The 72089-nt window shown below is 42.3% G+C and overlaps 1 pseudogene across 1 annotated transcript; it reads right to left on the bottom strand.

The window, feature by feature from the left end:
* Nucleotides 1-28900: 28900 nt before the first annotated feature.
* LOC308051487 (adenomatous polyposis coli protein-like) lies at nucleotides 28901-59709 on the bottom strand (annotated as a pseudogene). The gene is made up of 5 exons: nucleotides 59578-59709; nucleotides 57957-58034; nucleotides 35298-35414; nucleotides 34085-34299; nucleotides 28901-33585 (listed from the first exon to the last, which is right to left on the bottom strand). The product of its transcript is annotated as an adenomatous polyposis coli protein-like (transcript).
* Between the last annotated feature and the right edge of the window lie 12380 nt (nucleotides 59710-72089).

Genomic DNA, 72089 nt, shown 5'->3' with positions numbered 1-72089 from the left:
GAAGGAGATAAAGTCCCTGTAGTTCCTGTCTAATCCAGGACTTTGGGTGCCGGCTCTGCAGTTGCTGAGACTTTCAAGATTGGTTTTGTATATTTTGTATTATTTTCTCTGTTCTTATTAGTAGCATTAGTAAAACATCTTGAATTTTTCCAACTCTCTTCTCTCTGTCCTTCTTTCCCTCCCAATCACCTGTCCTTAGTGGGAAGGGGGGAGAGGGAGGGGCAAAAGGGGGAAGTGGTGGGGAGAGGAGGTTAATACATCTGCCAGGGTTTTATTGTCATTCCGCAATCTAAACCCCAGACACTTGAGCAGACAAACACTTCTAGTAGCTGAGATACTTCTCCCTACAGGTGAGGAGTTGGACATATCCTGTTTGAGTTGCTGAACCTCCCAGGACAGTTTCTTCACAGCTGAGATGCATACCTGTAGGGAGGAAGAGAGATTTTCTTCATATTGCCAGAGTTGACCAACCGATTCATCCACCATTTGTTCTTCTTTATCTTTCCAGGTCATTACTGACAATGAGTTGGCATAAGATGATGGTGTCCTCTGTACAAACTTCCACCGTGTGAGTTGTGTGTACTTGCCTTCATTTGGATCTTTGGATAACTGCTTGTTGTTCAGGTAATCATAAATCACTTTCAGCATGGCTAATTCTTGATACCTCTCTCCATAGTGGTCCACTTGCCTGGGTGACATGTAACGTCTTCCTTGAAGGGATATCTTTCCTTCATACCTGACAGGAGTCACCTCCAGAGGCTGAGGGCCTATGCTACTTTTTCAATTTCTTTTTCAATACCCCCTTCCCTGGAAAGAGACCCCAGGTGCTTGGCTTCCTTACCTTCAATTCCAGGCTACTGGCCCTGTTATCCCAGCTCGGAGCAGCCAAGTAACAATGTGCTTGCCTGGACAATGACTGAAATCCTTTCGCATGTCTCGCAGCTCACTGAGGGACAGATATCAGGTGGTTACTGTCTTTTTTATGAGTTCTTCCTCTCATTCTGAGGAAGAGGAGGAGCCCTCCTTGTGGGAAAAGCAGTTCCAGCTAAAGGGCCTGGGACACATTATACATATGTATGTTTTTTATGAGTGTAAGAAGTGATAGCCCAGGCCAGTGAGAATGATATCTCAGGTCGGAAAACCACCCCCATATGTATGGTGTGTGAATGAATGAGTCGGAATGCCGCCCACAAGATATGCATGGCAACGTGACTGAAAACAGTCACAGCATGAGTGTGGTGTGTTTAGAATAACATTTTTTGAAAAAACTGTCTAACCTCTTGGTCCAGCCCTATATCTGTAAACATATAAATTGAGAACTGTTAATAAAAGATAGCTCAGCTCTGCCTGGCACTGCTCTCACTGCTAACAAGAACTCTGTGGCTGTGTGTCTCTGTCTGCATCTCGGTGTGTGTCGTTTCTAGTCGCTGCACCTCCTACCAAGTTGTTCCTCAGGAGGAAGGCAGGAATTCTTCCTCTTCCGCCTCCTGTTCTCCTGATAGCCCTGCCTCGGAGTAGTCTGCCTCCTTGCTGGCTGGGCAGCATGCTGCTTCTTTCTTGTGCTGATTTGACTGAAATCGATTTAATTCTCTTCATGCAGTTAGAAACTCTTCTTTTTCACAGCTAGCATGGTCATTGTTTGGATTTTGTTTGAGAATAATAAGATAGCACCCCGTGATAGAATTAATGTTTTTCTTCAAGCAATTTTCCTGTGGTTTTGAGTTGGAATTAAGAGGATGTAAGAACTTACTGATATCTTAGCCACTGTCTGGGAGACCAAAGTCTTTCTGGACTTTCTATCTGCAGGTGCGAGGCAACTAGGAAGGGAGGCTGTCCTGGTTTTGTTGAAAACAAGGCCAGTTCTCTTTTAGTGATTTTTTCTTTCAACTAAGTTCTTCTAGGTGGCTGTACTTTTCTGAGTTTTAGCCTGCATATTTCTCCTAGGATGCTGTACTTGGTGCTGATAAGAGACCAACAGAATGCTGAAGAAGCTCATGTTTAGATTTATTACTATGGTAGTCAAGAAAGACTGATAAGTTTTCCCACGTTCCATTGTGAGAGGGGCATGTTTGAGGAGGGGTGGATGGAACAGGTGACTAGAACTGACCAACTGAGTATTCCATCCCATAATTGTCATACCGCCTATATAAGAGGGTGATCACGAGGGTCTCTCTCTTTGACCATGGCCAGCATCTAGAGAGGACCCTGTCTGTCTGCCTGTGATCTACAGGCCTCAGGCCCTACATCCTGCAACCAGGTTCCAGTTTGCTGTGAAGTCCCACCCATGACTTCCGGGGGCCTGAGCTGCAGCTGCTGGAGCCACGCCAGCTCTGCACACCCAGCTCCTGCTGCTGAAGTGACGCCAACTCCACATCGAGCATTCAAGATTGGTTTTGTATATTTTGTATATATTCTCTATTTATTAGTAGCATTAGTAAAACCCTTTAAAACCTTCGAACTTGAAGTCTAAGTCTCTCTTCCTTTCCCCTTATCTTTCTTATAATCTTTCTGATCTAAAGGGAAGGGGTGGTGGGAAGTAAGAGGGTAACAGGGAGCATCTGCCACGGTTTATTGTCGCCTTACCTTAATCCTTGACAGATTGAATTGGTGGCCTGTACGGGGAACGAGACCGTACAGAGAGAGAGAATGTACGGGGATGAGATAAGAGATAATGAGATCAGACAGGCCTTGACTGACATCCAGGCTGCTCAATTCAAATATTCCATACCATTAGCATCATGCTTTGTATTTAATTGGAGTGGGGTTCTCCAGCTGGTTAGACCCTGTTCCAGTTCAGCTTCATTCCAATGGAGTTCTGTTATGGAGTTTCACTACTTCAGTTAGTTTCATTAGTTTGGCCTTTTGCCATTCTGCCATTTTGTACTTGGCCTCTGGGCCTTTCTACCTTTTTGGCCTTTTCACTCTCTCCCCGGGATCAGCTGTTCGGTACCAGGGTGCTCTCTTCCTGGGCCTGGTTGCTCAGTGCAGTTCATGAGGAATTGGATTGAGTATCACTTATTTTATATTTAATATTTATGTTATTTTTTATTTTATTATAAATATTATTAGTAGTAGTATATTAGTATTATTTTGTTATTTTATTAAACTGTTTTTATCTCTATCCACAAGCTTCTCCCTTCCTTTCAATTCTCTCCCCTACTTGGGGTGTGGGGGAGGGAGAGTGAGTGAATGGGTATCATGGTTTTGATTGCTACCTGAGGTTAAATCATGACACTTCTGATCCCTCTTAGGAGAAACTTCTTCATCCTTTACTAAACGAACTGACTTTCCCTTCCAGGATTTCTTTTGTGAATAGGTGTGACTGATATCAGCACAGGTTGTTTCTCTGGTTCAGCTGCAGTGCCTTTAGCAGGGGTTTGAGTAGCTGCAGTGCCTGTCATCGGCCCATCCCACTCAGTGGGGTGAGGGTAGAGTTAACTTTTAAATACTCTGTGTGGTAACTGGGAGTAATGACAATTACTTGAGAGGTTAAATTAAATCACGAATTTACTTAAAACTTAGTGGAATTACAGTGAATAGTGGCTTGGCAACAGCTTTTAACTATATCATAAAACTTAACAAGACTTCAACAACAAAACTCACAATGATATTGCCCTTATGTGCTTAGAATAAAGTTAGAAAGAGAGAGAAAAGAGAGATAGATTAAGATATCAGAAGAAAGGTAAGATTTCACCACTCCAAGGGTCCTTTGCTTCAGTGACAATCTCTGTAGCTCTCTTGGTGGTGGGTGCGATGAAACTTCATTACTAGTGTCCCAAGTGAGAAGTTTTTTCTACTTTAGTTCATTTGCATGCGAGATAGGAGAGGGGGGCTCATCTCCTCCCTCTGCTCACTCCTCGTGCTAATAAAGGAGATTGTTCCATAAATTAGTTGGTGGTCCCAGAAGTGAGATGGTTGGTCCTCTAGGGGTAGCTGCTGATTCATTATTTCCCCTAGCTGGTCAGTGACTGCTGAATGACCCTGCCTTTGTTCAAGCCCAATTAATGAAGCCTCCATTTTGCAAAGAATAGAATAAAATAGAATAAAAGTCCTGCCTCCACGGCACTTATTTCTTCCTCCCTGCCAGAAGTTGCAAAAATCAGCTGTTTAAGGCATAACATAGTATGTCTACCACCATGTGACTTAAACACTTTTTTGCCTCATCAGTGGTAGTGGTCTTTGCATCCAAACCATTTTCTCCATCCCGTGGCTCAAACAGACAACTTGGGTGCTTCTTGGAGGTCATCTTCTAGAGTGGTGATTCTTACATAGCAAACAGAAGGAGTAAAGAGAGAAGAGGCAGAGGAAAGCAAGCAAGTAATCATACACTTAACCATGGCTATGCCCATCATCAAAAGCAGTAATCCAATTAACAGGGTTATTCGAATTTGTGCTAACCGTTTTCCCTACCCGGTGAGTCCCAAAGAATGTAAAAGAGAGATAAACCAGGATCCAGGTGAGAATCCATTGAACCAGTTTGTTTGGAGCACATGGAACAGTTCAGAAGTCTGATGAGCAATTTCTTTCATCTTGGCACGAGCTTCTTCTATAGAGGTCTCCCTCAGTTAGATTCAACATTTCACATATCTAGAGCTAGGCAATTCTGAAGTGTCATTTTCGATACCCGTTGGACTTGCAAATTTAATTCTCCAGAAGCATATCTGGTCCAATTTTTCAATACGTGGACTTGCCAGGTTATGTTTTCTAGAACAAATTGATGTCATTTGAGAGTTAGATATGGAGCAAAGATATTTTCTAATACCAAAGATAATGTTTGTCCTGTGGTATAATAATAACTCCTTATATTGTCTGATTGAGTTGCTTAGTTGGTTTCTCGGCTTGTCAACATGTCCATCTCTGAGGGACAGTAAAATTAAACACTCTATTTGGGCAGAGTGAAGGTATTACTCCATCACACTGCAACTCTGCATGTTGCTCCAAGGTCCAATATGAATAAAATTTTCCATTTGAACATCCTCAAGCCGATCCAAATGGTACAGGATATATACTTGTTTGGCAAGTCCAAATATCGATATAGTTTATGAGATGAATGTCTGGTTTTGTAGAAAGAGGCAGACTTTTCAGAGGATAGTGTGTGTGTGGTACCTCACAGTACCTAGACTTTGTTCTGTCTAAGGTAGGATTATAAGTTGGGTTGCATAGAGGATCTTGATTCCCAAAGCCATCAGAGGGCTAACCCAAACACATACGCATATCTCTTATCAAACACATGCACCTTTTAACAACCATGTTTTAGGTGGAATTCCAGGACCAGTGCTACAGTTAATAACTTTCTGACACTGAAAAAGGTCAGAAACATCCTGGTGAGGGGAATTTATATATTCTGAAGGTTTCAAAACAGGATTTACACATGACCACACATCCATTGAATACCAGATAAACTTCTTTGTTCTGTTCCTAATTAATGGGGAAGTTCTATACACCATGGGAGAGTTATATTCAAAGAATAATGAGCCTCATAATAGTCAGGTTGCTTAAGAGAATGGAAAAAGGGGTCAAAAGGAAAAATGGAGCTAAGCAAGATATAGTTATCTCCCAAGAGGCTATAGTCTCCCAGTAGGATCAATACATTTTGGAACACAACAGCTCGTTAAGTCCCAATTCGAGATGTCTTACAGGTAATGTTTAGTTGTGGGTGGGAGGCATTAATCCTTTTTTCCTCAAAATTGCCCCTTGAATTATATGCAACGACATTTAGTCCTGGGGTAATGTTTGGGACTCCGTACCGGAAAATGATAACCCTCTGTTAGGAGACAGTCTGCTCTCCACTGAATGGGGCCTGTTGTGCCATCCTTCATGTCCCAATCCCACTCAGCAGGAAAACAAACATAGGGAGTCTCTAAAGTCTGATTTTTTGTTAGATCAAGAGTTCCATTCAGTGGGGTAACAAAAAATCTCATCCCTTGGCCATATATATTCCCTGACTGGTGTGGTTCCAAACTCTCATAAATCCCTGAATCAATTTCCATGCAAGATTTGGAGAATTATTGTTTCCATTCCCTCCTTCCTCTCCTTGACTGATAGAGGAGAAGAAAGAGAAAACTGCCCAGAACCAAAACCAAAATGACATATACATGCTAAAAGTACAATCAAACCAACAACCAAAACTACTAAGCAGAGGCTGAAAGCTAACATGTGCCTTGATAAAGCAGGCACTTTTGACAGGCGAAGATCAGTTTCTTTCCTCTTTTCCCTGCAAGGAAAGAAAAAGGAAAAAGCTCGATCCTTCACTGAACTGGCTTTAGAAAGAGGCAACAATCCACCTAGTATTGATTTTATGCTCCCCGCCATGGGCATCAGTGGCCACCCAGGCATATTTATTGAAAGGGGGTTTTAGTACCAGAGGGACTTGCCCCACATTGGGGAGTTCAACTAGGACAGGTTGTCCAGGATAATGGAGAGGATTTTTTGGGGTCTTTAGTTTCTTTCACCCCAGGGAGTAGAGATGGAGATTTAGGGCAAAATTCAGTAATTCGAGGACATGCTTTAACTCACCAGCAATCATTTACTTTGGTCATAGCTTCTGAGAGTTTCACAGACCATCCAGGATCATGGGGTTTCTGAAAATGTTTTAAGAGACTATTCGTTCTTTCTACTATACTATTAGCTTGGGGATAGTAAGGGGTATGAAATGTCCACTGTATTCCTTCAGTTTTTGCCCACTCCTGGACCACCCCAGCAGTAAAGTGGCTGATTGAATCGATTTGGGTTTTGGTAAGAAACTAAACCACAATTTTAACTTTTTCACTGTGTTTTCCCCAGTGGTCCGTGACACTGCTCCAGCCTGAACAAGTCCTAATACTACTTCCACTCCAACAAGCACTTAACATTTCCCTTCTAATCTCTTAAAAGGTCCTATGTAATCGACCTGCCAGGTTTCCCATAGTCCTTTCCCATCCTGCAGGATGGAGCAGAGGATCTTGCAAAGGGTGCTTTTCTAGTCTAATACAGCATAGACCACAGGCAGAAATTACTGTGCTACATAGATTTTGGGTGACGGGCCATCCTCTACTCCCAGCTTTTTTGAGAAGGTCTCTGACTCCTGGGTGTCCACGCTTGACATGCAGCCACTCTAATAGGTGTTCCCATTTCTCCTCCCTCTTTTGCCATCGTAGCCAAGCGGGTGAGTGAGTCTATTTGGTTATTCCAGATGTGAGCTGGTTGATTCTCCCATGGGTGGGCAGCCACCAATCCCACCTGTATGGATTTTTGCTTGGCCACAACTACTATCTCTTCCCACTTTTCCCTCTGCCAGACAGGCACTCAATTTATTTCCCACTAATTCTGTTACGAAAAGGGGAGTCACTCGGGACATCCTTTGAATACGGCATATGAATACATGTAAAAATACACGGGTTCAGTACTGTCTGCTTCTCTTGTTATTACACTCCAAACTGCTGTCAGTTCTCCTACCTGAGCCCTCCTCTGCCCTTCTCTTATAATTCACTCCCTGGAATCAACATGCAGAGCTACTGCCCGATACTTTCATGTTTTCCCTTCTCTCTTTGAAGAGAAGTGGAGCACGCATTTTTCAGGTGAGATTCAGATGAAGGGGCTTCCTTTATGTAGGAATGGAGTGTTTCCTTATCTGGGGAAGCAGATGATCCCTCCTGTATTTGAAGTGTCTTGAGCACCCCCTCCTCCACTCGATATATGCGACTGTAATGTTCTAACTGGGCATACCACTTCCTGACTGTTTCGCATTGTGCAACTCCCACAGGGGGTGGGGTGCCAGCCAATACAGGCTTTAAAACTTTAAAAGGTTCCCATAAGATGATTAGCTGTTGTTGTATAATTCTTTCAGCTTCCTGCAAGGCTAAACTGACCACAAAAAGGCCTTTTTCCCAGATTGAGTATGGTTTCTCTGCATCTTTAAAACTGCTTGAATAAAACCCAATGGGGCGGGTTGGACTTTCTGGTCCCTACTGCCACATGTGTATAGATGCTCCATGGACTGCAAAATCCCACTCAATTTGGACTGGATCTGTTGGGTGTATTGAGCCCAGAGCTGGATATACCCCTGCCTCAAAGACTAACAACTTTAAGGCTTCCTCATGAATAGGTGTCCAATCCTAGGTAGCTTTTTTATGTGTTAAATCATGCAGGGGATGAACTATGATAGGGAAATGTGGGATGTGCTTCCTCCAGAATACCAGTAGGCCTAGGGCATGTTGCAGCTCCTTTTTATTCTCTGGGATCTTTATCTATTCTAAGGTGGTCAAGGTTTCAGGAGGAATACACACTGCCCCTCCTCTCCACCATTTACCTACAAACTTTACTTCAGAAGAGGAGAGTTGTACTTTTTCTGTCGGAATCTGAAGTCCAAATTTTTCCAGGAGGGTAATTATTTTCATTTGGGTTTGTCCTACTGCATCGACATCAGATCCGCCCACCAATATATCGTCAATGTATTGGTACAGTTTAACTCCCTCCTCAGGGGTGATTTCTGCTAATGCTGACACAGAGCATGATGTGCCAAAGTGGGAGAATGTCTGTACCCTTGAGGCACAGTCTATACCTTCCCATGTGAATGCAAATTTATCTTGATCATTTTCCTGTAAAGGTACCTAAAAAAACATATCCTTCACATCAATGGTGGCTAGGATTTGATAGGACTGCTCCTGTATAGTGGAGATCAGTTCGGCTATATTAGGCACAGCCACTGTGTTTAAAAGCCAGTAGTCAATGGTTAGTCTCCATTTCCCATTTGATTTGCAAAATGGCCAAAGTGGGGAATTATAAAGAGAGTGAGTCTGAATGATTACTCCCTGCGCTGATGAAGAACATCGCACATGGGGACACAGACAAAGATGCACATGCAGACAGAGGTCATATTTTTCAAGATCTACAGGTCCTGAATCAAAAGGATTAGTGCTGTCAGGACTCAAATCATTAACAACTTGCTCATCTATGTTTTGCTTTCCATCCTCCCCTTTTTGCTGGCTGCAGCTGCAATAGCATAGATTACACAACTTGCCAAGTTACATGCAAATCATCAGGAACTTCAAAACCTAAATTCGTTTGTGTTTTGTGGATATTCCCCGAACTTTTTCTAAATTCTACTGTCAAATGTCCCATCACTCGGAAACCAATGGCAATTCTCTTTCACCCATACCAGAAGCGAAGCGACTCGTTTCTCAGAAAGATGATACCCAGAAAAACGTAATATCTGCAGTAAAACCCGAAGATACAGCTTATGTTCCTGAGAAGCAGCTTGCCCCATACTAACGCAATCCTGTAACTCACTTGTTCAATGAGGGTTGCTGTCCCCGTTACACTCAGGGACTTGTGGCCACAAATAAAATTTACTCACCCGTCGGATTGCGTGGTCACCGCCACACACACTGCTCAATGAAGAGCCTCACAGGAGTCAGACACACAAAGGGCAACATTTGCAGTAATGAAGAACGACACACACGGGGACCAGACAAAGATGCACACGCAGACAGAGGTCATGTTCAGCAGGGAGCACAGAGCCAGGAAGAGCTAAGCTGAGCCAAGCTGAGACCCTCTATTAGCCATTCTCAATTTATAGATTTACAGATACGGGCCTGGACTAAGAGGTTAGACAGGATGTTTTTTCAATAATTGTTATTCCAAACACACCACACTCATGTTGTGACTGTTTTTAGTCACGTTCCCACTCATTCGCAGCCCTGGCCCAACAACATTCACACATCACACATCCTTGAGGGCGGTGTTCCAGCCCGAGATACCATTCTCACAAGCCGGGTCTATAATTCCTTACAATCATGAAAAACATACTTCTGTACAACCTGTCCAAGGCCCTTTATATTTTGACTAATTGCTGTGCTTTAATCATGTTAGTATTTTTTCTTCTTTGACTTTCCAGATGGTCATGTTAGTACTGATCTTCCTTTATCATCCAAACGGCTGGAACCACGCATCCTGCTGTTCCCACAACTCCCTACTCCTGCAGTTCTCTTATCATCAGAGTAATCCCTTCTCTCACTTGCAGTGGCAAGGGATAAGGTTTCACATTCACAGTTTTGGATGGGGGAAGGGCAGGAGTAGTTTGCAAAAGACTTATCAGGACTGCCAGAGACCGGAACTTTCTTTCCCTGCCTGCCAAATCCATCCAAGCTTTCCCTTTCAATAAATCCAACCCCAGAATATTTGTGGGAGTTCCCAGTATCATAGTGGTCTCAGTGGGAGTGGTGTTGTTAGCAAACGAGACACATAACCACGGACGTAGTTATATGCAGTGCTTTTATTTCAGCGCTGGGAAACCAGGCGTTCGCACTCAAAGCTGGCTTCGACCACTGATTCAAACTCCACTACATTTATACAATTTGGTTACATACATATTCATTAGGATTACAACGTATGTATTGCATATTCATCAGATTACACAACTATTTCACAATATCAGTTGCAACACCTTGGAACTACTCTAAGAATGCGCAGTGTCCTCTGGTGGTCGTTCAGGAGGTCTTCAGGATGAAGTAAGGAGTCTTCTTCGCCCATGTACTTTTCACCTTTTGTCACCGCACATGCGCACTATTCCTATGTTCATTGTGAAATCATGTAGAATTCTTGGATTTCTTAGATGCGCCTTCTCAGCACATCCTATCCTTTCAAGATAAGATAAGGACTAACTGAGGACTAACTTTCAGTTCTCTTTTTGTATACAACCTGCAAAGCCTCAAGATAAGGTAAGAATCTTGGATATAGTTTACAAAACTTAGTTACAACTATAACAGTGTCTCCAGGCAGCTAACACTTTACTCGAGCCGTGGGCTGGGGCTTGGAATATCCAAACACATCGGTAACCCATATCTGTTTTTTGTCAGGGACAATTCCACTCTGGTCCGCAGTGTTGGAATTTAAAGCAGACACTTGGGCTCCTGTGTCTCCCAGGAAAGTGACTGGAGTTTTGAAAGGGCCAAGAGGGAAAGTTGCCAGCAGATCCCCTTGCTTGTTTTCAGCAAGCTGTCTAAAATATACCCATTGGCCATCCCCCAGCTCACTTACTGGGGGCTGCGTAAGAAGTTTCATGACTTTGGAGGGCTGGTAATTTCCTCTCTAGAGCCCATGAGAAGGGGTCTCCCCTCTCCAAGGGGTCTAATCCTCCAGCCCAATACGTCTCTCTTTGGGTCAGGGACCAGGGCTCCCATTCATCCTCTACTGTTAAAAATACGCCGGGACCCCAATATGCTTGAGCCTCCTCCTCTGAAAGCCTTATTCTGTCCCCACCAGTCAGGGAGACGCTCCACACATATTCAGTCTCCTTGGCCTGTCTACTATATTTTTCCTGTAACTTTGCTAGTTCAGTGACCATATAGGGTATCTCTTTAGTGACAACTGCAGGTTCAGCATCTTTGCCGTCATGTACAACTTCAGTTTTAATAAGTGCACCGTTAATGCCTTTATCTCAAAGACTGATGCCTTTGTTTTTCAAAGAATAGGTAGGCCTCAAGGAAGAGATAAGTCCTGCCTCCACAGCACTTATTTCTTCCTCCCTGCCAGAAGTTGCAAAAAACAGCTGTTTAAGGCATAACATACCATGTCCATGACAGTCGTGTTGTCGCCAGACCCATACACCCTCTCTTCCCTTTGAAGGTACCGAATAGTGTTGAACAGGGCTCAGTAGGCACGGGGCAGGCCCCAGCACATTGCAGTGATTTGTGTCTCTGGAATTGCTGGGGCGACAGCATACTTCTTCCAAATATTCTACTAGTTTATCAGGATTCTGCACTTGTTTAGGGGTGAAGTTCCCAAACATTGGAGGTGCTCACTATCCTAGGCATTTGCCCATGCTATTCCATGCACCCTGTGACTCATAACTATCCAGCCTCAGGGCAGATCTCTGGATGATATTCTTAAATTGCTTGCTAACCTTCAACAAAACTGCAACAATATTCCCAAGAAATACTGATAGAAGTATTTTAACTACCCAAGGATGTTCAAAATACTGAAAAGTTATTGTAATGAAGTAGGAAACATCACAGAAGGTAGTGAAGGTGCCATTCTGTATTTCCTCCATAAAAAACTTCCCAGTAGTATAACTGCTAATTGTCTCCATGAGATGGTACCTGAAGTACAGTAATGGCTTCAGTACAAAGCTCAAATACCAGATTAAGCTCAAGATCATTGTTTTAATAACAGATCTCCCAGGAAAAACATCACTAATCACTACAGAGCACAGCAAATTGCAAGAGCTAACATCAGCCTTTAACATGTACAACAAAAGAACAAGAGCATGGTGCAGATCAAATAAACTAATATCAAGAACAGAAGAATTAATATTGTGACCTGTAACTTTAAACAGATATAAATCCCTTAATATGCTCTAGTTAATCTGTTATTATCTCAAACCCTTCGAACCCCATGTTTAGTGCCAAAATGGACTGTCATGTTTAATCCCTGCTGTCCACTAAGCACCACGCAGCCGCTCGCTTACTCCTCCCCCCCAGTGGAATGGGGAGGAGAATAAAAAAGAAAAAAAAAAGCAAAACTCATGGTTTGAGATAAGGACAGTTCAACAAGACAGCAAAGGAAGATAAAATAACCACAATAATAATATCAGAATATACAAAACAAGTGATTCACAGAGCAATTGCTCACCACCCACTAATCAGTGCCCAATCCATCCCCGAGCAGCAATCTCCCATCTAACTTTTTTCCTAATTGATATACTGAGCATGACATCATATGGTACGGAATATCCCTTTGGCCAGTTTGGGTCAGCTGTCCTGGCTGTGCCCCCTCCCAGCTTCTTGTGTATCTCCAGCCTTCTAGCTTAAAAGTTCTTGACTTGGTATAAACATTGCTTGGCAACAAACAAAACATCAGTATATTATCAACATTCTTCTCATACTAAAGCCACAACATGGCACTATACCAGCTACTAGGAAGAAAATTATCTCTATCCCAGCCGAAACCAGTACAGGAACATAACAATGAATGAATTCTTAAATTTGGTGCTTTGCTCAAAAAGCCTCATGTAATTCTTGGTTATATGAAGTGAAATCTCTAGGGACAACAAAGGCAATACTAGTTCTTAGTTTGGCACTGAAACAACTTTTGTTGGAATTTGCTTTGTCCAGTTTAGGATTTAAGAAGACTGTTGGTAGACTGTATTGAGTTTGCATGGCAAGGTTTTGGTAGCAGGGGGGCGACAGGGGTGGCTTCTGTGAGAAGATGGCAGAAGCTTCCCCTGTGTCTGACATAGCCAGTGCCAGCCAGCTCCAAGATGGACTCACTGCTGGCCAAAGCTGAGTCAGTCAGCAACAGTGGTAGCACCTCTGTGATAGCATATTTAAGAAGGGGGAAAAAAATGCTGTGCTGGGAGAGAGAAGTGAGAATATGTGAGAGAAACAGCTGTCCAGACACCAAGGTCAGTGCAGAAGGAGGGGGAGGAGGTGCTCCAGGTGCTGGAGCAGAGATTCCTCTGCAGCCTGTGGAAAAGAACGTGGTGAAGCAGGTTATCCCCCTGCAGCCCATGGAGGTCCATGGTGGAGCAGATATCCACCTGCTGCCTTTGGAGGACCCCATGCCAGAGCAGGTGGATGTGCCCAAAGGAGGCTGGGACCCTGTGGAGAGGGAACCCACGCTGGCAGGGAGAGTTCTCTTTTCTTTGTGAAGGGCTGGACACCCTGGAATGCATTCACCCTGAAAGAGAGGCCCACACCTTGGAAAGCATCACAGTTCTGGCAGCATCCATTGAGCTTTCACTGGCCCATGAAAATCCGATTGAAACGGAGTCAGGTTCAGATCCCCAAATCCGGAGTGACACAGATGGGTGCTGTGAGGCACCCAGTACAGTGATGCAACCGATCCCAGAGAAGCCAGCAGGAGCCCCGGGAAGAGTGTGAGGAGGAAGGAGCAGCAGAGATGTGTGATGAAATGACTGCAACCCCAGTTCCCTGTCCCCCTCCACTGCTCAGGGGGGAAGATGTTGGAAAGGACCCATGCTGGAGCAGTTCAAGAATAACTGCAACTCATGGGAAGGATCCACATTGGAGAAGTTCGTAAAGGACTGTCTCCCCCTGAGAGGCACCCCACGCCAGAGCAGGGGAAGAGCATGAGGAGGAAGGAGCAGCAGAGACAACGTGTAATGAACTGACTGCAACCACCATTCCCTGTCCCCCTTCACTGCTCAGGGGGAGGAGGTAGAGCAGCTGGGAGTGAAGTTGAGCCTGGGAAGAAGGGAGGGGTGGGGGGAAGGTGTTTTAAAATTTAGGTTTTATTTCTCATTATCTTATGCTGATTTGATTGGTAAAAATTTAAATTAATTTCCCAGAATCACAGAATGGTTAGGGTTGGAAGGGACGTCTGGAGATCATCTAGTCCAACCCACCTGCTAAGCAGGTTCACCTAGAATACATTGCACAGGAATGTGTCCAGGCAGGTCTTGAATGTCTCCAGAGAAGGAGAATCCACAACCTCTCTGTGCAGCCTGTTCCAGGGCTCTGGCACCCTCGAAGTAAATAATTTTTTCCTCATATTCAGATGGAACCTCCTATGCTTCAGTCTGCACCTGTTGCCCCTCATTCTGTCATTGGGCACCACTGAAAGGAGTCTGGTCCCATCCTCTTGATATCCACCCCTTAGATATTTATAAACATTGATGAGATCCCCTCCCATCTTTCTCCTCTCCAGGCTGAACAGACCCAGCTCTCTCAGTATCTCCTCATAAGAAAGCTGCTCTAGGCCCCTAATCATCTTTGTAGCCTGCCGCTGGGCTCCCTCTAGTAATTCCTTGTCCTTCTTAAACTGGGGAGCCCAGAACTGGATGCAGTACTCCAGATGCAGCCTCAGCAGGGCAGAGTAGAGGGGGAGGATAACCGCCCTCAACCTGCTGGTCACACTCTTCTTAATGCACCCCAGGATGCCATTGACCTTCTTGGCCACAAGAGCACACTGCTGACTCATGGTCAACCTGTGTTCCACCAGAACTCCCAAGTCCCTCTCTGCAATGCTGCTCTCCAACAGGTCATACCCTAACCTGTACTGGTGCCTGGGGTTATTCCTCCCCAGGTGCAGGACCCTACACTTGTCCTTGTTGAATTTCATCAGGTTCTTCTCTGCCCAGTCCTCCAGCCTGTCCAGGTCTTGATGAATGGCAGCACAGCCTTCTGGTGTATCAACCCTTCCTCCCAGTTTGGTATCATCAGCAAACTTGCTGAGGGTACACTAAGTCTCTTCATCCAGGTCACTGATGAACAGGTTGAACAGGACTGGACATAATACTGACCCCTGGGGAACCCCACTAACTACAGGCCTCCAACCAGACTTTGCACCATTGATCACAACCCTCTGAGCTTTGCCATCCAGCCAGTTCATGATCCATCTCACCATGCATTCATCCAACCCGCACTTCCTGAGCTTACCTATGGGGAAACTGTGAGAGACGGTGTCAAAAGCCTTGTTGAAGTCAAGGTAAGACGTCCACTGCTCTTCTTGTGTCTACCCAGCCAGTCATACCATCATAGAAGGCTATCAGGTTGGTCAAACATGATTTCCCTTTGGTGAAACCATGCTGATTACTCCTGATAACCTTCTTTTCCTCCACATCCTTGGAGATTGGAGATAACGTCCAGAATGAGCTGCTCCATTACCTTTCCAGGGATGGAGGTGAGGCTGACTGGCCTGTAGTTTCCTGGGTTGTCCTTCTTGCCCTTTTTGAAGACTGGACTGACATTTGCTTTCCTCCAGTCCTCAGGCACCTCTCCTGTTCTCCAGGACCTTTCAAAGATGATGGAGAGTGGCTTTGCAATAACGTCTGCCAACTCTCTCAGCACTCGTGGGTCCATCCCATCAGGCCCCATGTATTTGTGGATGTCCAGTTTGTGTAAATGATCTCTAACCTGTTCTTCTTCAACCAAGGGAAAGCCTTCCTTTTACCAGACTTTCTCTTCTATCTCTAGGGTCTGGGATACCAGAGGGCCAGGTTTAGCCATAAAGGTGGAAGCAAAGGCAGCATTCAGTAACTCTGCCTTCTCTGTATCATCCATCACCAGGGCACCCTCCTCATTCAGCAATGGACCTACATTTTCCCTAGCCTTCCTTTTTTCTGCTGATATACTTGAAAAAGCCTTTCTTGTTGTCTTTGACATCCCTGGACAGATTTGCTTCCAAGTGGAGCTTGGCCTTCCTCACTGCATCTCTGCATACTCTAACGGCCTCCTTGTATTCCTCCGAGGTGGTCTGTCCCTTTTTTCACATTACGTAAACAACCTTCTTCCACCTGAGTTTTGACTGGAGTTCCTTACTCATCCATGCTGGCCTCTTACTCCCTTTACTTGATTTCTTTCTTATAGGGATGCATCGGTCTTGGGCTCGGAGGAAGCGATGTTTGAATATCAGCCAGCTCTCTTGGAACCCCTTACCTTCTAGAGTCCTAACCCATGGGATTCTTCCAAGCAGGACCTTTGAGAGGCCAAAGTTCACTCTGCTGAAGTTCATGGTTTTAGTCTTACTTATTGTCCTGCGTCCTCCACGCAGGATCCTGAACTCTACTATCTCATGGTTGCTGCAGCCAAGGCTGCCCCCAACTGTGACATCTCCAACCAGTTCTTCTTGGTTTGTTAGGACAAGATCCAGCAGCATGGCTCTCCTCATTGCTTCCTCCACCACCTGTGTCAAAAAGTTGTCATCAATGATCTGTAGGAACCTCCTGGACTGTGCGTGCTTAGCTATGTTGCCTACCCAGCAGATGTCAGGGTGACTGAAGTCTCCCGTGAGAACCAGGGCATGTGGTTGTGAGGCTACTTCCAGCTGTCTGTAGAAAGCCTCATCAACTTCCTCCTCCTGATCAGATGGCCTGCAGTAAACACCCACAACAGTGTCCCCCTTATTAGCTTGTCCCTTAATTTTTACCCATAAGGATTCAACTCGCTTGTCATCCCCCACTAGGTAGAGTTCAAGACATTTGAGTTGCTCTCTCACAAAGTGCAACTCCTCCACCTCACCTTGCTGGCCTGTCTTTCCTGAAAAGTACACAGCCCTCCATGACAACATTCCAGTCATGTGAGCTGTTCCACCACGTCTCCGTACCAGCAATGAGATCGTGGCCTTGTGAACACGCATAGATCTCTAATTATTCCTGTTTATACCCCACGCAGAAAGATCTACCGGAGCTGTGTGTACTCTTGAGGTGGTTGGCCCTCTGGTTCTCATCTTGGGAGGCAATCACCTCCCTCTATCTGCTGGCCACGCTCCTTTTGATGCAGCCTTCTTCTGGGCTGCAAGTGCATATTGCTGGCTCATGTCCAATTTTTCATCCACCAGTACCCCATGTCATCGTTTACTGCAGGGTAACAATAAACCGTGGCAGATGCTCTCAGTTAACCCCCTGCCCTCCCCGCTAAGGAAAGGTAATAGGAGGAAAAGGGAGAGAGACTTACGAGCTGGAAAAGTTTAAAATGCTTTACTAATGCTACTAATAAATAGAGAAAATAATGCAAAATATACAAAACCAATCTTGAATTTCCCGGGGTAGCACAGGGTTGCCTGATGTGGAGCTGGCGTGGCTCCAGCGGCTGCAAGGCAGGCACCCAGAAGTCCTGGGCTGGACTCCGCAGTAAACTAGAAATGGATTCAGGGATGCAGGGTCTGGAACCAGGCCTTGGATCGCAGGCACGACAGGCAGGGTCCTCTTCAGATGCTGGCCATGGTCAGAGAGAGCGAGACCCTCGTGATCTCCCACTTTTATAGGGTGTATGACGTGTATGGGATGGAATACTCAGTTGGTCAGTTTTAGTCACCTGTTTTGTCTGCCCCTCCTTGCAAATATGCCCCTCTCACTTACAGGATGTGCAAAATTTTACCAGCATCCTTGGCTGCTATAGCAATAAATCTAAACCTGGGGCTCTTCTGCATACCATTGCTACTGTTATCAGCTCCAGAGCGCAGTGTCTGAGAAAACATGCAGCTAAATTCAGAAAAGTACAGTTACTTAGAAGAACTAAGCTGAAAGGAAAATTCACTAAAAGAGAACTGGTCTTGTTTTTAACAAAACCAGGACACCCCACAACTCCTTTTCCATAGGGCTGCACCCGTGGGTGCATCCGATCCGGACCCATGGATTTATGGATGTCCAGATTGCCTAACTGCTCCCTAACCCAGTCCTCATGAACCGAGGCTAACTCCTCCATTTTCCTGCCTTCCTCTGGTATGGGGCTCCTCAGGACAGCTTCTGGCAGAGTAGACAGAGATAAAGAAGGTATTCAGTAACTCTGCCTTCTCCGTGTCTTCTGTCACCAGGGCACACACCTCCTTCATCAGTGGGCCTACATTGCCTCTGGTGTTAGTTTTATCTGCCACGTATTGGAAAAAGCTCTTTCTGTTGTCCTTGACCCCTCTCGCCAGGTGTAATTCTAAGGAGGCCTTATTTTTCCTAGTTGCCTCCCTATATCCTTTGACAACAGCCTTATATTCTCCCCAAGTGGCCAGCCCCTCCTTCCATGATCTATAAACACTTCTCTTCCACTTGAGCATACCCAGCAGCTTCCTGTTTAACCACACAGGTCTCCTGGCTCCCTTCTTTGACTTCCTACGTGTCGGGATGCTCTGATCTTGTGCCTGGTAGAAACAGTCCCTGAACACTAACCAACTATCTTGGGCTCCTTTACCTTCAAGCAGCCTTGCCCATGGGATTTCCCCTAGCAATTGCCTGAAAAGGCCAAAGTTTGCCTTGCTGAAATCCAGGGTTGCAATTCTGCTTGCTATCCTGCTCCTACCACATGAGATCCTGAACTCCACCATCTCACGGTTGCTGCAGCCAAGGCAGCCCTCAACCTTTACTGCTTCAACCAGACCCTCCTTGTTAGTGAGGATGAGGTCCAGCAATGCACCTCTTCTAATTGGCTCCTCCACCCTTTGCATCAGAAAGTTATCATCAAGGCACTGGAGGAACCTCTTAGACTGCGTCTGGCCGGCCGAGTAGTCCTTCTAACAAACATCAGGGAAGTTAAAATCCCCCACCACAACCAGGGCCTGTGATTGTGAGGCTGCTCTCGGCTGTCTGTAGAAGGCCTCATCAACTTCCTCACCCTGATCTGGTAGCCTGTAATAGACGCCCACAATAGTACCACCCTTGCCAGCCTGCCCCTTAACTTTCACCCAGACTCTCAACTCGCTCCTCATCCGTGCCTGGACAATACTCAATACATTGTAGTTGCTCTCTCATGTAAAGCGCAACTCCACCACCACGCCTAGCTGTCCTGTCTTTCCTGAAAAGGACATATCTATCCATGACCACATTCCAGTCATGTGTGCTGTTCTACCATGTTTCTATAATTGCCACTAGGTCATAATCTCCTGCCCTAACACAGGTTTCTAACTCTTCCTGCTTATTCCCCATGCTGCACGCATTGGTGTACAGGCATTTCAGAGAGCGAGCTGAGCACTTCGATTTCACCTCAGGGGTATGGGGGGCCTCCCAGCCTTCATGAACTCTAGAGTGATGCCCTACTGATGCAAGCCCAGCTACCACCCCATCCCCCTTCGAGTCTAGTTTAAAGCTCTCCAAATGAGCCCTGCTAATTCCTGTCCCAGCATCCTTTTGCCCCTTTGATATAAACCTTTCCCATGTATCACTGTTTGGATTGGTGTCTTGTAAAACCAGCCGTTATCAAAGTACCCAAAGCCCTGCCTGCAGCACCAGTCCTGTAGCAAATTGTTTAGGGACTGGATTTTTCTATTCCCTCCCACATCATCACTCAAAACTGGAAGGAGGGAAGAGAAAATCACTTGAGCCCCAGACTCTTTTACCATCCATCCCAAGGCCTTGAAATCTTTTTTCATTCCCGTCAGACTGCGGGATGCAGCTTCCTCCCCATCTGTCTGGAAGATCAGCAGTGGGTAGTAGTCCGTCGGGTGCATCTGGTTGATGAGTGTCCTTGTGATGTCCCTGATCTGGACCTATGATTCACCATGGAACAAGTTTAAAAGGACATCTGACAGACCTTAGGGAAAATCAGTTTCAGGTCCAAGTGCGCGATGGTGTTACAGGTGAATGGAAATGTCCTTTCCAATTAATAACTGTTATGCTTCTGTCATTACAGGCCAAGGATCAAAGTGGATTCCCGTGAAATGGGTCAAGCCATGGCTGAATAAAGACAACAAAGATTTAACAGATGCAGACGGACAGGAGGGAGATAAGTTGTGAGGACTGTTTCAGATGTAAACCGTGGATCCTAATTCAGTGTTATAGATGCTCACAGACCTGGTGGTCTACAATCCTATTAGCAAGCAGGTGCTGTACCTTCTGTGGAGAATGGCAATTTGAACAAACAGCAGGAGAGCCAAAAGGGCGATATTACACTTAGACAGTCAATGCAAAAATGAGGTAAAATTATGGGACGTTCCTACCCTAGTGTGTACTGCACTCTTTCTCCCTAGTCTAGCAGCTCGTAAAGCTTTAGGAGACATATCAAAGTTAAGCTGTTGGTCTCTTAAACAGGCTAATCTAACTTCTGAGATACTAACTCAATTAATAGTAGATGTTGATAGTATTAGGCATGCTACTCTACAAAATCGCACAGTTATAGATCTCTTACTTTTAACACTAGGTCATGGTTGTGAAGAATTCAAGAAAACATGTTATATTAACTTGTCTGATCATTCTGAATCTATTCATAGTGTTTTAGACAAACTAAACCAGCACATTAAGAAGATTGTCGTAGTAGAATTAGGGTTTGACAAACAGTTTAAAAGCTTGGGAATAGGTGGGTAGTTGTTTGATGTTATTAAGTAAGGCTTAACTGCATTATATGTAATTGTAATTATGTTGTTAATCATGTGTTGTATGTTGCAGTTTATTTCAAAGATGATTCAGCGCACTGTAAAAAAGGCCTGACTGGTTCAAGAACAAAAAGGGTAAACTGTGGGAGATTTGAGGGATTTTCTTCAAGTTAATATGTGGATGGGTTTCTATTAGACAGAGATTTGTCATTGAACTAGTCAGGCACAAAGGAATTTCAAGGCCACCTTGGAAAGCTGAAAACATGACGTAAATCAACAGACCTATCAGCAGTGAGAGTCGGGCGTGTGGACAGGTCGTGAACATAGACAATACCCAATCAATTAGTGCATGCTTGGAGCGTGGGCACGTGATCAGGAAATAACTGTATATATAAGGAGGCTTGTTTCTGTAATGAATTGGCTTTGCTTGAATTCACATTGGATTGTGTGGAGTCCATGATAATTCGCCCTTGCACCTGCTGGAGCCACACCAGCTCCGCACACCCAGTTCCACCGCTGCTGGAGTGACGCCAACTCTACATCGAGCACTCAGGATTGGTTTTGTATATTTTTTATATATATTCTCTATTTATTAGTAGCATTAGTAAAACTCTTTAAAACCTTCCAACTTGAAGTCTAAGTCTCTCTTCCTTCCTCCTTATCTTTCCTATTATCTTTCCGATCTAAAGGAAGGGTGTGGCGGAAAGTGAGGGGGTAACAGGGAGCATCTGCCATGGTTTATTGCTGCCTTGCCTTAAACCCTGACAAAATTTAATTGGTGGCCCGTACGGGGATAAGAGAAACCGTGACAGGTTCTATTGGTGCCTTGACTCAGATTTGCATGAGAAATCGTGACAGATTTTATTGCGCCAGACCAGGGACGGGGTTTGACTGAGATGGGCTCTGAGCAGTATCTGACAATTAATGTAAACAGCTTACCGGGTAGCGTAAGTGAGAGAGCATTGGGCTTTGATGTGCTCGGCCTGTGTGTGAATCCTCTGGTGGGAGGAAACTTTGGGAAACGATAGATCTGTGTGCTTTACGGGTCATAAAGCAGATTGTGGTTTGAGTTTGGTTTTGATTTTAAAGGATGTTGTTGCAAATCTATTTGGATTTAATAATGCCTTGTTTGGGGTTAATTCTTCTTGTTTATGTTTTTGTGCAGAACATAACTTTTGGAAGTAGACATAAACTTGTTATAATAGCTTTGCTCCTGGGTTGTGTATCACTGATTTATGTGATTTTAGTTAAGTCCATGATGTATTTCTACTCATTGTTATCATACTTTGGGAGTATGCATTTTTGGAATTCTCCGGTAGAAGCAGAAGAAATTAAAGAGACCTGTGCCTTTTGTTTTCTCAGTTTCAGAAGTGAGATTTTAGGAGAGCTATTTAACTATTTTCTGCCTGTGTCATTAGAGCAAATTACAGATGCTTTTGGGAATTTTGAATATCCCTGGACCTTGAGCGAAGTTTGTTGGTATTATTTAGTCTCTGGAATGTGTGTCAAGTTTTTGGTGCTGATAAAACTGTTTAGGAGTACTGCAGCGATTCTAACTCCTGCGACAGGAGTTGCCACTTTTAAAGCTACAACGTCCGTGACAGCTAGTGCTCCCCTCTCGACAGACTCTGCAGCAGCTCCAGTTCCTGACTTGAATAGAGCAGCCACTACAACTGCAACATCAGTTTCTGCATCCACTCAAACCCCCACAACATGTAATGTGGCCATTCAGACTTCAGCAGTATTGGTTGCCCCAAAAACGAGGAAGCAAAAGAAAGCACAATTGAAATCCATTGTGGAGGAAGATGAAGAAGAGGAAGCAGAGGGTCCTTCTACCACAGAGCAGGGAGAGGTTGTTTCTGGAATAGAACAAGGTGATGACAAAGAAGAATCAGAGGAGGAAAAAGAGGGTCCTTCTACAGCTTCTCCCATAGCCCTTTCTAAACTCCTTCCACTGCTACCCCTGGATTCTACACCATAGCAATCAGTGGGTCCTTCTAAAACAAAGCGACCAGCAAAGGACAAGCTAATAGAATGCTCCTTATCTCTGAAGGAGCTGAGGACTGTGAAACAAGACTTTAGCTGTCCTGAAGGCAAGCCAATTGTCACTTGGCTCATTTGATGCTGAGACAATGGGGCTAATAGTTTGGACTTAGATGGCAGTGAAGTCAGTCAGTTGGAATCCCTGGCCAGAGATGGTGGCATTGATAAGGCAATTGCAAAGAAGAAACCAAGTCAAAGCATCTGGAGAAGAATTTTGTCAGCAGTAAAAATCAGGTACCCTTTAAAAGATGATATTGTAATAGATAATGGTCAAGGTTGTTGAACAAATCGAGTAGGGTTCAATCATATTATGCATATCGTTGTAAGAAGTAATCGCGCTTGTGCAAGTTTCATTATATTTTGTAAAAAATAGTAGCTAAGCCAATGGCCGGATGCCGGACCCCAACCAAGCCAATGGCCGGATGGTGCAACAGATAACAGAGCGCCCAAATAGTGCAACAGATAACAGAGCGCCCAGATGGTGCAACAGATAACAGAACTCCAGAGGCAGAAACACCAAGCGACACCCAGCAACATCTTTCACTGTCGACTAGCCAACCAGGAGCTAACTCGTCAGGGTGTCCCAGCGCGTGAACAAGTGTATAACATATATAAGCACATATGAAAAGTTGAGTTTTGTGCCATTGGTGGAACTGAGCTTCCCCCGGTCACCCAGCGCTGTTTTGCCTAATTACCGCTTGCTTTAAATTCGCTTGCTTAATAAAATTAATTAATTGGCTCAAAGACTCGTCTTCATTTATAACATATCATATGCCACCCAACCAAATGGACTACTATGGAGAGAGGTATTAGGTATCTGAGAGAACTGGCTGTGCGAGAGATAATTTACAGTGACCCACAGACAATTATAGATCCTGATGAAGTGCCATGTACCCGAGGTATAATGCAGAAGTTTGTGCAGAGCACACCACCGTCTTGCGCCCACACTTAAGGATTACTCACCCTTTCAAAGGACGTTCTATCAACTGTGGGTGAAGTAGCAGACATGTTGCAGCAGTATGAAGACAGTCTTTCTTCTCCTCTACAAGCCTGTGTTGCAGCTGTGGAGAAACAGTGAGACAAACTGTCCAAGAAGGAGGACAGAACCTACTCGTCACATACACGGGCCTGAGCCACAGATACTGGGAAGAGATGACCTTCTGCAGCATCAGCCCGAGACAAATGCAACATGTCACGAGGTGAATTATGTTTTTTTCTGCATGACCAGGGAGAAGATATGAGTAATTGGCATGGCAAGCCCACTGCTGACCTACAGGAACGAGTACGTGAGTTGAAAAAGAAAGCTCCCGAGAGAAAAACTGCCCAGTTTCCAGTGGGAGGCTTTCCAGCCAGAGTAGGAGGGATTCTTGTGTCTCTCTACCAGACACTGTGCAAAGCACAGTGGGGCCCTGCCTCTAGCCAGGTGGAGGAGAGGGACAATGACAACAGACTTTATTGAACTCTGTGGATTCGGTGTCCTGTGTTGGGTATTGATAAGGATCATGGCTGAAAGCATTGTGGGGAGACTAGTTCAGCCAGGAGATGACATATTCAGAGCAGGGGGAACTGCGATCTGCATATCAACAATGAGCCACAGATCAGGCTGGCTGACCCACCAGAGATGGAGGATGTGCTGGAGGGCACATAGCCCCATCTCCTGATATGCCCAGTTCGGCAAACAAAGGGGAAAAGCTGAGACCCTTTAACATGGCCCGGGACTTGTGGAGACTTGTTGATCTTTTGCAATCACCACTTCCCCCTGGATTTTCTGCATGACACAAAGGGGCAAAGCGGAGACCCCTCAAGGTGGCCCAGGACTTGTCCAGACTTGTCCCTCTTTCGAAATCACCACTTTCCCCGCCCCAGACTTTCCTCTACTCTGGGAGCTATAAAAAGCTCACCTAAAACAGCACAGGTAGGGAATACCAGTTCGGCCTCACCAGAGGGGCCTACCAGTCTCACCGAAGGAAATACCAGCTTGGCCTCACCAAGGGAATCCAGCACCCTGAGGACCCTCACTCTGAACCAGACATTGGAGGACGCTGTGCTCCTGACCCCAGCATCCTTGCCGTGGAACACCGAGGCCACACATCATCATACAAGTCCTGTCATCCACACTACGGGACCGTAAGAGACTGGATCACTCCTTTCTTCCTTTCTCTCTGCTCTTTCCTTCCCTCCTTTTCTCTATACCCCCATTTCTTTGTCTCTCCTTCCATATATATATCACTCTCTCTCTCTCTCTCCCTTATACCTTAGTTTTCCTTCCCTCTCTACCACTCTCTTTCTCTCTTTCCCTCTTGAACATATAAGGATAACACCATCTTTAAGCTCTGCTGTTGATTTCTGGTTAAATTTCATATTATAGCTACTGATGGTTGCCAATACACCGCTCGTAGTAGGATTTTTGCTGTTAATGTGTTGATAAGTTCCGTTATGCTTTTGCCAAGTCACTATTCGCTGTAACCAATATTCCAACAAGTACTTTTAGTAAAACTCACAATTGAATTGGACCCCGGAGGTGATTGTCTGTCATTCACTTCACATAACCGCGCAGAATTAACCCAGAGTTAACTCATACCTGGTCTCATCTGTTGAGTCAGGGCGCGTGTCGCGTCTAGAGTTAACTCATCCCTCATCCCATCTGTTGGGACGGAACAGCCTGGTGCGTCAGAACCACATGAGTATAAAGCCCTGGTAGACACTGGTGCACAATGTACAATGATGCCATTGAATCATAAAGGGTCAGTATCTGTCAGTATTGAAGGCTGAGGGACCCTGTTTTGACTGGTCCAGATGCTCCATGCATCCTTGGTATAGACTACCTAAGGAGTGGGTATTTTAAGGACCCAAAAGGGTATCGATGGGCCTTTGGTATAGCAGCTGTAGAGACTGAGAACATTAAACAGCTGTCTAATTTGCCTGGTCTTTCTGATGACCCTTCTGTTGTAGGAATGCTTAAGGTCAAAGAGCAACAGGTGCCATTTGCTACCATGATGGTGCACAGATGACAATACCGCACCAACCGAGATTCCCTGATCCCCATTCATAAACTGACAGCTAGAGAGTCAAGGAGTGATCAGTAAGACTCGCTCACCTTTCAATAGTCTTATATGGCCTATTCCAAAGCCTAATGGAGAATGGAGACTGACTGTAGATTATCGTGGCCTAAATGAAGTTACGCCACCATTAAGTGCTGCCGTGCCGGACATGTTAGAACTGCAATATGAACTGGAGTCAAAGGCAGTCAAGTGGTATGCCACAATTTACATTGCTAATGCATTTTTCTCTGTTCCTTTGGCAGTAGAATGCAGGCCACTGTTTGCTTTTACCTGGAGGGGTATCCAGTACACCTGGATTTGACTGCCCCAGGGGTGGAAACACAGCCATGGACTGATCCAGACTGCACTGGAACAAGGTAAAGCTCCAGAACACCTGCAGTACATTGATGACATCATTGTATGGGGTGATACAGCAGCAGAAGTCTTCAAGAAAGGTGAGAGAATAATTCAAATTCTTTTGAAAGCTGGTTTTGCCATAAAGAGAGGTAAGGTCAAGGGACCTGCCCGAGAGATTCAGTTTCTGGGAATTAAATGGCAAGATGGGCGTCACCAGATCCCAATAGATAAATCAAACATCATGCATGTCCTTAAATATTCAAAAAGGCTCTTAATGGGTACTAAGCATTTTAGATATAGAATCAGAAAAATGTAGGTTTGGAAGGCGTTTCAAAAGGTCACCTAAGCCCATCTCTGCATACAGGCAATATGAAATATACTGAAGTCCATCCCTGAGAGATATTTGCTAAACCTCTTCTTAAAACTTCTATAATGAAAATGTAAAAACTCCCATGGGAAGCATATTTTAGTGTTTCACTATCCTTATAGTTGGATAGTTTATCTTACCTATCTTTGCTACAAATATAGGCTAGTTATGAGGATATTAAGAGAAACTTCCCAATTTTAATGGTCATGAAGTACCTCCAAGACTAACTAGAGAAGCCATTATAATTTTCAAAGACATTCTGGTATTTGATACACATAAAATTATTTGGTTATAAAACTGAAATAAGAATTGCTTTATATGGATTCAATTTAACTTAAAACTCTTAAATCAACAGGATTTAGGTGTACAGCTGATGTCAAGTGACAATCCTGGATTGTGTGGTATACCTTCAAATTAGTAGTTCAAAACCCAGCAGAAAAAAATATCATTTATAAGAAAAATTTTCTTGCATTTTAAAAACAGGGGTGGTGTTCTCTATTCTACTCCAATGCAAAGTCTTGACTTAAAAAAAAATCACATAATCTCTCTCTATCTGTTTCATCTTTAAAAGGATATCACCTCTTCCAAAAAGATATTTTAGTATTGGCTTTTAAACTAATCTAAATTGATTTCTGTCTGCTGACAGTATCTCATTTCTGTTCATAAACAGTGCATGACATATGCTGAAATTCAGGTAAAAACCAGATTCACTTCAATATCAGATGAAGTACAAAAGCCACAGATGTGATAATGATACCTAAAATCAGAAATCAGTAGTAAAATAAGTCTATATGAATAAGGGTCATAGATTTTAGGCATTTACTAAGTCAATAAGAATAAGGTTCACAGATGTTAGACTTTAGGCACTTACTAGGTGTTAAGTCACAAGAATGATATTTGTTAAGATAAGCAGGAGAAGGGTAGGAGACGCCCTTGCTCTCAGAAGAAAAGGTGGCGACACCAGTGCAAGCAGGTTACTAGCTGAATAACAAAGGAATTTAATACATATGCAAAGAATTTTTGGAAATGTAATGAATATGTGTGATCTGTGGATTTAACTTGTGTCTGGGAATTGTTCGGGGCCCCCCACTAGGCAGAATGATCCCCGTGGGTGTGCCAGCTCATCAGTAAAGGTGATGCTTGCTTTTAAAACCTCCAAAATGGGTTTTAGAAGTTTCTTCAATTAGCTGATTTTACAGTATCAGTACAGTCTGCAACTGTGTTAAAGATACCGTAAAGTTAAATTGCTCTATGTCAGTGCTTCCTGAAATCAGGGCATTTTGAATCCTGATTACCAATTATTTAGAATACTAACTTTAGAATAGTCAAGTTAAGATACAACAAAACTGAGATACCATTTAATGGTTCATTCAGTCACACACAAAATGGCAAATGTTATATTCTCTCCTAAGCATTTCTATGTTGAACCAAATCTCATCTAAATTCAGGCTATAATTTTAAAGGTTTTAGAACAAACCATATTCACATCAAAAAGACTTGAGGCAGCAAATGTCCAGGTTTCCATATAATACTTTTTCTACTATGATAGAGAAATTTATTGTCATGGGATTTTTGCAATATTTTCCCTTGATAATATTTTTTAAAAATAAATAATGCATTAAGATTTCAAATAGAATTAAAGTTTCATCTTATAGTCACTATTTCACATTCTACATTATTTTCCCCTATTAAAAGTGATTTTTGTAAAACAAAACATTTTAAAAAAATCCAATATTTTTTCAGGCTTGCAGCTGTGAAAACAATTACACTGCTTGCTTTCTGGAAATACCCTGCTTTTAACCTTGTTATGCACCTGAGATGTGTGAAACTATTTCAGACCTAGGGCCTGATCCTGCTGTGATTATAAACATCCTACAACAGCCATTTGTCAGTGATAAAGAAGAGTGAATATTGGAGGTGTAAGATTCTGCTGGATCAAGCCTTAAGTGTACGCACATTATACAATGCATTATAAGGTGACATCTCAAAATAAAATACACTGGTTTTATGTAATGCAGAAGTAACACATACAATTTACATATAGCAATAATTTATTCTGAAGTGTTCACTTTAGCGTCTGTTGAGATATCACCCATGTCTCATTAATAGAAGAGCAGCCACGTCACCTCAAGTACCAGAATATACAACAAGTTACAGCATAGCAAAAACATTCTACTTACTTTAAGATAAAATCTAGTTCAAGTAGAATAATTTTGTTCAAGGTTTTACGGTTACACAGTTGTCCATTTTTTTGTGGAGCACAAAGAAAGTGTAAATTGTTACATCATAACTATCTATGCACATTATGTGACTGCAGAAATGTTAATCATTACTTCAGAAAATGAACCATCAGTTCTATTCATGCAGAAAAGCAGACTGGTGCCATCTGATAAATTAGAGTTTTGGAATCAGAGTAATTTGTTGCACCTGAGGAAGAATACTGAGGATCATTCATTATTTGAGGAATTTCTTTTATTTTTCTCCAAGTACCTTTTGCTGATGCTTGACTTTCTTTACTTTGCTTGTGTCTAGAAACAGAACTTCCATGTTGCTTTTCATTTTCACTTTTTGTCTTTTCACTGGATTCTAAAGAAGCTGACAGAATTGAGGAAGAACTTTCAGTTCTTTGCCAAGTGCTCACTTGAGGAAGAGATGAGGAATGCTTGCTATGTTCACGCTTCCATGTTCCTGATCTATTGATTGGCAATCTAGATGAACTCTCAGAATGAGAATGGGCTATGTCATGACATTTTGCTGGTCTCCCATCATATTCTACAGAAGGATTCAGATTAGGGGGTACATTTTGCCAACCACTAGTCTGAGCAGTTAAATGAGTGGATAAAGACATATTGGGAAGAGATGGACTTAAAACTGGAGTCTGTATTTGGGACCTAGTGGGAGAGCCTGACCTGTAAGGAGACAGAGATTCGAATGAAGCAGGCTCTTCTAATTTCTGTCTTAGAGCTGAACTCGAAGCTTCTTTAATAAAAGTGGACTGACGAACCAGAACAGGTCTTTCAGATCTGTCAGATTCACTTCCGTTAGATTTTGTGGTTGACATTCTAGATAGTTCAGCCTTTTTGTTTGATCCACCACTATTGAGAATTTGGTTTAATCCTTCTGAAGCAGATTCACTTCTGGGAATGCCACTAATATTCTTGATTCCCTTATTTTCAGATTCTACTTTTTTAGACTCCAATGTACTCTTCTCCCCTGGCTTAAGAATTAGGAAAGTTTTAGGTTGGCTTCTGCCTGTTGGGTATTTTTGGCAAACTTGTGTCCTATTACTTGGTTGCTGATTTGAAGACTGTTCTCTATTAGTAGTGTCTTCAGTTTCTATTGTCTTCGCTTTTCCTTTTCGCAATTCTGCCTTCCCCCTTGAAAGGTCAACATCATCATCATCAAAATCTAAAGAACTTAGGGAATCATTCAGTGAAAAGCAATAAGGAGTTCCCTCAATAGGCATATAATAATGAAGGGAATCAAATGCAAAGCTTCCTTTTACACGCTCTTAATTATTTGGAAATTTGTCATTAAAATATCTTGAATTATTTTTAAGATTCTGTTTCTTTGTGTCTTTGTTCTCTGAATAGCTTATTTCATCATTAATATAGCTTTTAGGCTCTGTGTTTTTTCTTACACATGCTCTATATTCATTATTTTGGGGAATGGGCTTTACTGGTGATGTTGGCTTTTTTTATCACATTCTGACTGATTTTTGTTACTTACAGATAAAGATGCTTGTTGAATTTGATCCATTATCTTCTTCACTCTGAAAGGTTTGTGACTTTTTCCTTTTGGCATAGCTGAGTTAATACATTTGACCAGAATATCACCCTCTTCTGTTTTGTCATCATTCAGTCCTGGGGCAGTCCTAGTTGAACTTTTTGCTCTCCAAGAGTCATCTGTACTTATACCTTCTGTAGGAATGGTGCCTCTCTTTTCAAACTCCCCTGACTCTGCCCTTGTACCCGCGTTCTCTACATTGGCCAAGTCATTTGGTAGTGATTCTATTGTGAGGCCACTCAAAGATGTAGCTGTTGAAAAAATTATTGGTGTATCCTCAACAAAATATACATGTGGCATATCATCTCCAGGTGTAAAACTCACACGCTTTTGGGATTGCAATCCAGTTTGTGAAGGCAAAAGTTCGTAAACTGGCAGTTGGCTTGGTTTTCTGGTTACAGGAGATATTTTTGAAGCAGATGCTTGAGAAGGCTTTTTGGCTTTACGTGAAGATTTTGTTGGCATTGCAGAAATAATACATTCTTCCAATATTTCAATATCATCACCATCAGAATAATCCATAATGTCTTTTTCTGCTTCAGTAGGCTTCTCTGCTTTCTTCTCTTGGTTATCCTTTGTATCATGTGGCTGTTCAGGTTCTGCTTCATTTCCATGTTCATTTTCATGTATAGGAGGCATTATTCTTAACTCTACATCTTTCTGTACAAACAGTTCATTAAGACTCAGACCACCTAGGCTAGAAGAGCAAGAAAATCCATCCGGTGTACTTTCTGTGGCAAAATGTAATAATGTATCAGCATCTGACAGCACCTGAACCCGTTGAACAGCTTCATTTATAGCTACCTGTCTAGGACCAGACTTTCTTTTCTGCATTAGGTACTTTGCCTTTAGCTACTTCACTCTTTATTTGAGCTCCTTGAGCAGGGGATGGAGTTTTACTTCTGCTTGGAGTCATTGTTTGTCCAGGGCTGTCTGGAAGATCAGTGAGACTTATAATACCACTTACCATTCCACTGCAAGGCTCACTTTGAACCGAACTAGCAATTGAATGACTTTCAAAGCTATCCAGGGAACTTACAGAAGTACATCTGCTAAACATGAGTGGAGTCTCCTGCACATAATGTTCTGGTGGACTTTTAGGAGTGTGTGCGCCACTCTTTGAAGGAGATTTGGCACCTGAAGAAAATTCAACAACTTTATGTCTAGAAGAGTCAGAAGGAGATAAACTAGGAGTCTGAAGTCTACTAGATTTTGTTCTGATGTGCTGAGATGATGATGCAACTTCACTTACTGCATCTTCTGTAGGCAGAATCCCATTGTTTTCCTTTAGTTCTGCTTTCTGTAATGTGTCATTAGCATCTGTCACATGTGTGGACTGAACATGTCCTATTTCATCTTCAGCTGATGACAAAGATGACAAAGAGCTACACCTTGAAAAACATATTGGTGTATCTTTCACATAGTAAGTTTGTATAGTTTCCCGATTAATAGAGGGAGTCTTACAGGAGGCAGTCTTTTGAGCATGACTGCTTCTACTCTGTGCAGAACTTGGGTGAAGCTGATTCTGTTTCTCTGAACTACCTGAAGGGGTTGATACATTCTCACAGCTTGAGGAAATATGGCCAGTTTTAGTGCTTTGCACTGATGAACTGTTTGAAAAAGTAAAAGATGGTTTCTGAGAAGAGGGAGGAACTTCTGTTGAATATTTTAGACTATAATCAATAGGCTGATCAACATGATGTTCCTCTTCATTGTACTTTATGCTATAATTGGTTGGTCTATCTTCTTCATCTTTTGTGTTGTTCCTTCTCAGAATAGCGTTCACTATAGTTGGTTGGCTTATTATCATAATCATCAACCTGGCACAAGGACTGGCTTACTTTCTGATTCATTCCAAGAGTTGAGCCTACTCTGCTCTGCTCTGAGCGATTGGATCCTCTTGATCTAAAAGAAGAAACACACCCTTGCTGTCCAAAAGGTGACTGATATTTCATCCGCTTCTCATCTTCACTTTCAGTGTACATGAAATAAGTTTCATTTTGGCTCCTTAACTGCCTTTGTTCATTTTGTTTTATTTCATAATGTTTTATATGCTTAGGCCTTGCCCATCTTTCATTCTGAAAGGGACTTTGCTTTCCAGAATTTAAATGTTCATCTGAATATTTAAGACTATAATTAATAGGAGTGTCTAGCTCTTCATCATTGTCATCCTTATGATTTGCACTATGTATCTTATGTGCCAAGTCAGCTTGGTATTGACCATAACTATGAAATTTACTTTCATCATCTTCTGAATAAGATTCAATGGAAGGTTTCATTTGACCTCTTTTACCATAGCCATCACTGCTGCTGACATTATTTATACTATCATTTGAAGCTCTCTTGTATTCCAGTTTTGTGTAAAGCATACGACATGTCCTGTTTGAATTCTCAGATTTAGGAAAGCATGTATTTGAGTGAGTATGGGCAGCAGCTGTTCTTCTTGGGACATTTCTATCTTCTGTCAAACAGTGCATTTCAGGAGTGGAACAAGAACTTCTGTCTTCTTGTGGAATATGCATGCTTGCTACTTCTTCCATAACTTTGGCAATCTGAGCTGCAGCAGTAATCTGCATTCCTGTTCTCTTAGAGAAGTTCCCAGTATTCTCTGTAGCTGGATGATAGCTATTTAAACCTACTGCTCCATCCTTATTGAGACTTCTGTCTTTCTGAGATTGAGAGTTTTCTATGTTTCCTCTGTTAGAGGAAGAGGAGACGGGAAATACTGTAGCATTTAAATATGGTGAAAGTACAGTCGTATGACCAGTATTAAAACTCTCTGATGTGCAAATCCCATCATCATGTCGCCTGGAATCCAAAACATATTCATTATATATATTTTGCTTATGTCTCTGCTTATTATGGTGAGATGCTTTTGGGCTTAAATCTATGTTGTCAAAAATCTCTGATAAATGCTAAGCATCTAATTCTGCTTCCAGTGCCTTTTGTTTTCTAACATGAAGAGATGGTAAGCTTGATCCTGGAGAAATAATGTTGGCATCCTTATATTTTGCTGGCCTATTTGTCGTCAGGTTTCTTAGAGCTGCAGCACTGCCCATTGCTATCATTTTGTGGTTTGAGTGAATGAGATTTTTGAGCATGCTCACTACTCCCATGTCCCACAGTGCCTCCTGATCTTTTGCATTTCGTGCAGAAAGATTCCACAGGGTCCCACATGCATTACTGACTATTGTCAAACTGTGTGACTTCAAATGCTGTAACAAGGTTTGTAAGCAGCTGTTCTCTCGCAAGATTTGCCTGGTGTTGAGTGATCAAAACCAAAAATCAGTAAGTGGCATTTCAAAAGGATAAGAGACAAAAGAAAACAAAAATCTATTGTGCTGTAGGCAAGCTTAACCCATAGTAAGGATAATTATTAATTCTTCAGTGCAAATTTACCTTATTTTTTCATCAGGTTTTCATCTGAATGTTAATCAAATCCCATACAAATATGGACAGTTTGCTCACACACTATCCTCTCCATATAAACCATTCCAGGTGGCTGATAGTAACTTATTAATTTCCTCTCTCTTTCCAGGAAAAGCTTTTAGTACAATTAATCATTTAACAAGCAGCAGATATATTAATCCTTTTGCATATTCCTGTTATCTAAATTAAATACTTGCCTTATCATGTCAATTAAAAAATGAATGCTTAATTATTATACTTAAAACATGCATTCATATTAAGCCTTGGTCATACAAACTATTGAATATACTTTTGGTACCACAACTATAAAAATAGAAAGTATATTCACCTGTGGTCCTCATTAGTAGCAATTAAGCTAGAAACATTTCTTAATATTTTTCCTCCACTTTCTATGATGGCTAAAGTATTTGTTTGGCTCTGGTATGTCAGTGTACCAACTAGAAATGCAAGAGCACCATCAACAGCACGTATATCACCTTTGTTCTCAGTACAGTGTGCTGACAAATTCCATAAGGCACTGAAGACACTTTTTAGTGTGGATTCCTAGGAGAATAATAAAATGACAGAATTAGAGATTTTTCAACTATTGATCACAAGCCCTCAGAAGTATGCAAGTTAACTTCAAGGAGGTAGTCACAAACTTGTTTTTCTATCTCTCATGGATGCAAAGATAGCTTTGAAAATGTGAACCAAGAATAACCTAAAGAAGTATTTCCCACTGAACCTGCACAACGTCTAAAAATACAGCTCGGAGACACAAACTGCCTCACTTACTCTAATCCAGATTTGCAAATCACAGAATTCATTGACCATGGAATTTAGCTTCTTTCCAGTTCACTGTAGAATTTTATTTTTGATTGGCATGAAATCTCTGCTGTGTTGTATGTTGATGACCAATGTTTTGCTTTCTGTTTTACTGCATGTGCCACTATTTCTCTAGCTTTTCTTCACAAATGAGAATTATGTTTCAGGCTCTGCTTTCTGTGCTGATAAACTAGAGGCAAGCAGCAGTGCACACATATCTACTTTTGTTTGCTTCTCTCTCATTTCCTCAGCTATGGTTTTCCTATTGATTGCCAGAAAGTTTCAGAAGTATGCACCACAATACTTGTCAGCTGCCATAACAGGAAAAAGTTTGTAGATTAGCTGTCAGGGGACACTGGGATGGAATATAATCCTGGTGGGATATCAAGTAGACATCTCTAGAATTACATCCACAAAACCAGAAAATGGTCTTATTAAAACTGAAAAATTATTAAAAAGGCTATTGGAACAGCATAGCTCATTAAACTGAAGTGTGAAAGCTATCAGTCCTTGTAAATAAAACTACAGAAACACTAGTATTTCCCAGATGTCGTTGCTACGTTGTGATCTGTTGCCCATTTAACTCAAAACAATTCTCTTCTTCAAAGGAAAGTACCTGAAACACTGCAACTATTTGACTAATTGCTTATGTCAAAAAGGGGTAACAATATTTGTGTTTTATGTAAAATTAATGCAATCTGTCCAAAATTTATCTCATAAACATTTATACGTGATACCTTCTTAACTTCTAAAGCACATTCCATCAGTGCTTTCACACTTCCAACTTCATGTAGAGGTTTTTTACTGTTTACATCTGCTCGTCAGGACAAGTTCCTCAAAACACTTGCAAGGACCTGGAAAACATGAAAGAAAAATAACGTTATCTCAAAAATAGCTACTCCTTTAGTAAGCTATCAGCATTTCCTCCTGGATTTCTGGAACACTACAGAACTCAGTAACAGTGACAATGTTCAGCTGTTGAACTAGCTATTTTGCTGAAATTCACTTTTTGTTCTATTGCCAGCTAGACTGTCCTAAGATTTCAGTATGAAGTTTGATCAGAGATACTGGCATTTGTATATAAATAAATAAAGATTTGAAAGCAGGTTCCCTGTTTTCCACATTGGCTGAAAAATTGGACCAAAAACTTACATTTGTGCTCTATTCTGATGCCTGTTGTACTTATTATGCAGTCTCAGGAGAGAGATTTATAAAATCTTTTTCTTCAGCTTTTTTTCACTTGTAAAATAGGACAATCATACTAACTTGTCCCTCAGAGGTATGGTGTGATTACCTTTATTAATGTTAATCAAACTCTTTGAATACACTACGTCTTTTATAATCAGAATAGTTATCCGTCAAAGATGGGTAGCCATTCAGTATAGGTTCTTGTTCTTGGCAGCAGCATGCTTCAAAGTGCAACTGTCAAGACAGTGGACAGTCATTAAATATTTAACTCCATCCATTTATGGGCTGCTGTAAGCATGTATAACCCTCATTAAATATATTTGATAGAAGACTTATCTATGGATGTTCTCATTGACGCAAAATCATATATCCTTGTAAGGTGATAAAAGCTCATCTGCATACCCACAAAGGAGCTCAGAGAGGCAATGGCAGGTGGGGGACCCAAACAATACCCTGCCCCAGGTACTCCCAGGCCCATCACAGTGTAGTCATTACCACTTAGAAGAATGAATCCTGTCTGCAATTGCTAACCTAAAGATATGTAAATCCTGTTAGTTTCAGGTCAGTCTATTCCTCTGACATAGATAAGAGTGATTTGGAGAACCTCCCTATTAGGAACTACAGGGACTACTGTCCTTGCAGTGTAGACATTCTGGAGCCTGGACAATTAGTTGAGTCTTGTTTAACATATATCTTAAGACTGTTAGATAAAGTGTCCTTTAGCTGAACTTTGCTCATTATATGTTCATTATAAAGCAAAAAATCACACCCCTAGGAGGGAAGACCCAAGCCCAGCCTGAGACCCCTCCTCAGGGAGCATACCTAGTGGTAAACTGATTGTGTAACCAATATGCAAATGTGTAGCCAATAATCTCTTTAGGACTCTGTGGAGGGGTTTTGATAGATAAAGATTTGTTGCTGAATTAGTCAGGCTCAAAGGAATCTCAAGGCCTCTTCGAGAAGCTGAGAACAGAATCTGCTGTGAGAAAGAGGGGCGTTCCTCAATCACTGAGGTCCTGGCATGGCGTGAATCATCGGACGTATCATCAGTGAGACTCCAGCGCATGGACAGCCCATGATACTCATTTAGCGAATCCATGCTTGGAGCGTGGACGCGTGATTAGAATATAGTTGCATATATAAGGAGGCTTGTTTCTGTAATAAATGGCTTTGCGTGATTCACATTGAATTGAAATGTTTGCTGAGTCCTTTATCGCTCCAACAAATGGTGACCCCGACGTGATACTCTGAATGGCGTACCACTAAGATCGGGGAAAAGCCTGGAGCAGCCAAGCCGGAGGCGGATCAGCTGGACTGAGAACCGGGCGGAGGCGTACAGACGTTCCGCAGATAAATTTTGTTGAAGGCGGCCCCGGAAAAGGTGAGCGGCTGGGAGCAGGAGGAGGGAAGAGTGAAGTTATGGGGCAAAGTATATCCTCGAGTGTCGAGGGTTAAGATTGCGGGGTGACAATAAAACCCTGGCAGATGTATTGTTAACCCCCTCTTCCCCCCCACTCCCCCCTTTTGCCCCTCCCTCTCCCCCCTTCCACTCAGGACAGGTGATCGGGAGAGAAAAAGAAGGACAGAGAGAAGAGAGTTAAAAAAATTAAAGATGTTTTACTAATGCTACTAATAAGAATAGAGAAAATAATACAAAATATACAAAACCAATCTTGAAAGTCTCAGCAACTGCAGAGCCAGCACCCAAAGTCCTGGATTAGACTCCACAGCCAACCAGAGCTGGATTCAGTCTCTCACTAGGCCTCAGTTCACAGGGACGACTAGCAAGGTCCTCTCCTAATGTCGGCCATAGGGAAAAAAAAGGGAAAAGGAACGAGATCCTCGTGATCTCCCATTTTATATGAAGTATTCACGTGAATGGAATGTTATACACAGTTGGTCAGTTGTTTCTCGTCACCCCTCTCGCGAGATGTCCATCCATGCTTATCAATAAGTTTGCATTCCATTGCTAGGTTTTACCAAAACATGTGTCTGGTTCTCCAGGAAAATGCAGTTAATATGAAGGCTTTAGCTGACAGGCAAAATTCACTGAAAGAGAAACTTGTTTTTTAACAAAACCAGGACATCGAGGAACAAGCTATAGTTAAACTCCTCTTGCATATTCTCTCTATGAGAGGACTTAAATAGGAAGAAAGTAACATATGTAGACTATTAATTTGGTGTAGAATTAAGGGCTACCCGGGAGAAAACGAGAAGGCTTTTAAACGTTAACTTTGGGACGATAAAGGGCAGAAATTATGGAATAAGGTCAGCAATGGAGATGATAAAGAAACTAAATCATTAGCGACTCCATGGAAGCTTATAATTTCCACCTTAAAAGACTTCAAGGCTGAGTGAGCTACAGTTGCTGGAATTTTTTCAGCATTGCAGCCTGATAACAAACCTAAAAATGACTGTGAAGTTTACCCGGATCATGTCTTTTGACCCCCTCCCCACTCCATCCCCTGTTGTGCCATCGGCACCCCCGATGATACAGTAGTCTGCGGCAGGGGGAGGAAAATTACCGAGTGGATGGCCTTCTGTACCATCACACGACCCTAAAGAGACCAAGAAGTCCAAAGAACTGGAGTCAGACAATTTGTCAAAAGAACTGGTGAAAGCTGAAAATGCTAAAGCCGTAAATAAGTGTAATATCAGTCCTTTTACTGATTCCTGTCCGCCTTTACCGCCTTCTACTCCTCTAACTCCTACAAGAAAGTAGAAGGAGTCGCCGGATAAGAACTGGGCAAAAGAACTGTGTGAAAGATCAGATCAGCTATTAGCGAGTGAATCCAACAGTCAGCAACGCGGTCATGCTGATCGTGACGGGAAAGGGGATGCGCTTGGGGACTTAGGTTATACGAATAATTATGATGCTAGAAAGTATTGGCGAGAATGTGCACTGTTCCGAACCCCCCTGTTACTAATGATTCTCCAGCACCGTTCAAGTCCGTGTTAGCTGATGACTCGGAAGACGATGAGGATTTGAAGCATTTTTCTTGAAAAGTTAAGTATGTGTACGAGTTGCCCCGAGATCAGATAAGAACCATGAAAAAAACTCAAGCAAAATTAGACCTATCCAATGTAACAGCTATAGATCATTTAGGACAGAACAATGGGGATTCGTTGAAAGGGGCAGGTATCCCACAACTCCTGGAAGAGACACTAATTGACACACCACAACTACAGACACGATAAGTTTCTGAAATCCTGAGGCAGTCAACAGATCTTGCATATCAAGCTATGAGAGCGGTGTCTGAAACCAACAAAGCAGCCAAATCATTTGCAACTATTAATCAGGGTCCCAATGAGAATTACATGCAATTTATTGACCATCTTCAAGAGGCCATCAGTAAGCAGGTTGAAAACTTAGAAGCTAAGGAAACACTAGTGTTGAGATTAGCAGTAGAGAATGCTAGTGTTTGCTATCAACGTGTTATTTGCGAGTTTTACAGTACATATTATGTGCTCCTGTGTATTGCCTCTCTGAAAATCAAGCAGCTTGTTAGGAATGTGAGTTAATTGTTTTACTAATTGTTTTTAAGTGCACCGTAAAACATTCTCCCTGCTTTTCCCGTTCACGCTGCAAGCAGCCCTCCCCCTCCCTCCCTCTTATCAAGGTTTTTACTTGCAAGATGGGGTCAGGAATAATTGTTTTCAGTTGTGTTCCTAAAAAATCAGTATTGGGAGGTGTTTTAAAACTTAGGAAAGCACTCGGAATTATAAGGAAGGAAGATCTTGTTAAATATTGAAATCAGTGTTGCCTGCTGTATAAGTTAAATGATTGGGAAAAGTGTCCAGAGAATACAATCTTGAAGTATAACACTTTGTTGTGATTAATGTTGTTTTTGAGGCCAGAAGAGCAGGACAAAATAAATCTCTACAAGAAATCATTAAATCATTTCAGACAGTTTTACAGGCAGGGCGATTTGAACTTCAACAAGCTGAGAGAATTAACTGATAACACACAGGTCAGAAAACTTGTTAAAGTCTGCAAGATGCTTTCCTTATTAACCTGTTTTCTTTGTGGGTATCTGTTTAAGCATGTTGCAATTTTGGTAGGTCTGTGCTATATGGTACAATAAGTTCACAGTCTGCTAAATCATCCGTTGACTCAAAATGTGCATTTTGTGATAATACAGAAGATCATGAGTAATTTAGTTCTTTACTGCGTGAATGTGATAGTAAAATTTTGTGTGTAGTAGCTGTTATTTTTCTCTCCAGCATGCTACCTTTATTCCAGCATTCAGACTTGCGCAACTCTGTGACAGGCTGTGTCTCATCTCGGTGTGGTGGATTTGGCTTTTCCATATGCATACCATGTAAAGAATCCTGGTTTTGGAATAACAGCTGTAGCGCACCAGATGAGACACTAAAAAAACCAAAACAAAACAGAAAAAAAAAAAGGCCTTGCCCAGTCCAGCTCGCTGCGGCGGCAGGGGAGCGGGTGTCGATGGGGCTCCAGTGCACACTGACCTATTTTGTCAGGGAGACCCAGAGGTACCTCCACCTGGCTGAGCAGTAAGCGGCCCACAGGTGCAATGCAAAAATTGAGATATTGTCTTAAATTAGTGTGACTGTGATCCATCTGCATATTTGAACTGGATATTTGGTTTTCACATCTGAGCTCAGTATTTTAGTTTGCATATTCATATTTGGTACCAAAAGAATCTTGTTTGGGGAGATAATTACAAAATGGGAACCGGTTCCACTGCTAAAATTCCACCTTGCTCCCCCTTAGGATGCATCCTTACACATTAGAGTAATTGCTTATATTGTTAGAAAAGCATTTAAATTGTTAAAATGCTATGATAGCTGTGAATTTGAAAGAGGTTGTATTTAAAAGTTGCTAGAATATTAACTGATTTGGATCTAGGAAAACAGAATAATGGATTTATGTTTATTATACTGGTTTATACTGTTTTTTGACATCTCTAAATAGTAAAAGGTAAATGGAGCTAAGGAATGTAACTATTGCTGAGCTACTTGAAATTGCATATAAAGTGTATTATGATTGGAATGAAATGGGAAAACAAAAGAGCAAAATATCCCAGGCCTGTGTGCAGCTCATTGTAACTGAGAAGTTTCCCAGAGCCTCCTACTTCGTACCAGCCATTATGCCAGCTGCGTGACCTTGGTTATATCTAAACTGCAGCAAGAAGAGAAAGAAAAAAAAAATGGAAAAACCTGGCTCCCCGCTTTTAAAGCAGTGAAAGGGAGGTTCTCGCTCCCCTGCACTGCAGCAATGTAATACTGAATAGAGCAGTCCGAGGGTGAAGTTTAAAGGCATCCTTAGCAGACCCATAGTTCTAATGAAACTGGAAAATTAAACCAAAAACTTGTTGATAGACTTATTCTGTGGTAATTAGTTGTAAGAGACTTCTTAGTAAATTCACCATGCTAGTTTTTGAGGTCATGGGAGAGAACGAAAGAAAGGCCATTTTTTGAGACCAATGGAATGCCAAATTTGGAACAAAGTTTAAATACATGAATTCTTATAGTTGCCAGAAAGTCCTATACCTCTCTTAGGTTAAGATTTGTTAAGTAAATTGTAAGCTCAAATAACGTTTTCTGAGAATTCTGTTTAGTTGCATGGCCTACAAGAAGCTGCTTGGATGGCGCAGATCTGCTTACTGCAAGTGAGAAATCTCCAAGGAAATTTCAAATGCTGTATTTCCACTCGTATTAACAGCCAATGTTTCGATAAAGCAAATACTACACTGATAGATCTGAAACAGGACTTCGATCCGGTAAGGGAAAATAATATCCAATAAATAGGACAACCAAAATGGAGTTAGAAACTTTGAGGAATAAATTTATGACAACCTTACAGGCTGACTGCATTCAATTGGACTTGCAGATTTGTCTATTTATAGCTACAACATAGAAACAACCTGTGGCTATTGTGGGACAGTATGATGAGATTGCTAGCAAACTGATATACCTACCGACTGTTATATACCAATTGTCACTCTGATAAAGAAAATGCGGGGAATGAATTTAAGTCTTAATAGACCATGATCCTTTTGTCATATATGTACCATTCGTGAAATTTAATTCTGATTTTTTTTTTATTTGTAATCTATGTCTTTATAAATTGCACTAGCCGGTTTTCTTAACAGCACAGCTTTTGGCATGCCTAAATGTAAATTGCTGCAGAACCTGCAAGTCTTTAACATCAGGTCATAGGCCATACTTGTATCTGGTCTGATCCTACATACTTGCAAAGTTTTTGTTGATGGTTCTGGGAAGTCTCATAAAGCTGTAGTGGTTTGGTGTGAAGATAACAATTGGCATCATTCTGTAAAAATTATTGAAGGTTCAACCCAATTAGCAGAACTTGACACAGCTTTACATTACTTAGAGCTTTTTAAGGAGGAACCTCTAAATTTGATTTGTGATTTTGAGTACGTAGTCAAGGTCCAATGCACATATCTGGTTCTGAACTTTGTTTGTTTGTTTGTTTGTTTGTTTTTTTAAAAAAGGGGGGAAGTAGGGGAAATACCACAAAAACAATTGTCAAAAGCATTGTATTTGATTAAATACTTTGCAAGTATGACCCAAGGCCATGCTAAATCAGAAAGAACCTACATTAGTTATGGTCAAATCACTAGTCAATTAAAAAGGCCACATCAATTGATAACCTGGGGAAAAGGTTATGTTTGTGTCATTACAGGCCAAGGATTGAAGTAGATTCAAAAAAGATTCAATGGATGCAGATGGACAGGAGGGAGATAAGTTGTGAGGACTGTTTCAGATGTAAACCATGGATCCCAATTCAGTGTTACAGATGCTCGCAGACCTGGTGGTCTAGAAGCCTATTAGCAAGCAGGTGGTGTACCTTCTGTGGAGAATGGCAATTTGAACAATCAGCAGGAGATCCAAAAGGGTGATATTATGATTAGATAGTTAATGCATAGATAAGGTAAAATTATGAGATATCTCTACCATAGTAATCGAAGTTTAGCAACTGATCAAGTTCTAGAAGGGATATTAAGGTTAAGCTATTGATCTTTTAAATAGGTTAAGATAACTTTTAAGATATTAATTCAATTATTAGTATATACTGATGGTATTAAGTATGTTACCCTATAAACTGCGCAGTTATAAATCTTTTAGGAATTTAAGAGAATATATTGTATTAACTTGTCTGGTTATTTTGAATCTATTAAAATAGTGTGTTAATAAGGTTGTCATGTTATAGTTGAATTAGTTTTTACATCTTATAGTTGAAATAAGTTTTGCATCAAATAGTTGAAATTAGTTTTCTTATGGTTGAATTAGTTTTCTGTTTTGCAAACTGTATCTAAGATTCTTAGTTTTGTAAACTATATAACTGTATCTAAGATTCTTGGTTTAGTAAACTGTATCTAAGATGCCGTATCCAAGATTTTTACCTTATTTTGAAGTTTTCGGACTGTGTCCAGGGAGATGTGCATTCAGGCATGGTCTTATATAACCGTACCCTATTCTTCTAGTTGACAAAGATTTATGATATATTCTCTTAAAACAGGTAACTTAGAAATAATCGAAAACATGCGAATGTTACTTAGCATCGGTTAGATAGACAGTTTGTGTTAGAATAGGTGTGGAATATGCTAATGGTTGTTAAGAGTTGTGATGAATATGTATGTAACTAAGTTGTATAAATGTAGTGAGTTTTGGATCGGTGGTCGAAGCCAGCTTTGGGTGTGAACCCCTGGTTTCCCAGCGCTGGAATAAAAGCACCGCATATAACTACGTCCGTGGTTATGTGTCCTTTTTGCCAACATTTTTGGCGACCCAGGTGGGACCTCGCGAGCACTGCTGAGGCGGATCGCGTCTTGATCCTGCTCCGGCTAGCACCGAGGTATTCTTGGGGAGCGCATCGGACGCGACCGACCCTCCGCTGCTCTCGACGGACCTCTGATTGGTAAGAAGGTGCTTTTATTTTGGATTTGGGGTACCCCATTTGTTTTGGTAGCCTGCCGGTCAGACGCGACGAAAGCCACGCTCGGTTGGGCAGGGAGCTCCCGTTTGGTAAAGCCTATAGGCGCCGTCCGTCAGACAGAGGGAAACCTCTGCAGGTTCGGCATTTGGTTAGGCGCCAATTAGTTTGTGTAGCTGAAAGGTTCAGCACTTGGTTAGGCGCCATTTGGTTTGGTTTGTGTATTTGCTGCAGGCTCGGCATCCTAATCTTGGTCTCTGAATTTGTTCTGGTCTGGTTCCTGTATTTGTTCCTGTATTTGGTGTGGTTCTTGTATTTGTTTCTGTACTTGTTCTGGTTCAGTTCCGTTCCTAGGTGTCATTTGGTCTGGTTCGTGTATTCGTGGCAGGTCCTGAACCTTGGTTTCTGATTCTATTTTGGTCTGGTTTTTGCATTAGTTTCTATATTTAAGCTGGTTCTTGTGTTTGTCTTTGTGTTTGTGTTAATTTGGTTTGGTTTCTGTATTTGGTTTGTGTGTCTGAGCTCAGTATTTTAGTTTGTATGTTTATATTTGGTACCAAAAGAATTCATTTGGGGAAATAATTACAAAATAAGAACCGGTTCTGTTACTAAAGTACCACCTTGCTCCCCCTTCAGATGCATCTGTACACATGAAAGTAAATTGAGTTATCTGTATTGCAGTTAGGCTTGTCCTGTGGATAGACTGATTTGGATCTAAAATTAATGTCAGGGATTGATGCTTAATGTGCTGTTGATTGATATTTGTAAGAAGTTACAAAAGGTAGCAGCTGAGGAATGTAACTATTGTTCAGCTAATTGGAATTACATATAAAGTTTATAATCACAGGAATTAAATGAAGAGAGAACAAGGGCAAAAGGAGCCCAAACCTGTGCCCGGCAGCTTCTCTTTGATAAGCTGCGGAGAGAAAAAAAAAAAAAGGGTAAAAAGCTGACTGTTTGCTAAAGCGGTGGAAAAGCAGGGGGGGGAGCGGCGGCTGCTAGAGCTGGAGCTGCAGCTCCTCTCCTCCGGGCTTGCCGCCCGCGGGGATGAAAAGGGGGGGGGGAACCAGTCTACGTAGAATTTCCGTTTTCGCCAGGGGATTTAGTAACCTGAAAGCAATCAGCTGGTCCTTATCGGGAAAATCCAGATAAGGTTGCAATAATTAAGATGATAATTAAAATGCAGAATCCTCATTGGGATTATTTACAAGTGATTTTGGATACATTAATGGACTCTACAGAAAATATATGGTTATACAGGTTGCAAGGGATAAAGTGAGAGAAGATATTCGGAATGGGAAAGTAGAGGGTAACGTTGATGAGAACTTTCCAAAAGAAGATCCCCGATGGAATTATAATACAGGAGGCGGGTTATGCTGTCTCTGGAGATATCAGGATTGGTTATTGATTGGCATTCAAACTGCTATGCTGAAGCAAATGAATTGGTCAAAACTGTATAATGTGAGGCAGGAAAAGAATGAGTCTCCCTCGGCCTTTTTAGAAAGATTAAAAGAAGCTGCCAAAACCGGGATGTAAAATTTTTAGTAGACACAGGGGCTACTTACTCTGTACTGAATTCCTTACAAGGGGCGGTAGGTCACAGAGCTACAATTGTTGGTGCCACAGGGAAGGAGGAAGTACAGCCATTCCTGCAACCCTTGGATTTGTGTTTTGGAGAAAAGGAATTAACTCATGAGTTCTTGTATGTTCCAGATTGTCCAGTTTCTCTTTTAGGACGAGATGTGCTGACTAAATTGGATGCCACAATAACATTTGAGGATGGAGAGTTGGTAATGAAAATTCCAGAGTCAAAGGTAGGACAGATTTTACTATTAAAAGAAAAACCGTTTGTAAAAATACCACAGGCAATAGAAGATGCAGTAATTCCCACAGTATGGGAAACTGACATACCTGGAAGGTCAAAAACAGCTAGACCTGTGAAAGTGGAGCTGAAGGAGGATGCTAAACCAGTACGGTTGAGACAGTATCCATTGAAACTGGAAGCCAAATTAGGAATAGTATCTTTAATTAAGAAATTTTTGAAATATGGAATTCTAGAGGAGTGTGAATCAGAATATAATACCCCAATCTTTCCAGTAAAGAAACCTGATGGTAGCTATTGACTAGTTCAAGACTTACGAGCAATAAATCAGATCACTAAGGACATACATCCAGTAGTTGCAAATCCCTATATCTTGTTAACATCTGTGAAGGAGAAATATAAATGGTTTACAGTACTTGATTTAAAAGATGCCTTGTTCTGCATACCCCTTGACCAGGAAAGCAAAAAGCTATTCGCTTTCGAATGGGAAAATCCTCACAACGGCAGAAAGACTCAATTGACCTGGACACGTCTTCCACAAGGATTTAAGAATAGTCCGACCATCTTTGGAAATCAACTAGCCAAAGAGCTTGAGGAGTGGACTACAAGAGGCCATATCAGAATTCCCCGACAATGGTATTTGTTGCTGCAATATGTGGATGATATTCTGGTTGTTACTGAGACCCAAGAACTTTGCATCCAGGTAACAATTGAAATATTAAATCAATTAGGAATGAATGGATATAAAGTGTCGAAAAATAAGGCTCAGATTGCATCCACGACTGTGATCTATCTAGGATGTGAGCTTTCTCAAGGACAACGAAGACTAGGTATAAACCACGTGCATGCTATCTGTGCTATCTCTGAACCGCGTAACTTACATGAATTAAGATCTTTTCTAGGAATGGCAGGATGGTGCAGGCTCTGGATTATGGACTATGGACTTATTGCCAAACCTTTATACGAGGCACAGAAGAATAAGGTTTTGGTGTGGGAAAAACTGCAACAAGAGGCTTTCCAAAAACTGAAACAAGCTTTAAAGCAAGCACCTGCTTTGGGCCTACCTGATCTGAGTAAAGACTTTCAGTTATTCGTGCATGAGCGACAGAGACTTGCCCTAGGGGTATTAACCCAACGGCTGGGATCTTGGAAACGGCCCGTAGGTTATTTTTCCAAACAACTTGACCCGGTAAGTGCTGGATGGCCGGCGTGCTTGCGGGCGGTGGCTGCTACCGTGATATTAATCCAGGAAGTTCGGAAACTGACCATGGGGAAAAGGATTGAAGTATTTGTATCCCACATGGTGACTACTGTATTGGAACAAAAGGGGGGCCATTGGCTTTCCCCAAGTAGAATGATGAAATACCAAGCGATTTTGACAGAACAAGATGATGTTATTTTAAAAACAACTAACCTAATGAATCCAGCTGTGTTTTTAAATGCAGAAACAGAAGAAGGAGATTTGGAACATGACTGTGTGGAGGTCATCGAATATACCCACGCAAGTCGTCCTGACCTGAAGGATACTTCATTGGAGGAGACGGATTGGGAACTTTTCACTGATGGCAATAGTTTCGTGGAAAGCGGAGTGCGGTATGCAGGATATGCGATTACTACTGTCAAAACAGTGATTGAAGCCAAATCCCTACCACCAAACACATCAGCACAGAAAGCTGAGTTGATTGCCCTAACTAGGGCATTAGAGCTCAGCAAGGACAAAAGGGTCAATATTTGGACTGACTCAAAGTATGTATTTGGAGTTGCTCATGTGCACGGAGCTCTCTGGAAAGAGCGTGGACTACTTTCCTCCCAAGAAACAAACATCAAATATCAGAGGGAAATATTAAACTTGATTAATGCTGTTCAGAAACCATTGCAGGTTGCCATCATGCATTGCAAAGCTCATCAGAGTGGAACATCAAAAATTATTGAAGGGAATCGACTTGCTGATCAAACAGCTTGATCAGTGGCACGACAAGTCTGGACAATGGTGGGTCTTATCTCTCAGAAGGTAAGAGCAATTGATTTATTACCTACACCTTTAGAGGCACCTAAATATTCTACAGAAGACGAGAAATTGGCAAAATTAGTAAAAGCTGTCAAGGATAATTCTGGATGGTATGTGACCACCAACGGACAAGTTGTGGTGCCGACCACGACTATGAGAGGAATACTTCAAATGGAGCATCAGAAGTGTCATTGGGGTGCAGAAGCATTGGTAAAATACCTGAGAAAATGGATTATCTCAGTCCAGATGTTAACAATGGCAAAGTCTATTACGGCTAAATGTGAAATTTGTTTGAAAAATAATCCTTTAGTAAAAAGAAAAGTAGATATGGGAAAAATTAACACAGACATACAACCAGGAGATTATTGGCAAATAGATTATGTAGAACTCCCCAAAACTCGAGGATTCAGATATCTAATAGTTGGGGTGTGCATCTTTTCAGGATGGCCAGAAGCCTTTCCTTGTCGCACCAACCAGGCACAAGAAACTGTAAAATGGCTATTAAGAGAGATAATTCCAAGATTTGGGGTACCATTGGGAATATCATCCGACAGGGGACCACATTTTGTTGCTCAAGTGGTGAAGGAAGTCAGTAGATGTTTAGGAATCAAATGGGAATTACATACCCCATGGAGACCCCAATCTAGTGGACAAGTGGAGAAAATGAATCAGACATTAAAAAGGCAACTTAGCAAAATTTGCCAGGAAGCAAAAATTCAATGGCCTCAGGCCTTACCAATAGCGTTATTGCGAATTAGGATTAAGCCCAAGAGCGGAATGTCAGTAAGTCCATACGAAATTTTGTATGGCAAACCATATGAAGCACCTGATCCAAATCCAAGTGTACATGTAAAAGGTAATCAGGATGTATACAATTATGTGTTGTCTCTTGGCAGGACATTGAATCGACTCAGATCCGCACTAGTGTGGAATCGCCCACCAGCACTCGAGAATCCGGTACATGATATAGAGCCTGGAGACACAGTGTATATAAAGACCTGGAGAGAGGATCCTTTAAAAGAACGTTGGGACGGACCCTATCAAGTACTTTTAACTACATTCACCGCAATCAAGGTTGCTGAAGTAGATTCCTGGATACACTACACCCAAGTCAAGAAAGTCCCAAAACGGTGGCAATCGCAAGTAGTGGGTCCTACCACACTTAAAATTACGACGCAGGATGTCTAGTTTTTGTTACCGTATTGTGTTTATAGTAGTAAATGTACCCAGACTGTTTGCTTTTGTGGGAACACTTCTTGAAGAAGGAACAGAGAATGCCACTCTGATTTGCAAAGTCACTGGAGAACAATTATGTATGACACGAAGGGCTATAGGAAATGGTGACGACACTCAAATGCCACAAGTGGTGCAAAGTATACAGAATCAGGCAGAGAACCTGATGATAGGATTGATTCGAGATTTTGCACAAACCCAGAACACCAGTAGCATCACTGCTTGCCTTCCCATCCCAAAATCGGCCGAAGACCCGATACAATGGGGAATAATATCCACGACCTTACCAGAACTAAACAAAACTGGTAAGATAGTGTGCGAATCTCGCACTAGATTAGAGCAAGTGCCAACCGAAAAATGGGAGAAAACAGGACCCGAACCAGTGGAATATGGAGGAAAGATAGTTCTCAAAGAAAATTGGACCAAAAAGATAGTATATGAAAAGGTCAACTGAACCTATTGGGAATATAAAGATCAGGATAACCAGAACATAACTGAATCATGGAATAACAGGTGGACGTTGAGTATTGTACAACAATATCAATATAGTGAAGCATTCCCATGGTGTTTACAATGGTCCAATGTAACGAGAGGAATGACAGTACCATGGTGGAATTGCTCACGAGTAATAACCTGCCAGACGGATGTGAGAGATATATCTCTGTCCATCATTAAGGTTGCAGTAATAGCAGGTTGCATCTGTCAAAAACAATTGGATCCAAAGGAAGCAGTCAAAATAGGTATCGACGGAGATAAAATAGATTGTAGAGGAACTATAGGTAGTGTGGGACATTTAGTTTGGGCCTTAAGCGATGGAACCTGGACAACACATTTACCGGTAGCAGGACCTGCAAGGGAAATTACCTTGGGGTTACCAACCTTATGTCCCATTTGGAAAAAGTCACCCTTGAAGAATAGGCAGGAACTTCTACAAGTTAGGCACAAGCGAGAGATAGATGAAGATGATGTGTGACATGAACCGTCAAGCAGTGTTAAATTCGGCTGGGCATTAGAATCCTTCTTTGCACCGATTGCAGCTTATAGAAACAGAGAAATGATTGATAAATTAATTGGGCAGATGGATCGATTGGCAAGAATAACCAAAAAGGGTTTTCGAGATTTCAATATATAATTGCAAGCTACAACCAGAATGACCTTGCAGAACAGAATGGCACTTGACATAATGTTGCTGAAAGAAAATGGCATTTGCGGGTATTTAAAAGATAGGGTAGATCATTGCTGCATTAATATCCCAAATGTGACTTCTGAAGTGGAGAAAGATATTTCCCAATTAACCCAAACGGAAAAGGAACTACAAAAGGAAAAACAAGATGCAGAGCAGAGCTGGATTGGAGCCTTACTAGGTAAATTGAACCTGAATTTGGGAGGATGGGTACATTCATTACTGGAGAGCTTACTCCTGCTTGCAGTTGTAGTTGCTCTTCTCTTTTTGCTGTACGCTTGTGTTAAGCGTCAAGTAAATCAATCAAATGCCAGGAACGATTGCATCTTTACTGTCCTTAGCAGAAATACTAATCCACTCATTGACAACCCTCCAGCTGATAAGGAAACAATGAAGTGAAAATGCATTGTCTAAGAATAGAAAAGCATTTTCAAAGGGGGGAAATGTTATAGTTGAATTAGTTTTTACATCTTATAGTTGAAATAAGTTTTGCATCAAATAGTTGAAATTAGTTTTCTTATGGTTGAATTAGTTTTCTGTTTTGCAAACTGTATCTAAGATTCTTAGTTTTGTAAACTATATAACTGTATCTAAGATTCTTGGTTTAGTAAACTGTATCTAAGATGCCGTATCCAAGATTTTTACCTTATTTTGAAGTTTTCGGACTGTGTCCAGGGAGATGTGCATTCAGGCATGGTCTTATATAACCGTACCCTATTCTTCTAGTTGACAAAGATTTATGATATATTCTCTTAAAACAGGTAACTTAGAAATAATCGAAAACATGCGAATGTTACTTAGCATCGGTTAGATAGACAGTTTGTGTTAGAATAGGTGTGGAATATGCTAATGGTTGTTAAGAGTTGTGATGAATATGTATGTAACTAAGTTGTATAAATGTAGTGAGTTTTGGATCGGTGGTCGAAGCCAGCTTTGGGTGTGAACCCCTGGTTTCCCAGCGCTGGAATAAAAGCACCGCATATAACTACGTCCGTGGTTATGTGTCCTTTTTGCCAACAGTCATAGTAGAATTAAGGTTTTAAGAATAGGCAGGTAGTTGTTTGATCTTATTAAGTAAGGTTTAACTGCATTATATGTAATTGTAATTATGTTGTTAATCACGTGTTCTATGTTGCAGTATATTTCAAAAATCATTCACCGTGCGGTTTAAGGGGCCTGACTAATTCAGTAACAGAAAGGGGGAAGTGTGGAGGGGTTTTAATAGATAAAGATTTGAATTAGTTAGGCTCAAAGGAATCTCAAGGCTGCTTCGAGAAGCTGAGAACAGAATCTGCTGTGAGAAAGAGGGGCGTCTCCTCATTAACGGGGCCCCAACATGGCGTGAATCATCGGACGTATCATCAGTGAGACTCCAGCGCATGGACAGCCCATGATACTCATTTAGCGAATCCATGCTTGGAGCGTGGACGCGTGATTAGAATATAGTTGCATATATAAGGAGGCTTGTTTCTGTAATAAATGGCTTTGCGTGATTCACATTGAATTGAAATGTTTGCTGAGTCCTTTGTTGCTCCAGCAGGACTCCCCTGAGGATGTGAATGTAGTGATAAGATTTTGTATATAATGGGTGTCTTTTTTTTTTTTTTTTCTGGCATGGTGGCTTTCTTCCAGCATCCAGACTTGTGTAACTCTGTACTAAACAATATCTCATCTCCGTGTGTAAAATTTGGCTCATTGCACACTGGGAACAGACCCACATTTTGGGACAACAACAAGAGCCAGCAGCCCATCACAGGCCCATCTGCAGAAACCCAGAGGAGCATAGGGATACACAATGGCAGGCGGGAACCCAAATTAAGGACTTGGAGAAAGGGACCCCCTGTCCAGGACACTCCCAAGGCTGTCCCAGGAGAGCCATCAGCCCCATTATCTGTGTGTGAAACCCATCAAGGTGAATGCCCTCTGAAGCACTTTTCAAACTAAGAGGAGTTACTGCTCTGGTCTAAAGGGCATATTATGGGATGCAAGGGAAGAGTATTTCAGGATTGCATAGGACTTTTGGGATGTTTAGAGGAGGAAACAAAGGAGGGGAAAAACAAGTGCGGGAAAAACAAGTGCAGGAAAATAGAGAAATGATGGGATAAGAGGGGCTGGTTGCATATAAATAGTTTGCTGGTCAGTATGCTTGTCTGGCTACACCCTACACTTGATCTATCTCATGTATCTTCTTCTTCCTGCATCTGTCCTATCTTCTTACTCAGTTCCCTTCTGACTCTAACTTTCTAACTTTCTAACTCCCTGGGTGAGTGGCATAGGGGTCCTCACTAGAGTGACAGCAACAGGAACCAGTGCATATATTCGAGTGAATGTGTGAGCACTAGCAAATATCAAGCTGGACTAACTGGTGAATAGGTGAAGTGGTCTAGGAGCAAGGGCGTGAGTGGGTCTCTAAGGGTCAGCTCTGTGTGTGGGAGCACCTGTGTGTCTCTAAGTACAAGAGCACAGGGGATCAGCTATGGGATCAGGTGAGTCCTAGCCAGCTCTGGGTGTGAGTGTGCCTGTGTGTCTCTAGGGGCGAGATCACAGGGGGGTGGGTCAGCTATTGGGACTTGGAAAGTCCTGGACAGGTCTGTGTGTTTGTGTGTGTGCACACATGAGAGATGGTCTGTACCAGCAACTGAAGTAGGACTGTAGTCTCAGGGGCTCCTATGTCCAGGTGCCAGCAACTGGATAGACTGGGATGCTGGAGTCAGCTACTACTGAGTGTCTGAGCCCAGCTGCTGGAGGGATCCACCTTGCACATATGCATATATATACTCTCACTACTGGATCTCCATCCTCCTCAAACAGAGAGGGGAGCAGGATAAGGCTGTTGCTGTGCTTGTGGGAGTGCTCTGCATGCCCATCTGTAATGTTTGTGGCCAGCTGTGAACCTATGTATATATGTGGTGTATACGTGTCCTCTGTGTGTGCGTGCCTACTGGGAATACATTTTCAGCCTCACTACAGTTGGATCTGGGTGCAATGGAGCTGTAACAGCCTTGTCTCTGTTGGGATACCAGATTCAGTCCTGTGCTGGTTTAAATGAAATTGAGTTAATTTTCTTCATGCAGTTAGAATATTTTCTCCTTCGTAGCTAGCACGGTCTTTTGTTTAGATTTACTATGACAATAATGAGACAAAGCTGCTTCTTCCCTGGGATAGAATTAATGTTTTTCTTTTAGTAGCTAGCTGTGTTTTTGAGTCAGTATGAATAGAATGTAAGAACTCACTGATATCTTGGCTGTTGTCAGGGAAACCAAGGACTTCTTCGGCCATCCAGCTGCAGGTGCAAATTGATAGGAGGGGGACACAGGCAGGATAGCACCTAGATTGACATTCAGGTTGATCAATGAAATATTCCCTACCATTAGCATCATGCTCAGTATATAATTGGAGTCAGCTTTTCTGGCTGGTTAGTTCCATAAGTTCGGGTTTTGTGGTTCATTAGTTCAGTTAGTTCTGTTCGGGAGTTCCATTCCATTGGGAGTTCAGTGTTAGTTCGGCCCTTTGCTGTTCTGCTATTTTGAAGCTGACCTTTGGGCCTTTCTGCCTTTTGCCTTTTTGCTCTCTCTGGCTGGGATTGGCTGTTCAGGACCACAGTTCTCTCCTCTCCAGGACTGGCTGTTTGGAGCAACTGGAGTTTTGTGAGGGACTGCAGTGAGTAGCATTTATTTTATTTTATATATAGTAGTAGTATATTATTATTATTTTGTTGTCTTATTAAACTGTTTTTATCTCAGCCCATGAGTTTCTCCTTTCCCTTTCGGTTCCCTCCCCTATCCCACTTGGAGGGTGAGGGGGAGTGAGCAAGTGGCTATCGTGGTCTTACTGGAGGTTAAACCACAACAGGTCCTCCCTAACAAAGTTTTAAAAAATATTACTGAACTATTGGTCTTGACATTTAATGGTTAATTTAAATTTGTTGGTTTTCATTTTAATGATAAAAATGAGTAACTGGCACAATTTACCTGTGTTACATCATTCCTTAAGTTGTTTTACCTGTCTCTTGTCCTCATTTGCTTATGACCAAACCAGTCTCTTTTTCAATACTTATAACAGTTTTTCAATATAAACATCTTTCAATGTTTAAACTCATTTTACCTATGCCCATTCTTTTCTGCATTTTATCATTAGCTGATCAGAAATAAAAAAAAATCCATCTATTGTAAATTATTCTTTTCAAGTACTTGCTGCATATTGAGTAGATGCTTTTATTGACTAGTCACTACAGTGATTTCAAGCTCTTGTGCAACCATTCAGAAAAGTAGTAAGTAATGTGTATGAACAGTTGCATTTACTTCTTCCACGATGCAGTACTTTCCATTTAAAAAATGAATTGCCTGTGTTGCTTATTTTAAAAAGTTTTATACACTTCTGGACTTCCTCAGAGTCTTTTTTAATCCTGATAAATCTAAATAACTATACAATGCTGGCATCCCACAGATGACTTCCTTTCCAAGACTACTAAATATCTGTCCTAATAGCAAATTAGAGACTGTACCCAGTATCCTTTACTGTAATTTTAACTATTTTTTCAACCATATTTACTTAGTTTCTCAACTAGTGGGGAAATTCTTTTTGTCAGTGGTATCTTAACATAGAAAGTAAATTTTCTTTAAAATTGTTCTTTTATCTGTTTTCTAATGATTCACTCAAACTGCAAGGTAAACAGTGTTTTCCTTTCCAAAAGCTGTTCTGATTTGTTTACATGATCTATTTATTTAAGTGGATTATAATTTCATATTTAATACTTTTAACTTCCACACCACTGAAGTACAGTTCTGTGCTCTCAGGATCACCCTAAGTACTTTTTAAGATTTAAGAAAATACTCATAGAATCATAGAATGTCCTGAGTTGGAAGGGACCCATAAGGATCATCAAGTTCAACTCCTGTCCCTGCATATGACAACCCCATGGTTCACACCATATGTCTGAGGGCATTGTCTAGTCTCTTCTTGAATACTGACAGGCTTGGAGCCATGACTACCTCCCTGTGAAGCCTGTTCCACTACCCTCTGGTTGAAGAATTTTTCTTAATGTCCAACCTAAACCTCCCTTGGCACATCTTCCTGCCATTCCCTCAGGTTCTGTCATTGGTTGCCGGAGAGAAGAGATCAGCGCTTACCCTTCCTCCTCCCCTTGTGAGGAAGCTGTAGACAGTGATATGGTCTCCTCTTAGTCTCCTCTTCTCCAGGCTGAACAAACCAAGTGACTTTAGCCACTCCTCATACAGTTTAATCTCCAAACCCTTCACCAACTTTGCAGCCCTCTTCTGGACACTCTCCAGTAGCTTAATATCCTTTCTATACTGTGGCACCCAGAACTGCACACAGTACTCCAGGTGAGGCCGCACCAGTGCAGAGCAGAGCAGGACAATCACCTCCCTCGAGCAGCTGGTAATACTGTGCTTGATGCACCCCAGGACACCGTTGGCCCTCTTGGCTGCCAGGGCACACATGAGCCAACAGGCTCATGTTCAACTTGCCGTTGACCAGAACCCCCAGATCCCTCTCTGCGGAGCTGCTCTCCAGCATCTTGTTCCCCAGTCTGTATGTACAGCCAGGGTTTCTGTGACCCAGGTGCAAAATTTGGCACTTGTCCTTGTTATATTTCATGCAATTGGTGATTGCCCAGTTCTCCAATTTGTCCAAATCCCTCTGCAGGGCCCCTCTCCCCTCGAGAGTGTCGACAGCTCCTCCTAATTTTGTGTCATCAGCAAACTTACTTAGTATTCCCTCTAGTCCTGTGTCCAAGTCATTTATGAAGACATTGAAGAGTACTGACCTGAAGATGGATCCCTGCAGAACCCCACTAGTGACTGATAGCCAGCCCAACATAACCCCATTTACTAGAACCCTTTGAGCCTGGCCCATCAGCCAACTGCTCACCCACTGTGTTGTGTGTTTATCCAACTGTATGCTGGACATCTTGTCCAGTAGGATACTGTGAGAGGCAGTATCAAAGACTTTAGTGAAATCCAAAAAGATTGCATCGGCAGACTTCCCTTGGTCAACTAGGTGGGTAATCTTGTTGTAGAACGAAATTAAGTTTATTAAGCAGGACTTTTCCCTCATGAACCCATGCTGGCTGGGACCAATGACTGTGTTATCATTCAGATGTTTTTCAATAACTCCCAGAACAATCTTCTCCATGATTTTTCCAGGCACAGAACTGAGGCTGACAGGCCTGTAGTTGACAGGGTCATCCCTGTTGCCTTTCTTGTAGTTTGGGACAATATTTGTCAGCTTCCGGTCAACTGGGACCTCTCCAGATTCCCAGGAGCATTGAAAAATCATGGAGAGAGCACTCGCTATGACATCAGCCAGCTCTTTAAGTACCCTTGGATTAATCCCATCAGGCCCCATCAATTTGTAGGGATCTAGCTGGAGTAGCAAATCCCATACGAGTTCCTGATTGATTGGGAGTTTATTGTTCATGCAGCCATGGTTCTCTAACCCAGGGCTATGGGGGCCCCCAAGTCAGTCTTCGGTGTTGAAGACCGAGGCGAAGAAAGCATTAAATGTCTTGGCTTTGCCTATGTCCCTCTTAATAAGGTGACCATAAAATACTGTTTATTTACAGGATATTTTTCTTTACACTGCATGAGATGCTGGAAGAGAAAGCTGGTTTAACACCAAACACTTTGCTGACACCTGACCCAAGTTCTTCTAGGAGGTGCTGGTGTAAAAATGGGTACATATGTACTAAGACAATAACCTTATCAAATGTCATACAGATTTTCCTTCGAAGCAGAGCTTCCTCTGCTGTTATTAGGCTATTATTTATTTGCTGCTAGTGTAGGAGGAACCTCAGATGCCACAATATTGCATTAACTCTCAGAGTATTCCTAGTTCATTAGTACTATCACTAGTAAACCAAATTAGAGAATCTCAGATTGCTCAAACTTATCTTGAAAACTGGACTTTCACTGACAGATATGGGTCATAAAAGTGAGTTTTATAGCTGATATATATATACTTTGGTGAGAAAACAGAATTTGACCCAGATTTAAGCATTTTTATAACCACAAAGTTGTACTTCCTAGTTTACAGAACAAATACAGGTACGAACTTTGCATCCAAGTTAATGCTGACAAGACAACATGAGTATGAAAAAAAGTGAATCAGATTGGGAAGTATGGAACATTTCAAAGAGATAGTCTAATTAAAAAAAGAGGAAGCGCTCTATGAACAGAGCACTAAAAATCATAGAATCATAGCATAATTTAGGTTGGAAAAGACCCTTAAGATCATAGAGTCCAGCCATTAACCTTACAATACCAAGTCCACCAGTAAACCATGTCCCTAAGGACCATGACCACACATCTTTTAAATACCTCCAGGGATGGTGACTAAACCACTTCCCTGGGCAGCCTTTTCCAATGCTTGACAACCCTTTCAGTGAAGAAATTCTTCCTAATATCCAGTCTAAACCTCTCCTGGTGCAAATAGAGGCCATTTCCTCTTGTTCTATCACTTGTTACCTGAGAAAAGAGACCAAAACACACCTCACTACAACCTCCTTTCAGGTAGTTGCAGAGAGCGATAAAGTCTCCTCTGAGTCTTCTTTTCTCCAGGCTAAACAACCCCAGTTCCCTCAGCTGCTCCTCTTAACACTTATGCTCTAGACCCTTCACCAGCTTTGTTGCTCCTTTGGACACACTCAAGCATCTTAATGTCTTTCTTGTAGTGAGTGGCCCAATACTGAACTCAGTATTCAAGGTGTGGCCTCACCCATGCCAAGTACAAGGGGGCGATCACTTCCCTTGTCCTGCTGGCCTCACTATTTCTGATTAAAGCCAGGTTGTTATTTGCCTTCTTGGCCACCTGGGCACACTGCTGGCTTATATTCAGCCATTGTCATGAGAGAAAATACGAATTCAAGCATAAAAATAGTTCATGGAGAGGCCAAATGAGTGGTAAGAAAGGGGAGCAGAAATACAACATTTTGATACAACTCAGTCAAATTGAGGGGATGCAAGATGATGGAAATGTGCAATCCAAGGAAATATTTCATCTCAAAAGGAAGTACCTGCTGCAAATCTTCACTTTCAGACTTCAATTGGGCTACAAGAGCTCTCATGCAGTCTGTCATAGAACATAATATAGCCTATTAGGAATCCGGAGAAAAAAGAAAATAGAGAGTATTAAATGACACATTCGGTGGCTTGATTGTGCATAGTTCTTTGATATTTTAAGCTATTCATCTCTGAGGTTCAAAAAAGATTACTAAAATGTTTCCAATAACAGAAATTTGATCTACAGTTATTAAAATGTTAAGCATAAATATCAGTTTCTATTCTGGGAAATACATAAGTGGTGAAATTTTATACTTTTGACAACAAGTCTAGGATAAAATCTGGAACACTAATAGATGAGAAGCCTTCTTCCCTATGTCCCAGATATGGGACACTCACCTGTAAGTTGGAAATGTGTCTTTTGAGTCTCAGAATCATACTTTTTCTTTCAAATATAGGTAATATAAAAAGTTATATGACAATTTAAAACTGACACAAATACAGCAACATTCCTGACTTCTGAAGACTGTAAGGCATGCATTAGAAAATGTTTGTGACAAAGCACAATTAAAAATTCTTCAAAAACAAAAGTATGTTAGAAATGCATTATTCAATAGCTGGATAATACATACATTTACATCACTTAATAGTTTGTGCTATAAACCAAGTAACTGCAGCCTTGCAGCAATTATTAATCAGATGATTTTAAGAGGCAGTATTTTGTGAAGCTCTTCATTTGTAGGAGGGATTTGTTTCACTCTGTTTAAAACTGGGAGTAAAATTGAGTAATATGAAATCTGGTTTTATTTTTGCGAGTCAAAGAATGGTTGAGATTGGAAGGGATCTCCAGAGGTCATCTGGTCCAACCTCCTTAATCAAGCGGGGCCACCTGGAGCCAGTTACCCAAGATCATGTCCAGATGGCTTTTGAATATCTCCAAGGAGAGAGACTCTAAAACCTCTCTGGGCAACCTGTCCCAGTGCTTGGTCACCCTTATAGTGAAAAAGTGTTTCCTGATCTTCAGATAGAACTTCCTGTGTTTCTGTTTGTGCCCATTGCCTCTTGTCCTGTCCCTGGGCACCACTGAAAAGAGACTGGTTTAGGGGTCTGGAGCATCTTATGAGGAAAGGCTGAGAGAGCTGGGTCTGTTCAGCCTGGAGAAGAGAAGGCTGAGAGAGGATCTTATTTATGCTTATAAATATCTCAAGAGTGGGTGTCAAGAGGATGGGACCAGACTCTTTTCAGTGGCACCCAAAGATAGGATGAGGGGCAATGGGCACAGACTGAAACATGGGAAATTCCATCTGAATATGAGGAGAAACTTCTTTACTTTGAGGGTGCCAGAGCCCTGGAACAGGCTTCCCAGAGAGGTTGTAGAGTCTCCTTCTCTGGAGACATTCAAACCCGCCTGGACACATTCCTGTGAGATCTACTCTAGGTGAACCTGCTTTAGCAGATGGGTTGGGCTAGATGGTCTGTGGAGGTCCCTTCCAACCCCAACCATTCTGTGATTCTTTGCACCCTCCCTTCAGGTATTTATATACATTCATGAGTTTCTCCCTGAGCCTTCACTTCTCCAGGCTAAACAGTCCCAGAACCCCACCTGGTGCAGAACAGGAGTACACCGCTAGTTACTGATCTGCAACTAGACTTCATGTTACTGATCAGCACCCTCTGGTCCTGGCTGTTCAGACAGTTCTCAGTCCACCTCATTGTCTGCTCATCCAGCCCATGCTTTATCAGCTTCTTTATGATGATCTGTGTCATCAGGTCCCGTCTCCTTCAACAGCAGGCCTATATATTCCCTAGTCTTAGTTTTGTCACTTATGTACTTATAGAAGCCCTTCTTGTTGCCATTGACATGCCTCATCAGATGCAAATCCAGATGGGCTTTGGCTTTCCTAACCACATCTCTGCAAACTCAGACAGTGTCTCTATATTCCTCTCAGGTTAATTGTCTCTGCTTCCACTTTCTGTATACTTCCTTTTCATATCTGAGTTTTGTTAAGAGCTCTTTTGTTCATCCATGCAGACCTCTTGGCATTTTTTGCTTGAGTTCCCACTTGTTGGGGTAGAATTTTCATTCACTCTTGAAATGTCTTCCATTAGAGTAGAAAGATAAAAGTCTTGTCAGAATGAAGTTATTTGAAGATCTATGTCTTGGAAAACTCTGGGGCAAGAAATTATTATAACTTTGTATCTTTTGAAAGCAAAGTCCTTGGTAGAAATTAGGGAATTTATTTTCTCCAGTCATTTGAAATAGCACCCATTATGAGCCAGACATGCTCCAAATATTTAAGAAAGAGGATCCAGGCTGAAGAGATTTGCAAAAAAATGTCACACAATAATAATATTAGTAAATAAGTGGTAACTTTACAAAATTTGACTAAATTAACAGGTTTAGTTCAAAATTTAGGAAGAATTTTGAACTGTGTATTAAGTAAAAAAATATGACTTCAAGTATGAAAAAAAATCTAATTTTAAAAAATAATAATCTTAGTGAAACAAATCAGTACGTTTAAATTTTCTAGCAGCATTAAATAATACAACGTCTAAGGTGAAGCTGTTTCTTTGGGTGTTACATCCTTATGAATGGTTAATATACTCCTGCAAAAGCTGGTAGTCCATGGCTTGGACAAGTGTACTGTTGTAGGAAAATAGGGAATTTGGATTTTTGGCCTGTATCAGTGTTATAAGCTGTGCTGCTAAGGCTGCAAGTGTCAGCTTGTCCCCTGTGTAGCCCTTGCCCAGAACCACGAGCCTGGTTACCTTATGCTTGCTTTGTACCCTTAGACATTGATAAATGCTATTCTTAGGTTTGGTGATTTCTGTACTAGACTGATGAACTATGGATAACAAATGAGACAGGTAGAACTTCAAAGCTAGCCCTGCAACCCAAGGACTTTTCGTTCGGTACTTGCCAAGTGGAACATGAAGAAAGAAGTGAAACCTGCAGACCACTGGGACGGAAGGAACCTGAAGACATTGACAGTGATAAATTTTGTTTAGTTGCATAATACCTGTTAGAACCCTATATAATGACTAGCTGTATTGCTGTATGATTGTCACTCTCTGAGGAGGTGATCCAACCCTGCTGTTCCTGCGAATCTTCTACAATAAATACTGCTCAGAGTAACCCACGAGAGTTCGAGTCTCTCTCCAGCGCCTTCCTAATAACCCTTTTTCATGTACTCTACGCTGGGTTAAGAACTGGCTGGAGGGACGGGCCCAGAGAGTGCTGGTGAATGGGGCTGCATCTAGCTGGCGGCCAGTCACTAGTGGTGTTCCCCAGGAGTCAGTGTTGGGTCCAGTCCTGTTTAACATCTTTATTGACGATTTAGATGAGGGGATTGAGACCATCATCAGCAAATTTGCTGATGACACCAAGTTGGGAGGGAGTGTCAACCTGCTGGAAGGCAGGAGGGCTCTGCAGAGGGATCTGGATAGACTGGAAAAATGGGCTGATTCCAATGAGATGAAGTTCAATAAGGCCAAGTGCCGGGTGCTGCACTTTGGTCACAACAACCCCCTGCAGCGCTACAGGCTGGGCGCAGAGTGGCTGGAGAGCAGTCAGGCAGAAAGGGACCTGGGGGTACTAATTGACAGGAAGCTCAACATGAGCCATCAGTGTGCCCAGGTGGCCAAGAAGGCCAATGGTATCCTGTCCTGTATCAAAAATAGTGTGGTCAGCAGGACAAGGGAAGTGATCCTTCCCCTATACTCTGCATTGGTGAGGCCACACCTGGAGTATTGTGTTCAGTTCTGGGCCCCTCGGTTCAGGAAAGACATTGAAGTGCTGGAGCGGGTCCAGAGAAGAGCAACAAGACTGGTGAAGGGACTTGAGCACAAGACCTATGGGGAGAGGCTGAGGGAGCTGGGGTTGTTTAGTCTGGAGAAGAGTAGGCTTAGAGGTGACCTCATCACTCTCTATAACTACCTGAAGGGAAGTTATAGCCAGGTGGGGATTGGTCTCTTCTCCCAGGCAGTTAGCAATAGGACAAGGGGGCATGGGCTTAAACTCTGCCAGGGGAAATTTAGGCTGGATATTAGAAAGAAATTCTTTACAGAGAGAGTGGTCAGGCATTGGAACGGCCTGCCCAGGGAGGTGGTGGACTCGCCATCCCTGGAGGTTTTTAAACTGAGATTGGACATGGCACTTAGTGCCATGATCTAGTAAATGGACTAGAGCTGGACCAAGAGTTGGACTCGATGATCTCTGAGGTCTTTTCCAACCCAGTCGATTCTGTGATTCTGTAATTAAGCCCTTGGTTTTATAACATAACTTTTTAAGTTCATAATTTTGTGAGCTCAAGTTTCCCTAAAGCACAAATTGTATTGGTACATCTGTGCTGGTTTGACTGAAAATGAGTTTTCTTCATGCAGTTAGAAACCTTTATTTTTAATAGCTAGTACACTCATTATTTGGACTTAGTTTGAGAACAAGAGATAACAACCCAGAACAGAGTTAATGTTTTTAATTGCTTTGGTCTGAGAGCCAAGGACATTCTGAGTGCTCTGCCCACAGGTGTGAGGCATTAAGGAAGAGGGGCATGGATGGGGCAGACCTTGACTGACATCCAGACTGATCAATAAGAGTATTCCATCCTATTAGTGTCAAGCTTCATATTTAAGGAGAGTCGGGATCTTCCAGTCTCTCTCTTGCTTTCTCTCTGGCTCTTCTCTTCGCTCTCAGAGACCTGTTCGGTGGAGTTCTGTTGGGGACTTTCATTAGTTTGGCCTTTGGCCAACCTGCCATTTTGCAGGGGCCTCTGGGCCTTACTGCCTTTTTCCTCTTTCTCTCTCTGGGATCAGTTGTTGGGACCAGGTGGTGATTCCTGGAACTGGCTATTTGGTGCAGACAGAGTTTGTGAGGAATTACATCGACTATCTTTTATTTTATATTCTATTTATATTTTATATCTATATTTATTAGTAGTGTATTAGTATTTTGTTATATTATTAAACTGTGTTTAGCTCAATCCAAGTTTCTCTCTTCCCTTATGATTCTCTCCCCTATTTGGGGGGTGGGGAGTGGAATGAGTGAGCGGCTATCATGGTTATATTGCTATCTCAGGTTAAACCATGACGACATCTTATTCAGAGACCCACTTCTACAAAATTATTCTTGCAGTAAAATCTAACATCCAACACAGAGCGTAATGATTTCAGTAGTACTTTTGATATAGATGTCTACAGCATATATTTAAAAATTGGCAAATTTTATTCTCCCTTATTTCAGAAAAGTAGTTATTGAGTAATCCAGAAGATTACTTAAAAAAAAAACACAAATAAAAAAACAAACAAAAAACAAAAAAACCCCAACCAAACAAAAAGCCAACAACAAAAAAACAAACAAACAAAAAACCCCAAAACAAAACACAAAAAAATCCCCCCAAAATCCAAAAAACGAAACAAAAAAACCCCCGACTGCTATGTGAAAACTCCAATTCACTTAAATTGTCACATCTCTGGTAAACACTGAAATATTTTTTATGTATCACATTCTAAATAATAGTTCTCATTATACTGAATAGACTGAGATTATTTAATTTGTGCCCTCTATCCCTTTCCCAGATGAATTTTTTATCTTATTCAGAACATGTTCTGAATGAAGAGCAATTTGAGATTATTTCTTTAGATATATTTCCTTATCCATTCAAATATAAAATAGCAATGAGTAGAAATTTATGTTTAATTTGTAGATTATAAATATAAAACACTAGAATAATTATACATTTGGAAAGCATACCAAAGCCTATGATTTAAAGAATAAGCTTACATATTAGATATCATATCTATAATAGATAAAATTTCCTGAAACTACCTCAACTTGAATATACGTAAATAAATGAATAAATATAAAAACAAAAGAGACTTCACATAGATTCAACAAGTCAGATTAAAACTGATTTTTTGGTAAATTCACTGCTTTCAAAATATCTTTTAAACATCTTTACACAGTTTACAGAACCTACTGGGGTTTTTGTCTTGGTCCATGCCTTCTTCATATGCCTCCTGCCATTTCCAACACACTTCACAGTAAGCACTGATTTGCTCCAAGAGATGAAGCACATGGATTTCCTGTTTGCCTCTCTTATCATCAGGCTGGGAGTGAATGATGTTATACGGTGCTGCGCTGGCTCTGGCATGGGCCTCTTTACTACCACAGGAATTTCCTAACAACACCGAGTCTTTAACATTGCCATGTAAAACCTGGATGAGGAGAGGAAGACATCCAGACTGACGCATAGCTATGCAGCTGTCTTGGGAGCTAGACATCGCTAGCAATATTCATGACATGTCATCTTTATCATGAATACCAAGCATTGACAATAATGAATACACCTGCAGGTCAAATGATTTTGAAAATACAGTTACACTTAAAAAATACATATCAAATTAAAACAAAGTTCTCAATAGCATGCATGAGCGAAAAAATATTTATTTATATAATGGCACAAAGCAAGGTGGAGGAAGTGTACTTCATGTGAGATAGCAACTGGAAAGTATTAAACTCTGCCTAGTGGGGGATGAAGAACAAGTTGAGTCCTTGTGGCTAAAAACTGAGGGACAGGCTAACAAGGGGAATGCTGTTGTGGGTGTTTACTACAGGCCACCTGATCAGGAAGTTGATAAGGCCTTCTACAGACAGGTGGAAGTAGCCTCATGATCACATGCTCTGGTTCTCATGGAGGACTTCAATCACCCTCACATCTGCTGGGTGGGCAACACAGTTAAGCACGCACAGTCCAGGATGTTCCTACAGATCATTGATGATAACTTTTTGACACAGGTGGTGGAGGAGCCAACAAGGAGAGGCGTGCTACTGGACCTTGTCCTAACAAACCAAGAAGAACTGGTTGGAGATTTCATGGCTGGGGGCAGCCTCGGCTGCAGCGAGTGTGAGATGCTGGAGTTCAGGATCCTGCATGGAGGAAGCAGGGCAATAAGTAGGACAAAAACCATGGATTTGAGCAGGGTGAACTTTGGCCTCTCAAAGGTCCTGCTTGGAAGAATTCCATGGGTTAGGGCTCTAGACGGCAGAGGGGTCCAAGAGAGATGGATAATATTCAAACAGCACTTCCTCCAAGCTCAAGACCGATGCATCCCTATGAGCAAGAAATCAAGCAAAGGGAGTAGGAGGCCAGCATGTATAAGTAAGGAGCTCCTGTAGCAACTCAGGTGGAAGAAGGATGTTTATATAATGTGGAAAAAGGACAGACCAATTGGGAGGAATACAAGGTGGCCGTTAGAGTATGCAGGGATGCAGTGAGGAAGGCCAAGCTCCACTTGGAAGCAAATCTGGCCAGGGATGTCAAGGGCAACAAGAAGGGCTTCTTCAAGGACATCAGCAGCAAAAGGAAGGTTAGGGAAAATGTAGGTCTGCTGCTGAATGAGGAGGGTGCCCTGGCGATGGATAATACAGAGAAGGCAGAATTACTGAATGCCGCCTTCGCTTCCGTCTTTACTGCTAAGACTGGCCCTCAGAAATCCCAGACCCTAGAGGTAGGAGAGAAAGTCTGGAGAAAGGAAGACTTTCCCTTGGTTGAGGAGGATCAGGTTAGAGATCGTTTAGGGAAACTGGACATCCACAAATCCATAGGCCCCAATGGGATGCACCCACGAGTGCTGAGAGAACTGACAGATGTTACTGCTAAGCCGTTCTCCATCATCTTTGAAAGGTCATGGAGAACAGAAGAGGAAAAGAATGTTATCAGGAGTAGTCAGCATGGATTCACCAAGGGGAAATCAAGTTTGACCAACCTGATAACCTTCTATGATTGTATGACGGGCTGGGTAGATGAGAGGAGATCAGTGGCTGTTGTCTACCTTGACTTCAGCAAGGCTTTTAACAGTGTCTCTCACAACATCCTCATAGGTAAGCTCAGGAAGTGTGGGCTGGATGAATGCGTGGTGAAGATGAATCATGAACTGGCTGGATGACAGAACTCAGAGGGTGTTGATTAGTGGTGCAAAGTCTGTTTGGAGGCCTGTAGTTAGTGGGTTTCCCCAGGGGTCAGTATTAGGTCCAGTCCTGTTCAACCTGTTAATCAGTGACCTGAATGAAGAGACTGAGTGCACTCTCAGCAAGTTTGCTGATGATACCAAACTGGGAGGAAGGGCTGACACATCAGAAGGCTGTGCTGCCATTCAGTGAGACCTGGACAGGCTGGAGGACTGTGCAGAGAAGAACCTAATGAAGTTCAGGAAGGGCAAGTGTAGGGTCCTGCACCTGGGGAGGAATAACCCCAGGCACCAGAGTACAGGTTAGGGATTGACCTGCTGGAAAGCAGCATTGCGGGGAAGGGCCTGGGAGTTCTGGTTGACAACAGGTTGACCATGAGTCAGCAATGTGCGCTTGTGGCCAAGAAGGATGCATTGGGGTGCATTAGGAAAAGTGTGACCAGCGGGTCGAGGGAGGTTATCCCATCCCTTTGCTCTGCACTGGTGAGGCCACATCTGGAGTACTGTGTCCAGTTCTGGGTTCCCCAGTTTAAGAAGGACAAGGAATTACTGGAGGGAGTCAAGTGGAGAGCTACAAAGATGGTTAGGGTTCTGGAGCATCTTTCTTATGAGGAAAGACTGAGAGAGCTGGGTCTGTTCAGCCTGGAGAAGGCTGAGTTGGGTTCTTATCAATGCTTATAAATATGTCACGGGTGGATGTCAATAGGATGGGACCAGATTCTTTCAAAGTGATTCCCAACAACAGGATGAGGGGCAACAGGCACAGACTGAAAATAGGAGGTTCCATCTGAATATGAGGAGAAACTTCTTTACTTTGAGGGTGCAGAGCACTGGAACAGGCTGCCCAGAGAGGTTGTGGAGTCTCCTCCGGATATATTCAAAACCTGCCTGGACGCATTCCTGTGTGATGTGCTCTCGGTGAACCTGCTTTAGCAGGTGGGTTGAACTAGATGATCTCTGGAGGTCCCTTCCAATCCCAACCATTCTGTGATTCTGTAATTACATAAAATCATAGAACCACAAAATGGTTTGAGTTGGAAGAGACCATCTAGTTCCAACCTCCCTGCCATGGGAAGAGACATCTTTCAGTAGATCAGGTTGCTCAAAGCCCCATCCAACTTGACCTTAAACACTTCCAGGGATAGGGCATCAACAGCTTCTCTGGGCAGTCTGTTCCAGTGTCTCACCACCCTCATTGTAAGAAATGTCTTCCTTCTATGTAGTCTAAATCTACCCTCTTTCAGTTTAAAACCATTTCCCCCTCGTCATGTCACTACAGGCACTGGTAAAAAGCCTCTCTCTGTTTTTCTCATAAGCCCCCTTTATATACTGAAAGGCTGCAATAAGGTCTCTCTGGAGCTTTCTCTTCTCCAGGCTGAAGAACTGTAACTCTCTTAACCTTTCTTCGTAAGAGAAATGTTATAACCCTCTGACCCTTTTTCTGACCAGAGTGCAGTGTAGGGGGAGAATCACCTCCATTGACCTGCTGGCTAAGCTTCTTTTTACACAGCCCAGGATACAGTTAGCTTTCTGGGCTGCAAGCACACGTTGACATCTCATTTCCAGTTTTTCATCTATCTATCTCATATCCCCAAGTCCTTCTCTGCAGGGCTGCTCTCAATCCATCCATTCATCCATCATCTAGTTTTGTACTGCTTTGAAATAATTAACACTATTAGCTCTTCACCATTTATAAACTTAAATCTCAGTGGTTAAATGGCTAGAATGGTAATTATATCAAACTGTTTTAATCTGCGAGACTAATGGCAAAAACATCTAACTTTTAGTTGCACACAAGGATTAAAGAAATATACTAATAAGAATGCTTTAGTTTGGGAATGCAGGAATATATTAAAAATTAAGTTTATCTCCAAAGAGCATGTTTTGTATGAGTCATACTTTCATGAAAAGATTCTCGAGTGAAAAATTATTTGATGTATGGCATTAAATACAGCTTCTCCAGATAATATGACTATTTACTTTAATTTTTAACATATATTGTGCTAAAAAATCTTACACATATTTTAATGTTTTCCATTAACTATTTCAAATTAACCAACGAATTTTTGTTATGGTGATTTGCATATAGGCCAGATTATTTACAGCTAATGGAAAATTGAGGAGTTAATTTAAAACTGTCTTCAAGTTTATGGGAATAAAAGCAATGGAGCAAACAAATGATCATTTACTACATACAGTATAAAGTACTAAGCCTTTGTCCAACTAAATCAAGCCATGAAAAACCAGCATTACACATTTAACTCAGAGCAATCAATTTTCAAATTTAAAAATAGTAATTTTTGAGGGGTTCCTTTGGTTGCCATATAATATAGTGGTCGATGAACTATTTGGTTTGTCCTGCATTCTGTTTTCTTCAGTAATAGCTTTAGATTGAGAAATGTGTTTGGTTCTTTTAGTGAACTTTTAGTAGAGCAATATGATGTACAATGTAATATTAGACACTATCTAAAAACTCCAAACTCCTAAAACCAAGAATACAGCAAATTTAAAAATCATACCACAACATAAAGACACTATCAAAGGGAAAAGCAAAGTAATAGTGGGTGTGTTACTTTAAAATATACCAGCTAAGGAAGAAATGACACTTGCAGACTGTTATACAGAGTTTTCTAATAATAACTACATTTTTACACTGGTTACCAGACCAATTAATTATTTTATTTGGTTCTCCAGAGACTATTCTAATGTCTTTGAAGATGAGTACAAATACCAAGTTATAAAAAAAAAAAGTATAGCAGTGGGTATACTAAGCAATAAGTCTGTTAACATGTCAGCGGCAAGAGATGAGCACAAGAGTGGTTACAGAGCAACTGCGGGAGATTTAAATGCAGTGAACCGACATGCACAGCAGCGGCTATGGTAAGAGCTGAGGCTGGGCACAGATTGAGGAGATGAGGAGGAGATCCCGGAGCCGCGGTCCTGCCGAGAGAATAACCGTAAAAGCAGCTGATCTCATGAGAGGGGCTGATGCGGAAGGGGTATTGCCAGGAACAACCAGGGAGAGATTTAAATGCCCTCCTAGGGAGCACAGGCAACCAGGTCCAGTGAACAGGGGTGAAGCAGTTAGTGCAGCAGTTTAAGCAGGCAGGGCAAGCTCGGCAAGCTCAAGTGATTTACCTCACTTTGTTGTTGTCACCCTCACAGAAAGAGCTGACTATAGTATCCACTTGGGGCAAAGGTAAGTACTCCACACTTGACAGGAAGGAGGCGACAACTCAGACAGAGCTGCCATGGGAACATACAGCCACCCAGACAGGCTGCAGAGCATGTCAGAGCCTTTCACTGGTATGGAGTGGTAATAGAGAAAACAGTGGTGTGAGATGTGAACAGGTGGATGACCTGCTCAGCCTGGTAGTAGAGCTGCGAGAGGAGGTGGAAAGGTTGAGAAGCATCAGGGAGCTGGTAAAGGAAATCAACTGGTGGGATCAAGCTCTGGCCGCCTGGGGGCAGGTAAGACCACCAGCAAGAAAGGAAGATCAGGGGATTCCTGTATCCTCCCCTTGCCTGACTGAAGAAGGCAGGTCAAGGGAAAGGGATGAACGGAAGAAAGTCCACACGAAGGGTGGCAGGAAAAACACCCCTCTACCCACCCCACCTTCCCAGGTGCCTCTGTCCAACAGGCATAAGATTCAGGATGTGGAATGCAGCAACTTGAGGAATAAGGGGAAATGGCAGCTAGTTTCTGCCTGGTGCAGGAGTAGGGTTCCTACTGTGACCACCCCACCCTCCCAGGTTCCCTTGCAAAACAGGTATGAGGCCTTGCAAGTGGAACCAAACAACAACACTGAGGGAGGTGGTTCCACTAAGTTGGAGGTGCCACAGAGGATAAGTCACCCTGCACCCTCCATCAAAACAGCTCCCACAAAAAAAAAAAAGGTGAGTTGTGGTTGTAGGAGACTCCCGTCTAAAAGGAACAGAAGGCCCTATTTGCAGGCCAGTCCCACTTCTTAGGGAAGTCTGCTGCCTCCCTGGGGCCAGTGTTAAAGATGTAAAAAGGAAACTTCCTGTCCTGGTTAGGCCCTCAGACTACTATCCACTAATAATTTTTCAGGTAGGCAGTGATGAAACTGAAAAGGGAAAACTAAAGACAATCAAGAGAGACTTCAGGGCCTTAGGACATATGATCAAGGGATCAGGACCACAAGTAGTGTTCTCCTCTATCCCCACAGTTACAGGATAGAACGAGGAAAGTTAGAGGAAGACCCAGCAGATCAATATCTGGCTGCAGGACTGGTGTCACCAGCAGAATTTGGGGTTTTTTGATCATGGGTCAGCTTACATGGCACCTGGCCTGCTAGCGACAAATGGGATGCATCTGTCTCAAAAGGGAAAAAGGATCCTGGAGCAGGAGTTAGCAGGACTTACTGAGAGGGCTTTTAACTAGATTTGAAGGGGGAGGAGGAAACCAGATGTGGCAAAGGCATAACCCAGGGTGACATGCTGGCATCTGAGGGTAGTGCTAACGAGGCACTTCAGTCTGCCATCCCAGTGGAATCAATGGCTCAGCTGAAGTGAATCTATATGAATGCATGAAGCATGGGCAACAAACAGGAGGAGCTGGAAGCCCTTGTGAGGCAGAAAAACTATGATTTAATTGCCATCTCAGAAACAGGCTGGGATGACTCTTATTACAGACCACCCAACCAGGATGAAGAGGCAGATGAAATATTTTGCAAGCAGCTGGGAGAAGTCTCCCAATTGCTAGCCCTTGTTCTTATGGGGGACTTCAACCTATCAGATGTCTGCTGGAAATACAATACAACAGAGTGGAAGCAGTCTAGGAGGTTCCTGCAGTGCATGGAAGACAACTTCCTAACACAGCTGGTTAGTGAGCCTACTAGGGAAGGAGGCCCACCATATCTGTTGATTGTAAATAGAAAAGTGCTCGTGGGCAACATGTCGGTTGGAGGTCACCTTGTGTATAGTGATCATGAAATGACTGAGTTTACTATCCTTGGAGAAGTTAGAAGGGTGGTCATCAGAACGGCTACTTTGGACTTCTGAAGGGCAGACTTAGACCTGTTCAGAAGGCAGAGTCCCTTCGGAGGCAGTCCTGAAGGACAAGGGAGTCCAGGAAGGCTGCTCTCTCTTTAAGAAGGTAATCTTAGAGGAGCAGGAGCAGGCTGTCCTCGTGTGCCGAAAAGCCAACTGGCAGGGAAGAAGGCCAGCCTGGCTGAATAGAGAGCTGAAGCTGGAACTTAGGAATAAAAAGAGAATTTATAACCTTTGGAAGGAGGGGGAGGCTACTCAAGAGGAATACAAGAATTCTGTGAGGTTATGCAAGGAGAGAATTAGAAGGGCCAAAGCCCAACTAGAGCTGAGCCAAGCTACCGCTGTGAAAGGCACCAAGAAATGTTTCTATAAATATATTAGCAACAAAGGAGGGCTAAGGAGAGTCTTCATCCCCTGATGGATGCAGGGGGAAATATAGTGACAGAAGATGAGGGAAAGGCTGAGGTACTAAACGCCTTCTTTGCCTCAGTCTTAATAGTCAGAACAGTTGTCCTCCATGTACCCAGCCCCCTGAGCCAGAAGACACAGATGGGGAACAGAATGAAGCCCCAATAATCCAAGTGGAAATGGTTAGCGACCTGCTACACCACTTGGACACCCACAAGTCTATGGGGCCAGATGGGATACACGCAAGGGTGCCGAGGGAGCTGGCAGAGGTGATCACTAAGTTACTTTCCATTATCCATCAGCAATCTTGGCTAACTGGGGAGGTCCTAGTTGACTGGAAGTTGGCTAATGTGACACCCATCTACAAGAAGGGCCGGTCAGAGGACATGGGGAACTACAGACCTGTCAGTCTAACCTTGGTGCTGGGGACGGTCATGGATCAGATGATCTTGAGTAACATCACATAGCACTTTCAAGAGAACTATATGATCAGGCCCAGTCAACATTGGCTTTATGAAAGGTGATGATATCTTTCAACTAAAAGGTGACCCACCTAGTACATGAGGGAAAGGCTGTGGATGTTGTGTACTTAGATTTCAGTAAGGCCTTTGACACTGTATCCAACAGCATTCTCTTGGAGAAGCTGGCAGCTCATGGCCTGGATGGGTGTACTCTGAGATGGATAAAGAACTGGCTGGGGGGCTGGGCCCAAAGAGTTGTGGTGGATGGAGCCAAATCCAGTTGGCAGCCGGTCAGAAGTG

Source organism: Nesoenas mayeri (assembly GCF_963082525.1).
Source record: "Nesoenas mayeri genome assembly, contig: SUPER_W_unloc_1, whole genome shotgun sequence".
In the NCBI taxonomy this organism is placed as follows: Eukaryota; Metazoa; Chordata; class Aves; order Columbiformes; family Columbidae; genus Nesoenas; species Nesoenas mayeri.
Note: the sequence above shows the minus strand (reverse complement) of the source record. Positions and strands in the feature narration are given on the sequence as shown.